This window comes from Medicago truncatula, chromosome 6 (assembly GCF_003473485.1).
Source record: "Medicago truncatula cultivar Jemalong A17 chromosome 6, MtrunA17r5.0-ANR, whole genome shotgun sequence".
Lineage (NCBI taxonomy): Eukaryota > Viridiplantae > Streptophyta > Magnoliopsida > Fabales > Fabaceae > Medicago > Medicago truncatula.
Window position 1 is genome coordinate 25,198,588 of NC_053047.1, and position 72,089 is coordinate 25,270,676.

The 72,089-nt window shown below is 34.4% G+C and overlaps 3 protein-coding genes across 4 annotated transcripts; 1 reads left to right on the forward strand and 2 right to left on the reverse strand.

Annotated features, from left to right (window-relative positions):
• Positions 1–5,691: 5,691 nt before the first annotated feature.
• LOC25479840 (1-aminocyclopropane-1-carboxylate oxidase homolog 6) lies at positions 5,692–13,253 on the reverse strand. Its single transcript, XM_013587719.3, has 3 exons — positions 12,521–13,253; positions 7,411–7,732; positions 5,692–6,295 (listed from the first exon to the last, which is right to left on the reverse strand). The coding sequence occupies exons 1-3, from the start codon at positions 13,063–13,065 to the stop codon at positions 6,035–6,037; spliced, it is 1,128 nt and encodes a 375-aa protein (XP_013443173.1). The 5' UTR covers positions 13,066–13,253; the 3' UTR covers positions 5,692–6,034.
• Positions 13,254–14,444: 1,191 nt separating this feature from the next.
• LOC25479842 (F-box protein At4g00755) lies at positions 14,445–19,038 on the forward strand. The gene is made up of 6 exons (XM_039827024.1): positions 14,445–15,066; positions 15,444–15,613; positions 16,075–16,341; positions 16,697–16,878; positions 17,990–18,102; positions 18,561–19,038. Exons 2-6 carry the CDS (start codon positions 15,457–15,459, stop codon positions 18,781–18,783), a joined length of 942 nt encoding a protein of 313 aa, XP_039682958.1. The 5' UTR covers positions 14,445–15,066; positions 15,444–15,456; the 3' UTR covers positions 18,784–19,038.
• Positions 19,039–19,330: 292 nt separating this feature from the next.
• On the reverse strand, positions 19,331–22,444 carry LOC25479844 (uncharacterized). Of its 2 annotated transcripts, none has more exons than XM_024774717.2 (4): positions 22,274–22,444; positions 21,786–21,908; positions 20,152–20,252; positions 19,331–20,066 (listed from the first exon to the last, which is right to left on the reverse strand). In XM_024774717.2, exons 2-4 carry the CDS (start codon positions 21,881–21,883, stop codon positions 19,618–19,620), a joined length of 648 nt encoding a protein of 215 aa, XP_024630485.1. In that variant the 5' UTR covers positions 21,884–21,908; positions 22,274–22,444; the 3' UTR covers positions 19,331–19,617. The 2 variants fall into 2 exon arrangements, with proteins under 2 accessions (XP_024630485.1, XP_013443177.1); XM_013587723.3 differs by having other exon boundaries at positions 21,786–21,905; positions 22,274–22,443.
• Between the last annotated feature and the right edge of the window lie 49,645 nt (positions 22,445–72,089).

Here is a 72,089-nt window from a genome sequence, read left to right on the forward strand (position 1 = left end):
AGAGAAGAGAACACGAGAGAGAGTTTGAAGATCTTGAATTAGGGATTGAAGTTGGAGCAAAAATCTGCACTCTATTTTGGGTTATCTCTTACTCTAATTTCATGAATCCTATTTCAATTATAATGTTCTTGTTCGTGGATAGCTAAATCATTTTCTAGGGTTTAGGTGGATCTTGCAAGTTTAGAGACATTGTAATGTTCTAGATTTGATTTTCAGTTTTTATTTCAATTAAGTTTGTTCTATTGATTTTATCACATGATTAGGAATGATCAAACCTTTGCATGTTAACAATCAGTTAATTGATCAGCAATTGTACTGCAGTTAATTGGTGGACCTATAGAACAATTGAGACTAGAATTATTGCATGATCAAACCTTAATTTTAGTATTCCAATCATTCAACCTTTTCGCGCTTTATGCTTTTCTTGGTTTCAACTCTTTGAATGACCAAACAAAGTGTTAACTTAGGAGAAAGAATATTAATCATGAATGACCAAACGGATTAATAGTTTTAGTAAAGGGATTGGTGATTGAATAAAAATAGGAATTTGATTAGAACTAGACATAAAAGAATCCAAACTTGCAAGTGAAACCGCGACCCTAGACTTCTCTCTATTGATTTACATCTCTGTGTTTTTTTTATTCTTTGCCATTACTTTCTTTAGTTACCAAAACCACTCATCTACTTGTTCGTCTAAATAATAAATAATCTTAATTAGTTTATGTCGCGTCATTTTTCGGAGATCAAGGCTATTTGATTAGCTTTTGACTCACTAATTATTTCACGACTGAACACTTAATTTTATTATGAAAAGGGGGAAAAAGTTCAAACAACCCCATATTGAAAAGATTTTGGGTTCGGGGGTTAGTTACATAAAGGGAAGGTACTAGCACCCTTTATGTCCGTAGTACTCTACGGGAACCTCTTGGATTTTATTTAATTTTCGTGCTATAACTTGCTTGCTTATTTTGAAAAGAAGAATTAAAGTGAAAAATAAAGACCTAAATATCTACATTTTTTATTGTTTGGAATGACATGGTCCTCTGCCTACGTACCCGTGAAGGATCAAAACCTCGTAGTTAGGGTAGAAAACGACGTTTGATTTGTTGAGTGTTTTTTATTAATTTTGAAAAAGGTTTTAAAATGAAAAGCCAAGTGGCAAATAAGAATTTGTTTGTGTTTTTTATATTAAAGAAAATGACTTAAAGTTGAATTAAAGTTGATTGAAATTTGATTAAAGAAATAAAAATAAAAAGAGACGATCACTTGATTTAGGATCAAGGTTTGTTTATGAAAATATTTTTGTGATTTTTGTTATTTGCATGTTTTTGTTGTTTTTGAATAATTGGACTAAAAAATTAAACTAACGGAGCATAAAAATAAAAAAAAGTAGGTACCTCATGGGGTATTGGACCACCACAAGGACCTTTGACCTAAACTACAAAGCAGATAAGAGGCATACACACGCATGCACCTACGACTATTACATAAAAGCCTATTTACACTCTAAGGTCTGCAGAAAATAAATGACAAGAAAAATAAATAAATTATTTACATCAATGCCTATTGTACATTCTAAATCAATGCAAGTAAATAAAAGATATAAAATAAATATGTGAATGCTGATAAATAATAAAATAAAAGAAAATAAAAATGCTAAAGAAAAAATAAATGCAAGGGAAATTTAAAAACGCATGAAAACGGTAAAAAAAGAAAGATGATGGGGGTGCAGGTAGTAAGCAGGGGGGTGCAGGAAGTAAAAAAAGAATTGGGCTTCATGGAGAGGCTTGGGCGCGCTTAGTGGGCTTAAACCGGTTTGGTTCAAGCCTGAATCGGTTCAGGAGAACCAAACCGGTTCAGGGGGCTATATAAAGGGTGTAACGGTTTTTTCACTCATTTTCTACATCCCTTTCTCTCTCTTCCCTTTTTCTTTCCCTCATATGCTCTCTCCTCTCTCTTACTCCTTCTTTCTTCTCCGACCAGCATGAGTTTTCCGGCGCGGTGGTCGCCGGCCTAGGGTGGTGGCGCCGCCGCGCCGGAGACAAAACATCTCCCTTTTTTTTAAATTTTCGGTTTTCCTACCTATTTTCTCTTCTCTATCCGTTTCTAGCCTTAAAATTTCCCAACACTAAGCCTAGGCTTCTAGATCTAAAAAAAGAGGAAAACTACCTTTGGTTACAGCTTCGGTTCAACTTTGTGTTAATTCGTTTTGATTCCTGGTTCGTGTTTGGCTTGTGCTGCTGCGTGTTTGGGGTTGTGTCGCTTCTGTGTGTGTGTGTTTGTTGGGTTGTGCGCCTCTCTCTGTGTTGTGGTGTTGCTTCCTGTGCGTGTGTGTTTTGTTGTGTTGCTGCGTGTTGATGCTGTGTTGCGATTTCGTTTCCTCTATTGTTCCTGTGTGTTTTTTATTGTGTTTTGCAGGTTGTATTTATAGTGCTGGAAACTTGATTAGGGTTTGTTGAGGCTGAGCCAAAAATCAGTAACTTGAGGAGGAGAAAAGGTGTTTCTGTTTCCTGAATTTGTGATGGATACGCGTGAACTAGATTGGAACCAACTCAGAGGCGTGTGACAGGTTGTGTAGGTTGGATGAGGATGAGAAAGGATGAAAGAAGGCTGCGTGTGATTGATGCGCTCGAGCTTGGACCGTTTTTTGGACTTAATAAAAATATAATAAAAATAAAATAAATAAAAAAGGATAAAGACTAAAAAAGGAATGATTTAATAAAAATAAAAGAATAAGTAAAGACTAATTAAAATGATAAAAAAAAAAGTAAGATTGAAATTAATTTAAAATAAAAGATGGAAATAATTGATTAAAGACTGAGAGAAGAGGGCCCGACTCGGAATTTTATGGGGTATTTCAAAATACCTCTCTGCCGAATTTTTCACTGAAAAATCAGAGATTGATCAGGGTTAAACGACGCGTGTCAGTGGGACCTTAGGTCAAAAATTGGAGTATGACAGTTTAGTACTTGTTAATTAATCCCTGTGGATACGATAATCTTTTATACTACTTCTGCGATAGAGTACACTTGCTCTAAGTGTGTTTTTAGCGCAACAAAATTACCTATTTTGATTCATACACAATATTGTATTATGTTATTCCTGCTTATCTGTATCATTAATTATGTTGATGTAATACTCACCCCCATTGGTTTTAACCGCCTACTTGCCTGTATGGGTGAGTAGACGTTGTGCAAGACTAGTAGCTTGGTGTTTTCTTGAGGTTGGTGGATAGTGGGAGCTTTCTCCACTATCGGGTCTTAGAGTAGGGTGGCTCTGATCTAGGGTTTTGTCGTTAGCTCTAGATCTTGTTGGATTATTTGATACTTTGAGATTTTGTCCATGTGTCGGACTTGGAGACTTTATACTTATGTATTTTGGGGATCACATGACATGTATGTTGATGTATGAGATTTGTATCCGCTGCGACTGATGAGGTTTTATATACATGCATGTTGACCGTTGATTTGTTTTTTATTTTCTTTGATTTGGTGAAAGTAGCGACTATCTCTTGAATATATGAATTATTCGCATGTTTAATTGCTTTAATAGAGTTAGGGCGTTACACTTACTGCTTTTGTTAGAAGATTTCTATGGCCACCTAAATCATATATACCCTAACTAAATGTTTTTTTTTCTTTCTATTTTGCATTTTCGAGACCCGTTTCTTATCAATTGATTAAATTTTTTAAAAAAGGGTTAATTTAAGTTGGATTTGAACAATAGTAGAACTAAACTATAATTTCACTCTTAACAAAATCAGCTTGTGATTATTTGTTAGTCTTCTACGAAATTACTCTAACTAATTGGAATTTCTCTCCCAAAGTTATCATAATCTTTCTTTTCTTTGACAAAATCTTATTATGTTTTCTTTCTATTGACCTAAATTGGGGGAGAGGAAAGAAAGGAACAAAAGAACGTTGAAGAGATCCTTTCTATAGAGAGAAAAATCAAGGAAGAACAATACATAAAAGAGGTAAAAAGAGCAGTCACTTATGGCTTTAGAAAGAGAATAGGATAAGGGAAATGGAGAAAGCCAATTTACTCTCATTTGATATGCCCTATATATATATATATATATATCATCTAGACCTTTTTTGAAGAAAAGATATCTACAATTTTACTTTTAATTAAAATCAAAATTTTATAAAAATAATCATACGCATTATGCAACGTCAAAAAAAATTATAGGCAAAAGCGTAACAAAAAAACCAAACACACATAAAGTATTATTCTAAACACTAATGTGTGTGTATTTGTGAGGTTAAAGAAAGAAAATAAAAAAATTTGGTATCATTAAATGACAGCGTGAATAAAAATATTTGTGAGGTTGTGATAATTAAACGATATTGAAATTAAATATATAAATCATAATAAAAGATAATAAAATTCCTTTGAAAAAAAGGTAATAAAATTAAATGGGACCTCCTTAAAAATAATTAAATGAAACGGTTCAAAAAAAATTAAATGGAAGAAAAAAAATATATTGAAATATAATATTAAAAAATAAAGAAAAGGTTCCCAACGTGAATTGAAGAGAGATACTTGTTAAATAAATTGTCGAGAAGTAGTTTTTGAAGTAGCATTCAACAACTTTTGACCAAAGCTCATTTCATTCAATTTTATGCATTAAAAAAAGTATATTTTTTAGTAAGTACTTAATTGATATTGTATTTAGCCTAACTTCTCCTTAAAAATGTAGAGAAGTTGAAAAAAAAAAACCGGGTCAAACAGTATCTTATTCGCCCACAACGGCAGTATAGAAACAACTGAATTTGAAAGAAAAAATTGAAAAATAGTTAAAAATAAAAAATTGTAAAATAGTTAAAAGTTTTTAAAAATATAAAAATTGAAAAATAGTCAAAAAAAAATTTGTGAGGTAGCACTCAACCAAGCAACACTAAAAAAATTATATGCATTAGTGTAACAAAAAAATAGACAGACGGACATAAAATATTACTCTAAACGTTAATATGTGTGTGTATATTCGCGAGGTTGAAGAAAGGAATTGAAAATGTTTGGAATCATTAAATGACAGCATGAATAAAAATATTTGTGAGGTTGTGATGATTAAACGATATTGAAATTAAATATATAAGTGATAAAAAGATAATAAAATTTCTTTGAAAAAAAGATAAAATTAAATGGAACCTCCTTAAAAATTTAAATGGAACGGTTGAAAAAAATAAAGTTAAATGGAAGAAAAAAACATATTGAAATATATAATACTGAAAAATAAAGAAAAGGTTCCCATCGTGAGTTGAAAATAAGTGTTGTTGAAATAAATTGTCGAGAAGTAGTTTTGTAAAGTAACATTCAACAACTTCTGGTCAAAGCTCATTCCATTCAATTTTATGAGTTCAAACAAAGTTATTTTTTTAGTAAGTACTTAATTAATATTATTGTGTTTGACCTAACTTCTCCTTAAAAATGTAGAGAAGTTTGAAAAAAATTGGGTCAAACGATACCTTAAATTCCCAGAGCGGCAATGTAGAAGCAACTGAATTTGGGAGAAAAAATTGAAAAATAGTTAAAAATATAAAAATTGAAAAATTATTAAAAGTTATTAAAACTATAAAAATTAGAAAAAAAATTGAAAAAATTGATTAGGGGCAAAAATGAAAATTCAAGGCCATTGTTAAAAAAAAAAAACTCAACTAATTAGTAGATTCCCAAATAGAGACAAAATGGTAAATTCAAGGCACATGGATTTTCTTATTAAGTATATAGAGACTTGCAACCCAAGCACCTTCCGAATCCAAGTCCACTCACAAAATGAACAGTATCACAAAACAAAAGCAATCTAACCATTCTACAAAACACGATCAATTATGATATCAATTATCTCAACTTGGATCTATACTGTAGCAAACTAAATCCTTGCCCTCCTTTATGTTTCTAATCTTGATTCTTACTCTACTTCACGATTACAAAGATTAACTACATCTTAAATTTCTAAAACACATTAAAGAAGTTTGATAAATTAAGAACAAGTTTAGCAAGATTTATAATAATCATACTTACATTTCCATAATTAGTGCTTTAACATAAAATGGGGAAGAGCAGAATTCCCATCAAGTCCCTTATTATCATAGTAAGTGGCAAATTCTTTGAGTGTAATTTCCTTATAAATTGCTGGATTATCTTTTGACAATAGTTCCTTAATTGGACCATACATTCTTGTTGTTGGATGGAAATCGAGAGCGAAAAAGCACGCCACTGATATTCTAGGGCATTTATTATGGTTTGCCAGCACACGGTGCTCCACACTTTTAAATATGTTATTGGATATTAACTGCAATATATTCAAAAATAAATTTGAAGTCATGCAAACACAGAAACACATATGGATTCCATTACATTTACATGCATTCGTAGAACTATGCATAATCAAATTTTATTGTTCATATCCATCTATGATATGTCCCTTAGGTTAAACATAATATTCGTTATTATTATTGATAACAAAGTAAATAAAATTAAGATACAAGTTATTTATGATCATAGTTGTGTTAATAAATATAAGTATTAATGCTGACCAAAAAAAAACATAGGAAATACTTTCTTAATTATTATGACATAATTTTTTTTTAGGGGTAGGACATATTTATTTTATGTGTAAAGTTTGTATTCCTTTGATATTCCTTCATTGCCAACAACGTGCAATTGATCTATATGCAAAAAATATTAATCATTGAATTCAACGTTCATAACACCTGACAACAAAATTAAATATTGGCTTAAGTTTTGGTCCTTGTAAAATAAAAATTCAGAAATCAGTCCCCGCAAAAAAAAATCTGTCTTTTAAAAATACCCCTGGACCCATATAAGTCATGACAAGTCACCAAAATGCCTATGTGGCGCACGCTGATTGAACCCATTTTGTAGTTTTTGGTCCCTGCAAAATATTTTGTTTTTTAAAAAGGTCCCTGCAAAATTTGTTGTTTTTAGTCCCTCCAGGGACTATTTTCAAAAACAAAATATTTTGCGGGGACTGATTTCTGAATTTTTATTTTACAAGGACCAAAACATAAACGGACCATATTTGCAGGGACGAGTGCAATATTTAAACCTTAAATATTTTACCTTTTTCTTCTCTAAATTTCCATCGTTATATTAACTTTTTCTAGTCTAAAATGATAAAACTAACATATAGATTTAAAATGATGAAATATTAAAACTCTAAGTAATTTTTTGTCTATGAAAAATACTAAGAAAGAATTCTAGTAAAATACAAATCATATAAGACTTTCATGTAAATGCAATGGAATACATTTTCGATATCACCATTTCTTTAATTCCTTTTGGTTTTCCTTTTAGACTACACAAAATGAATTTGAGAAATATATAAGTGATTCATGTACCAAGCTCTTTAAGTTGTAAAAAGATAAAAATAAATAAAGCACTTACTTGTAGCAAATCCCCTATGTTTACTAACAAAGCTCCATGAACAGGAATAACATCAATCCACCCATTAGGGCTGAGAACTTGGAGCCCACCAATGTGATCTTGAAGCAAAATCGTAAGGAAATCAGGATCAGAGTGTTTGGTAGTTCCCATAGTGAGATTAGGCTCTGGACATGGTGGATAATAGTGACATTTAATTATATGCCCTTTTGTACAATCCATGCCTTCAAGATGGTTAGTCTTGAGTCCAAGTGCTTCAGATAATAGTTCAAACACAAGACTCCCCAATTCTTGAATTTGCTTATAGTATTGCATTGTTACATCCCTACAAATTAAATGTAATAACAAAATCAACACAAAATAAAAAAAAAAAAAATAATATAAATGTCCTATAAAAATAGACACAAAATTTCAAGGAAAAAAAAAAGAGTAAAACGTTTAAACCAAGAGAATCATCAAATTGCACCTCGAAACACAAAAGGACAAACCCCACTACCTCGTAAAAAAGACAACATTCCTTGCAATATAAAAACCAAACCGAATTCCACTTGTGTACCATTACCGGATTCCACTTGTGTACCATTAAGGTACCAATGGTATATATTATTGGCCAATTAGAGTGTGCCACTTACCAATATTACTTTATAAATATTTTATTTGATATATTTTTTAAAGGGTGTGTCACGTGACACATTCTAATTGGATAATGTTATATACCTTATGGTACACAAATGCTATCCATAAAAACCAGACCCAAAATAGTTTGAAAATGTATATGAGGGTCCAAAGACCACTCATAGAATAGGCAAATGAGGAATATTCAATATGTTTATCCCCTAACACTACGATAAGAGCTTTTATATTATCAACTGGCTACTTTGGATAATTGATCCCATTTGCAAAAATAAAATCGTTTCTAGACTTCCAAATAGTAGGAACAAGTTTAGAGGAACCACAATAACTAATATGAGCCACCAGAACACCTCTTTCCACACCTTCTCTAAATAAGAATATGTTGATTTGACTATGAAATTTTATATCTTGTCTAGACCCCTAACTTACTTATCTTCCTCCGTAAATAAGGATAAGCCCTACAAACAACCCAAGGGTTGTTGAAATAATTCTTCCTCCCACGTAAACAACCTCTTCGACTAAGTGAAAATCAACATCCACATTCTAAGACCCTCATATCCCTCAACTCAACCTCGTTTTCATGGCATATCGAGAAAAAGCAATGAATTCGATCCCTAAGGAAGATATTGCCTATCCATATATCCAACCAAAAGGAATTTGAAAGACCAGTTCCCACCCATCTAGAAATGGAATTCGTGAACCAATTTGCATTGACGTTGGATAAAATAACTTTCCACTTTCCACTTCCCTAACCTCCCCCTTGTCATTCCAAAAAAAAAAAAAAAACACTGAATTCATACCAATTTCCTCCTAACTAGCCTCGACATTTTCATAAATAATGGGTAAAAATTTGAAATTTCCTTCAACAAATAGTTAATCAAAATTTTTGTCCCCCAAGAATTGGCATATTACGGGAAAACACACAAGAAGACATCCACTTTATCCATAAGCAACTAAAATTGAACCTATTAAGCATGTACTCGAGACAAAGTTCAACAAGTCATATGTTTTCTCAAAATCATCTCCTAAGATTATGAATTCCCAATATGTTTTCTTAGCCATATCAATCACTTCACTCATCACCATTACACCATCAACCAAATTCCTCCCTTTTATGAAGGTTGGTTGTGTTGTTGTAACCACCTTGGCTAACTTTGTGGCCAACACTTTCGTAAGTAAACTATACAAACACCCAAGAAGATATATAGGCCTAAAGTGCCCCCAAAGATGAAGGCACGATCACTCTGGGAATACGTAAAAGTAAGACACCAGGCTCTTGGGAGTCTTGCAATCCATTGATCAAACATTAGTCAAAAAGCCTTAATAAAATAAAGTTAAAATCATACGGACCCGATATTTTATTTACATCACTCAAAACCACCACCTCTCAGTTTCTTTTGGTGAAAATGAGGCAATCAAAATTCAATCCTCTTCTTCTAATAGTAACGAAAAATCCAATCCATATAATTTAGGATGTTCCGAATGAGTAACCGAGACATGGTTTGTAAAATACGTCTCCACCTCTTCTCTAATATGATTGGCGTATCTTACCTAATGACACACCCCACCTTCAACGCTAAAATCGAATACTCGAAAAAGAGTAATGATATTTGTACTACCATCTTATGATAACTTTTGGCGGAACCTTCTTCTTCTCTCTTCTTATAGGTCAAAAACAATAGAAAGAGAATAAAAATATAATAAAAGTATGAATGAGAGAGTTGTTCAAAAATTGTCACGAAATGGTTGTATAAATATCATTTCTCTATGCAAAAACACTTGGAATTTGCTTTGTATTCACTTAAGAAGGTTCCACAGTTCACCAAACTGCTCCAAATCGTAGTGTGATCCCTTCTAAGACCCAAAGCACATTTAGCGGTTGCTTCTACACATTACTTTTGATTCCAAGTATTTAAGCAAAAATGAAACACAAACGAATCATTATAGAGAAAATAATTCTCATTTGTGTTGACACCTTAGACTACCATTCATATGCCGTGCACAAGAAATGAAAATAGAAGTAAATAAAGTATATTATTGATATTTATGTTCTTAAAAAAATTAGGGTTAAATATGTTTTTGGTCCTTATAAATATACCAACTTTTTGTTTTAGTTCCTCTAAAATTTTCCTTCAACTTTTGGTTCCTTAAAAATTTTCCATCTTCACTTTTGATCCCTCCTTTAAAGTAAACTCATATTTAGAATTCATATTTTTGAATAAAATTTTGCAGAAAAATTCATAATATTGTAAGAATCACTCCCAAAAAAATTAGAATTTTTTAACAAAACATGAATTTAATATAAATTTTTATATTTTTGAAGGTTAAAAATTCATATTTAATTTATGTTATGTTAAAAAATTCTAATTTTTTTTTTTTTGAAAAATATTTTTACAATATTCTACACATATCTCCATAATTTTATTAAAAAATATCAAAATTAACTTTAAAATAGGGACCAAAATAGTGATAGAAAATTTTATAGGGACTAAAAATTGAAGGAAAATTTTAGAGGGACTAAAACGAAAAGATGGTATATTTATAGGGACTAAAAACATATTTAACCCAAAAATTTATTCACATTTAGGAAGTAATCTCAATTATTCACATGCTCATGAAATCAAACATTAGTTCATCGGTGCATACAACAATTTTTTAAAAGGAATTACACCATTCACTTTTTTTTTTCATAGGACAATCGCAGTTTATTTCAACGAACTCGAGTAAGCAACTCTCCTTGCTTATTAGTCATCCAATTGGAAATGATACTTAACAAAATGCACAGCTGTTAGAAGGATATTATTAAGCATTTAAAAATGTTAATCCACCTAAATACCTTATTTTTCTTGTTAGGTGAACACAATGATATCCATAAAATTTTGTTTGTTGTATTTTTATATTAACTGATTTTAAAATAAATTCATATGTTAAACAAATTTCGAGATATGGGTATACAATCATAATCAATATAAGTAAATAATTTAGCTAATTTTTTTTAAATGAATATAAACACCCATCAAGCACGAGTTCATAGATGCATATAACTATATCTTTTTAAGGAAATTATTAAACCATCATTTTATTTTTTAAGAATTATTACATTTTATTTGAAGATACTTACGTCATCAACTCTCGATGCTGATGCTAAGAGCATGATTATCGGTTCAATTTTACCGTGTCTTTACTGAAGCAAAATGCAATGTATCAGAAAGGGACATATATTTGGCATGGTAAGAGAGTAGCAAAACTCATCAAAGTGGCACTGCATTGCTACCGTGGTTTTACTGATTGTTGGATTTATAAACCATTATAAAATTAACTTATGATTTGAAAAGGTGTTATATGTTAATATAAAGGGTTAATTAAGTTTTTAGTCCCTATAAATATTCACAGTTTTGTTTTTAGTTCCTATAAAATAAAATCACACTTTTTAGTCCCTGTGATATTTTCCTTAAGCATTTTAGGGACTAAAAATTCTGATGGAAAAATTTTATAGGGACTAAAAATGCTTATGAAAAATTTTATAAGGACTAAAAATGTTAATGGAAAATTTTATAAGGACTAAAAAGTGTGATTTTATTTTGTGGAGACTAAAAACAAAATTCTGAATATTTATAGGGACTAAAAACTTAATTAACCCTAATATAAAATACAATCGTGAGGTATATTGTGGGACCCACTTTAAAGTTTTAGACGGGTAGTATAAATATTTAAAAAATGTAAGAGAGTGGTTTAAATAATTGGAAAGTGTAAAATAATATATTGTATATTATATGAGATCAATTTTTACCACCCAATTTTTATTAATGTTGATGCTTTAATAAGAACAGAAAATATTTATATTTCGTATAAAATGTGATGAAAAATATCCTTAAATTAAATTTATTATATATAAAAAAAAAAAAAATTCAATTTTGGCCAAATGGATGACGACCGATCCAATATTTAACCACAACACAATATTTAAACATATATGTGGCCGAATGGAAAGCGTCTAGAACATTTCAATAAACAACTCCAACTACTCGACAACAACATGGTAACGTGTTCCTCAAAACAAAAACAAAAAATGATAATGTGTCTTGGACGAAATCAAATGCAGAAAGATACAAATGCAATGTTGTTGCATCCTTTGCAAAACACCTAAACAAGGTTTTAATAGATATGTTGTTAGAGATGAGCATGGTACTTTCGTCTATGCCAAATTTGAGTGGTTTAGTTCCATTTATATGGCGACAAGTAATTGAGATTGCTCGTAAGTTAACTAAGACCGCCTCATTATAGGTTAGTTTCTAATTATTGTTTGAAATATTAGATTGTATTAAACACAATTTGATTAATGAAATGTTATAAATTTGTTTCTCTAAAAAAAATTATTCAATTTAGATCATGATCTTGTAATATATGAGTGATGAATTCCAACATAAACAAAATTTTCAAGAACCAAAATAAAACACACAAATCATAAAAGTCAACATACCTACAAACAGGAGGCAGTTCTTGTGGATCAAGAGGTTCAGGACCCATCACACAAGATAGTGTGTCTCTCCAATTAGCAAACTTTGACTGATATAGATCAAAGTTGGATCTATACACCACTCTCTTCACTTTGTGCCCATCCCTAGTGAAATACTCAGCCTTCATCTCCTGTGGAAGCTCGTGGAACTCACGCACTGCCGCCATCATCTCCTCCAATAGCTTCACCGGTATTCCATGATTCACCACCTGGAAAAACCCAGCTGTTCCAGCTGCCTGTCGGATTACCGCAACAATATCGGAGCGTTTTTCGACGATGTCATTAAGGTCTATCACAGGAATGTTGAACTGTGTCGAGGTCAGTTTGCCGGAAATTGGGGTGGTGTTGGTGTTGGTGTTGCCGATTTCTTCCGGCATCACGAATATTTTTGGTATTTTCGTGATGCCGGAGTCAATAAGACCTTTAACTCCGGCTTTTGTTTCTTCAAAGGCTTTCAGTTCTTTCAAACGATTGTAGGTTTTAGAACTTCCGGTGCTGGAAACTTCCATTACTAAGTACTACAACTACACGTTTAGCTTAGTTTTTTTTTTTTTTTTTATCGAGTTAGACTTAGTTTTCTGATTACAGAACCTCTATCTATGGGGTTATATTTACATTAATCATATGATTTTATTTTTGCAGTACACGTTTTTTTAGACATATTTTTATAGAACACTTGATACTAATCTGGAGTTTAATAACTTATTTTATGTCGGTTTTATTAAAGTAATCAAGTGATCTCGGTTTGCCAGCTACTATCAGATTTAAGATAAGTTTTTAAATAGTTTGTATTCTTGTGATATATCTATTTGTTTATTTATATCCATGTTTATGTATAAATGGTAATGAAATTTTGTGGCTAACTTCATTAACCGCCTCAAAACTTGGGTAACTTAACCGAACAGAATTGTCTTAAATATAGTAGTTGATAGATAGTATGCCACTTGAAATTTCATTAATATGATGATGGTTTTCAATTTTGGCAGTGATGGTTTTAAATTAATCTCTTCCTTGCCTCACTTGGTTGAGGCAAGATATTAAAAGTGAAGAGTTTGAACCATAATAAGGGATAAAATATGATGTTTCATTTCATTTTCTAAAATGATGTGCATGTCCTCAATAAACAATGTTTTTAAACATGATAAAACATCGTTTTAGGTCATAACAAGTGTCTTAGGAATCCTAAAAAAAATAAAAATAATAGTTTGTATCGAAACAATGATTTCGCCACAAAATTTTTATATTTGTTTCCTTGGAAAATGTCATAAGGATTTCCTTTATTTTATTATAGCTTAAATGCACTTTTTTCCTTTAATGTTTTGAAAAATTGTGATTTTGACCTCCTTTAAAAAAAATGGATATTTTAACCTCCAACTTTTGCCCCTTTTACAAGAAGTCAATTTTAACTCGATTAACGCATATGTAGCACCTCACTTGAGTGACTTAGATGCCACGTGTGTAATTTTTAAATTAAAAAAAAGGTTAAATATGTTTTTGGTCCCTATGTAAAATTTTCGTTTTAGTCCCTTTAAAATTTTCCTTCAACTTTTAGTCCCCATAAAATTTTCCATAAACTTTAAGTCCCCTTTTGTAAGGCCTGCCCGGGGCTAAGGTCACTTAAGTGTTGACTCAGGCACAAATCCATTTTCCCTCTGCCTCGGCCCATAAAAACGTTTTTGGGCCCTACAAGCATGGGCCTTAGGGTCACCCTTGGATTTATAACTGATAGACTCGACCTTTAGCAAACGCAAGGTGAGCTACGGCGCCGAACCTCACAATTTTAGGAGCCTCAAACTTTTTTTCCTTCTTTCTAATATAGCATCCAAAAGTGTTAAGTATATATAATAAAATATATAAAAATTAATAAACAACTTGTAATAACAATAATTTGATTGTTTATTCAAAATATCATGATGTTATTTGATATTTAGTTTTGAGGTTCAATCCCGAGCATTTGTAATCTCAATTACATAGACAACTATTAGGCCATTATAATTTTTTCATCAAATTTACAATTTAATTTATAAGATTGACTATTTTTGATGTTATTTAAAACTTAAATAGAAGATTACTATTACTTAAAAAAATCTAGTTTTTTCATTATGGCTCGTTTTTAGTATTTGAACATGACCTCTGATTTTATACGAACGGTCTGCCGAAAGGGTACTTCACAAAAGAAAAACATTGCAATTAGGATTGACCAAAAAGTTAACATAGTTGGCTTTTAGTTAGAGAGTCCAAATTTAACTTAGATTGCTATTTGATCCATATTGCTATTTAAAGCATAGTGTTTAATTAAGTTTTTGTAAAGGGAGTTGCCATTTCTGCATTTCATTGCTATTCATGTATAACACAACAATTTGCAACCTTTGTTTTCAGAATTCATCATTCATGGAAATAATGCTATATCATCAACCCTATAATTATCAGGGGATCACACATCCTTCCTGCACTCTCAGATCTGTCTGGTCTGCTCTCTCACTCTTAGATTGGTATTTGGTGCTTTCACTGTGAGTCAAGTATTTCTTATTCTTCTACTGATATGTGATTTACTAACTTTTTCATGTTCCACTGCTTAGTTTGTAAAAGGGTTTTTGTTAATGTAATTTCCCAACCAATATTTCCATTTTTCTTAGCTGTTCTTTTTATTAGTATGTTTTATTGATTTTTCATGTTATAATTTTTTAATGTTTGATAAATTTTTCCATAATCAAGGTTTTGGGTTGCCAAAGTTTTAAACTTTGTTATATTTCAGTACTTTAGTTGAAAAATGGTTTTTTTATACTTATTTCAAATCATTGATGTCCAATTTTCCTTGCATTCCTAAAGTTTTTGTTATGATAGTGGTATTATTGGTGGGTCACTTTGAAAGTTAACTATTTTGCAGTGATTGAAAAACCATGATGATGTTTTGGAAGATGTGGTTTAATGGGAAACCGAAAATGGATTTCATCCAATGTCTTGGACCTGATCTTTCAATTAAGATTCTCACCTCTTTGGATGACCGATGTGACCTCGTTCGTGTATCTGCTGTTTCTAAATCTTGGTACCGATTTGGTAAGCCATTTGATTTCTATTACATGCTTTTCTAGTAGTTTATAATGTGTAACAGAGATACCAAACTTAGTCCCCCATGAGCTTAGCTCAGTTGGTAGCGGCATTGCAAAATATATGCATGAGTCGGGGTTCTAACCCCGGACATTTCACCTTAGGAGGTGAATTTCTAGCCACTAGGCTACTTGACAAAAAAAAAAAGAGATATCAAACTTACAGTGAGACATGTAATTCTATCAAACTCACTGTCAATCCAAACATGCACTAAATTAGTCAATTGTCATGCCTTGCTTCTAGGGTTGAAACTATGTGATGCTATCTTGTCCTGTAAATTTGGCTTCATCGGGATCTTTCTTGAGCAGCTCAATGCTCTTTGGCTTTAGTTTATTTTTATGGTATTAATCTGCACTCTAAATGTTTTGCAGTTATTGAAAATGGCCTCTGCACGCAACTTTGATTCAAAATGTGTCCTGAAATATCTGATGTTGTTCATAGCATTGAGGTGGACTACATGATTGAACTTGTTAGCAACATGCTTGAAGGTTATAGAGATTTGGAGTGTCTTAAACGAAGTCACAAAGCCTATGCTGTCTTGGCTTTTGATTTATCTCCTTATGTGAAAAACTGCATCTCAGAAGCCGTTGTTGCATCAAGCACTAATATTGATCCAGAAGAAAGTATTCAAAATACATTGGAGCCCGGAGATAGAACGGACGATAGGCCATCATACTGATTAAGCAAAGGGCATACTGCGCAAGAGGTTCCTGAAACTTTAGTTTATAAGCTATTTTCGAAATTCTGTTTTTGTTTGGTTTGAGATATTTGAATTTGAATTTATTTAGTGATACGAACATTTGTAAGACTGTTTGGAAGAGTTTATGGAAATAGCTTATGATATGTCTATAAGCTCAATAGGATAGCTAATGAAACCATTATACATAAGTATTTATATGATATACGCTTAGGATTGAAGGGTTTAATAAATTGTTTATCCAAAAAGAGCCATATGTTGAATTGAAATTTAAGTAATATCGAGGAGTCTTAACTTTTGCTTTAGCTGACAAAGAATCTATATTTAAATATCAGCATATTTTCAAGATGGCTCCCCTATATATTCAGCTGAGGCTATCCGATTCAGAATTGGCTATCCAAGATACAATAGAACATTAGAGAGTGCTATAGCTCATTCTATTGCTTCTAGTAACATGGTGGTTGATGAAACTCAATTTCTATGGATATATATTTCGCCTAACTATCAAATGTTTCAGGTAAGTTGCACTATGAAAATACAGGTTTTGCATATCCTCTTCCATCCTTTCAAATCAACGAACGGAAATAAATCCTGAGATTCATCTATTTTTGTAGTTTCTTTATTCTGGGCATCATTTATTTTTGTAATAATTGGTTTGGGTTGAATTGAATTTACTATCCATTCTAAATGTCATTGTCTAACATAATGCAATTCAACGTGAGAACTGGCATGCTGGTATTTTGTATAATGTTAACTATCTCTTGTAAAGCCAAGAGAGTTTATGTTATAATAGTGAATTTTGGATGGTGTTAAGAGTACAGAATAAGCTTGTTAGTTTCAGAAACATAGTAGCTCAAATGTTAAACGGAAAACACTCATGTAGGATTTGAAAGAATGTAGAGAATTTGGTGTCATTCATCAAATGCTAGAAATGTAGATTAAGAAATTAGGCATTAGCTTTGAGGGGGAACATGACTATGCACGAGATATGTTAATGAGTCGGTGTCCCTAATCTGGAAAAGAAAAGTTGAATTACCTAATTGAAGGCAGCTACTCAACAGATTCTTCTGATTGGGAAAATAAGTCTTTTAAGGTGCTCTAGATCAGGTTGACGGGGAAGGTACTACTTGGGGCACAATCGGATTTTTGATATGAACTTTATAGTAGTTTTTTAAAATAGCTAAGTACTCTGGTTGTTAAAACTGTTACGAGTAGGGTCTTAGCTTAGTTATTAGCAGAAAGGTAGGAAAGGAGGATTAAGATTTGTACATTTTGAAAATAGAGTAGTGACACAGTTGGAATAATAACTTGATTAATTGGCAATATGAGACTGATGAGTACTTGATTGTCACATGAGATTTGTGCTTTCTTTGAGGTGAGATAATCTAAAGGTACCTGCTGAGTATTTTTTTTATAGAGATATAAATATTAGTGATTAATTTGTTAGGGGGCAAACAAATGTTTGTAGTAGGGATCAAACCCTGGGCCTCGTACATAGAACTCCTTCGGTGTTCCAACCAATACCCCTTGTACCTGTTGAAATTTATCCATTTCAAACTGCATGTTTTAACGCACAGAAATCTTTTCATGTGTACGTAACTTGAATGTTCTGGTGACATATTGTACAGGAAAATCGGTTGCAAGTATTCAAGCTACCTAAACCTGTTTTGTGCAATGAACATGTGTTGCTAGTGGAGTTGCATGGGAGAGCTCAAAAACAAGGACTCTTATACTACATAGGGTTTGTTTCTCACAATGACATACTCTCCCACATGCACACACTGAATTAATGTTGTTCGGCATTAGAGTTTAAACGTGTAACCTCGAGGGATGAAATTCAAATCCCCTCAGGAACGGTTATAAAATAGCCATTAGTATTACTTTAATTAATACTCCCTCTATCCCATGATTGATATAAGTGTCACATTTGCAAGAAAAAATTGTCCCAAAATGATTGTCATTTTCAATTATTGATGTAACAAAATTACTTTTATCCAATATTTTTTGTGGGACGGATGAAGTAATAATTTTTGGATGAAGAAACATAGCTTCTTTTTGACACTTCCTGACCAAAACAAAATAAAACTTTTTTGTATGTTCATTTTCTGTTATGTTCTTTTTGACACTTCCTGACCAAAAAAATGTCATTTATTGCTTATATGTTTCCCAACTATGATAAGTTTAATTACCATGATGTAGCATCTCCCATATTCAAGCAGTTGGACTTCTGATTTTAGCAGCGTTTAAAGAAATTCGCCATCGATCAGGAAAATATATCTTGAAGTACTGCCCTAGTATCAGAGTCCTGTATTCATCATCATCATCATCAAGCTGTTGGATGAAGTATGGGATTGTTGTGATGTTCATCTTTATGATGATGTTCTTACCACTGGCACACTTTATGGCTTTAACTGATAAATGAGTATGTGTGGGACTTCTATAATTGATGGTAGCATTGATGCAGACGATTATCATCATTTAATAACACTTTTAAATTAATAATTTTTTTGGCGGAATAAATATTTTAATTTGTATGCAGAGTGTAAAACTATCTTACATCTGTAAAATATTCTGCACATAAAGTGTAAAACTCTTTTGCACATGAACATAAGGTTTATTCTATCGCGAATTAGTGTTATAGATGGTCCACTTTGGATCACATTTGGTTTTCTTTTTAGAGGTTTGGATCACATTTGATATGTGTTAAATTTAGAGAAATCATAATTGTATAACCATATTTTGACAACTTTCTCTCTCACTTTAAAAACCGATTTTATAAGGATGAGTTAGACCCCAAATTTCTAAGAGTTCTTCACATAAAATTCACTTTTTGTTCTTGTAACAAACTTTGAGAAATTTATAGATTTGATAAATCATTCGTAGTTGAGTATTTTATGTCAAGAATCACACTAAATTTATCTAAGAAAATGTCTTACGGTTTGCCCTTTTAAAAGTCATAAATTGCGATTTTTATTTTAAATTATCAAGTAACTCGCTACAAGCCATTGCCAACATTAACATGTGACTGCTAGAATTTCTTTGCAGCAAGCAAATTAAAGCAGCACCATCTTAAGCTTGTCCCAATGGAAAATCATGCATGGTTCCTAAAATCCATCAAATTCCATAATAATTCTGCTATTATGCATATCTGTTCATCACCATGCTTGGTGAAATAAGTCAAATCCATAGTTAAAATGAACTTTTGCAAAGCATGTTATAGATAAGCTGTAAAGACTTAAGGAAAATCTATGTCGAATCATCGTTTAAGGCGTCGCCTTCTTATAATCGCAGGTTTTCCACTTCGATTCCTGACTTTACTTAATTGAATCTTTCTTGAGCTCTTCACTCTCCAAGACTTCCCTTTCATCCTTGAGAGGCGTACAGAGTGACCATTTCTTCTACTTCTTTCTCTCAATCTCAAAGATTTTCTATTTCTTCCAAAACGATGACTTCTGTAATCACGCGAATTATTGCTCTCATGATCAGTTGAGGGTGAGGTGTAGCCAAGCTCAATATCATGTTGAAAACGACGTCTTCTTCCACGGTAAACTCTCTTTGTGTTTGTTAGCTTGTGCCACAAGTTACATGTGATACTTTGTAAAGTATAGCAGCATAGTTCACAAGTGACACAACCCATCTTACAAAGGCTTCTTCCTATGCATTGACATATACCAAGTCTGAACAAGGAGTACATGAACAACAAACCTAAAACCAAATCAGTGACATATGAATATCATATCGTATATTGCTGAGAGTTACTGTTAACAATATCATCAATAGGAAAACTTACATATGTAGCATACAACCAAAATCATCAATAGTTTGACTAGGCTGGAGATACAGAAATGTTCAATGAAACACATGACATCCAATGGTCCTGAACATATTTCCCTGCAGATAGAGTAAATGAAATTGAGACAATATTAATAGGATCAATGATGTATGAAAAAGCTAAGACTTATTCATACAAACAAGTAGAATCAAATCAAATCAAATCATATGAATGTTATTGAACAACTATCGTGAGAAATGTCGTTATCACACTCTTAAACAGATGATAAAGAGAGTATATAAAAGTATTGTATATGTAGGTGGCTAGGCTAGTACAATTACAAGCAAAAGAAACTTGTGTCACGATTATTACGAAATTTAGTCGAGTCCAATTAATTTTCGAGTGGTGATAAATTGACCGCCATAGGTGGCACAAACATTTTCTACCACCACATACAAATGTGTCACGTGGCCCTCACCATCCCATCTAACACTCTCTTTCACATGGGTGAAAATACTAAAATGTCATTTCACATAGGGTAGGGGAAAAAAAGGTGTCAACATAACATTTTAGTAATTTCATTCAAGTGAAAGAGAGTGTTAGATAAGATGGTGAGGGTCACATGACCACTTGTCACATTTGTGTGTGCTGATAGAAGAGTTGTATGCACTTATGTGGTCAATAATTTAATGTATCATCACTCTTAATTTTCTAGTTTTTATGCAAAACATAAGTCAAATTTACTAAATTGTCCATTTTATATTTAGTGGAAAACTCATTCAACAACCGGCATTGTAGGGATGGATTTTAGAGGGCTAAGTTTATATTTTGATACATAATTATTTTAAAACATTGAAAGAGAAATATCATATTATGTACTCCCTCTAGTCTCATATATAAGAAAATATTATTTTTTTAGGTTCATTGAATAATTAATATTTCTGTTTTAAAATGTAGACCAAATACATTAATTATTCAATATCATATTTTATACCACTTTTAACCTATTTAGTGTAAGCGTTTTTTATATATGAGACCGAGAGAGTACCCATTTACCATGTTGGTCTTTCAAATATTTTAAAATATGAAATATATATTAAAATATAGAGTTAACCCTCGAAAATTCAACTCACAAACATAGTAAATGTATTTGAATTAAATGAAAGGTATATTAAAAACGCTTACATTAAATATGTCAAAAGTGGTATTTTATTTTTTTGAGGAAAGGTCAAAAGTGGTTAACTTTTGTATGGATATAATAGGTTTAATTGCAATTTTGGCCTCCCATCTTTTCAAAAGTTGCGAATTTGACCCCTAACTAATTAAAATACAAAACAGTCCCCTATGTATTGGATCTTTGGCGGTTTTGGCCCCCAATACCACTTTTGACTTAGTCTTCGCTGACGTGGTACCCACAATGGTCGACACGTGGCACCTCACTTAAGGGGGCCAAAATCGCAACTTTTGAAAAGATAAGGGGTCAAAAGTGCAAATAAACCTATATAATAACAGTGACAGGATTTAAAACACTTTTCTCTATTTATAACAGTGATACGAGGAAATATGGTCGATTATGAAGTTATTTTAGACGTGAATGAATAAGAATGAGTCAGAAAGAGATAAAATGGAAATGGTAATTATATATGACTTACTCGCATGATCCACCAAATACACTCTTGAATGGAGCAGTAAAAGCACTGCCTACAGAATTTCCAAGGTCATCTACGCCTTTGCTAATTGCAGACCCCATTGATCACCAAAGCTTGTTGTGTCTTCTTCATCAAATATAAAATAGTTAAAGAGACTCAAAATAAAGAAATTAACACTATTATGGCCTATGATCAACAAGTTATTAAGTGGGAACAACAACAAAAACGTATGAAAGTGACACTAACACAAACATGGACACACACGTCAACACCGATAATAACAATATTTTGAGAAAATGAGATATTTGAAAGTAATTGTCGGGGTCGCGTTCATGTTCAACAGACATGCTTTAAATCAGATGTGTCGAGGGTGTGTTACATAGACAACAAGTATGAATGAAATAATTTAAAAATCACCATTTGAAATTAGAATATTTAGAGAGAAATTACTAACTGTAAATTGAAAATGAAAATACAGATGTAATACTCACTCTTCCGAATTCTTCCTCCTTTGTTCCTTCTTCCGCTCCTATTTATTTTATTTTATTTACAGTATGGTTTTTGTTTTTCAAGAACAGAACAAAAGAAACACAATGCAAAACCGCACTTCGTTCCCTCTATGCTCTCTTTTTTTCCGCACTTTCTTTTTCTGTTAGCTATCCAATAACATTGTGTTGTGCCATGTCATATAATCACTTCTTTGCCCACTTTATTACTAACCAGCAAGGTATCCGGTCTTTCACTTTTATCCATGAAAATAACTGAAGTTATAAAAAAAAAAGGTATTTAATAATTTAAAAATGTTAAGTTATTTAAATTGAAAGAAAAATTGTTTCACAAAATTTAGTATTTTTTATTTAAATGAAATAGTTTATGTAAGGATAAATTGAAAATAATTCATTTGAGTTGGTATTGTGGTGTTTCGCTTGAACTTTGAACTGTGTTTCTTTTAATGTCCCATGTTCGATTTCTGCTGATGACAATTTTGATTGGCTAAGTGGATGGTGAGACTGGCATGTTGGATAAATCAGCCTTTGGGTCAGATACCTAATATAAAAGAAAAAAAGGGTAAATTGGAAATGAAAATGTCATCCAAATTTTTTTTATCAATGGAGAATAAATATAGGAAACAACATAAAACTAAACTCATGGGAATTGGATTTTCATATGGTTCGTTAAACAAATATATTTTTCCCCCTAATTATAAGCACTCGTTCAGAGAAAAATTGTATCTAAATATAAGACCGTTATGTAAATAAATACATTTTATTTTAAAATATAACCGTAATTAATACTACTCCTTTATGTACACATTAATTACACTATCAAATTTCTTAATATTTGTATTACACTACCAAATTTCTTAATATATGTAAAAATTGTTAGTGAGTAGAAGGACAGGTTGAAAACACTCTTAGCTCCTAAACAAGCGAGGCTCCCAATTTAGAGAGGGAGGGAGGGAGGGAGGGAGAGAGAGAGAATCGAACTTGAGACCATACGAAGGAGCACACTCCAAGATCCTAAACCAACACCATCAGACCAACCTAAATGGGTTAATTCTAATCATCATTTAACATTTTAAAACTAAAGATTGGGAGAACTGGATTGTACTTCATGGAAATACAAAGGTAGTGGAGGAAGATATTTTAGAGGTGGGAGAAAGTATTGGTGTTCGGTGTAATAACAGTTTTCAGGTACTATCTAGACGGGGTGTCTGTGGAGGGTCGGAAGGTAATGGGGAGGGGAGGGTGAAGGGGGTAAGGAAGGTGAGGGTGGTTTAGGGTGTTAGGGAGTCGTGTGGAGGGGTGTGGGGAGAGGGTGGTTTTTATGAAGATGTTATCTTTTAATAGTAGGGGGCTAGGGGCGCCAGAGAAGAGGAGGGAGATTAATTGGTTGGTTTCTGAGAGGAAGCCGACATTGTTATGTATACAAGAATCGAAGTTGGAGGTGGTTGATGAGTTCTTGTGTCGCTCTCAGTGGGGGTCTGCTCCAATGGGCTTTTATTTTAAATCTTCAGTTGGTGCGTCTGGTGGCATTATTACGGTATGGGATCCTAGTGTGTTGAATGTTTGGATGACTGTAAACATTGCAAATTGCTTGATAATCAAAGGGACGTTCATAAAAAATAATGAAGTGTTTTGTTTGGCAAATATTTATGCTCCTTGTGATAATAGGGGGCGACAGGTTCTGTGGGACGCTGTCTCTAATTTGCTACTATTACACGGTGATGTGGCTTGGTTTGTGCTTGGCGACTTTAATGTCGTTCGTTCTAGTGAAGAAAGAAGAGGCCGTTTTGAAAATACCTTTTATGTTGACTATGCTCCTTTTAATCAGTTCATTGACGGTAATTTTCTCATTGATTCACCTTTATGTGGTCACAATTTTACCTGGTATCGGGGAGATGGTGTATCGATGAGTCATCTAGATCGGTTTTTATTATTAGAATCATGGACAACTCTATTTCCTAATTGTATCCAAGTTGCTCTTCCTAGATCGGTCCCAAAACTTGTTTCACGTAAAACGTTTCTCTAACTCTTTCTTTTCTTAACTCCCCAAAATGTAACTTCCCTATATTTCATTATACTCCCCTTAATTCTAATAAATTCTAATTAACTCCCCAAACTCCAAAATAATAATAATTTCCCACTTATTCTAATTATTATTAAAATAAACTATATAATAAAATATAACACACCACATAAATCATAAATATTATTTAAAATCATTTAAAAGACTCTAAATAACTCCAAAATAAATAAAATAACGACTAGGGCGTTACACCGTTTTCCCAACTTAAAAATTTCAACAATAATCAGAGTAAAACATCACATAAACAGGATATCACACTTCTTAAAAATCTCAAATAGATAAATAACAATTTATCTTTCAAAGTAAACTTCAACGTAAAAGCAGCAGAATTAATTCAAAAATCATAAGTTGTCTTGGCACGCAGGCCTCATCAAAACACATCATAAGTTCAGTTAAGTAACATCAAAACATATCATGTACGTAAAGGAAAGAGAAATAGCCACTAAAGATCCCCTCCCGTTACGTATCAGAGCAACCTAAGACTCAGTGAGGCAAGGCCACTCACGACGGCACAAACAGCAACCTACTCTGGATTACCTGCAAGTTACATATACGAAGAGCAACATTTCCAAGTAGAAGGGGTGAGATTTCACAAAACAATAATATTAAGCATATAATTCAACAATTATATTTAACAACATAAATCATCTTATTAATGAACATTGATAATAATATATCACAATTCACTTCATTCTATAATATTCACAACTTAATCATTTTATCGTCATCGACTCGACAAATGCAACTATGCAACTTAGACCTCTTATATGCATGTGGTACCAATACAGGGCATCAAGCCCCCATCGCTATTTGAGTATTAATATACTTCCAGGGCATCAAGCCCCCATCGCTAATTTTTGAGCAAATGCTCCAACGTGGTGAGTACAAAGCTCCAGGGCATTAAGCCCCCAACTAAGAATGCTCATGCATGGACTCGACCTCTTAAACAACTTAATTCGACAACCTCTTATATTAGTCCAATAATTTGGAACATCATCATATTCAACATCTTAGACCGACTCATGCAGCTTAGTTAAATAACAAACAGCAACATAGGCAGTATACAACATCATGACATAATTATAACAAATTCAATTCATCAACATCTTATGTATACAAATATCCTTCAAGAAATGCATAAACATTATAACACTTCATATTCAACAACAACATATCTTATTCAGCTTCACAGATTATAGTTAACCTCACTCTTAAGTCTTAATCCTACCCAAGGGTCCAATTCTCGACAACTCGTGCAACAAAAGTCGCAAAATCTAACAAGTCACTCTGTTTCTGGGTCACTCGCGAGGCGAGAGCCTCTGCTCGCCGTGGCGAGCTCAGGTTAGAATCCCGTAAGTTTCATTCCAGGTTCAATCTCGTCCTACATTCTTTCCTAATCATTATTAGACTTGTTCAGGCACTCAAAGGCATCAAAGGTTTAACTCAAAAGTAAAAAATACGAAATCTTGCAAGCTCCTGGTCATGCTCGCTATGGCGAGCTCATCTGTTCGCTATGGCGATCTGCGACGTGCAACTCGCTAGGCGAGGGAATTTGGTTCGCGTGGCGAGCGATGAACTTCATCCCTCGCGAGGCGAGGATCATCGTTCGCGAGGGCGAGCGATGAATATAGGCTCGGGCAGAAGTGCAGTTTTCACGAAAATTCATCCTTTCTCATAGTTTTAAGCCTAACATTGATTCCAGAATTCATCCTGCACATTATCTAAGGTCTAGGAACAGTTTCTACATGAATCTAACAACTTTTCACCGTTTAATTTTCAATTCACTTAATTTGACCTAATTTTCGATTCTTCTTAAACTCATCCTAATTCATGCTAAATACAACCATTGATTCATAGACTTAATAAGATTGCAAAGTTAGTCTCACCCTTACCTTGTATGATGAAAATCGCAACCCCTCTAGGTCTTCTCCCTTCTCTTGGCTTTTTCTCCCTTTTTTCAAAACTGATCGTACGTACGTTATGTTTTTCTAAAACTAGGTTTCCCTTTTATACCTCCTCCAATTATCTTATCTTATCTCTCTTTCTCCCCCAAAACTCTCTAAAATATCAAAACAGCCTCTAAACTCAATATTTATTTTATTTTCAAATCTTATTTTATTAAAAAATAAAATAAGTCACAACTCCTCATAAAATCATATAAACCACCTCAATCGCAATAAATCATATAAATCACTCATATATTATATAAATATAATATAAACTCATCTAAATAATTTCTAGACTCAATTAAATAATTAAATAATTAATTAATTCGAAACGGGCGTTACAACAGGTTCTGTGGGACGCTGTCTCTAATTTGCTACTATTACACGGTGATGTGGCTTGGTGTGTGCTTGGTGACTTTAATGTCGTTCGTTCTAGTGAAGAAAGAAGAGGCCGTTTTGAAAATACCTTTTATGTTGACTATGCTCCTTTTAATCAGTTCATCGACGGTAATTTTCTCATTGATTCACCATTATGTGGTCACAATTTTACCTGGTATCGGGGAGATGGTGTATCGATGAGTCGTCTAGATCGGTTTTTATTATCGGAATCATGGACAACTCTATTTCCTAATTGTATCCAAGTTGCTCTTCCTAGAGGCTTGTTGGACCATTGTCCTATTCTGTTAACCATTAATGAGGAAAATTGGGGACCTAAACCTCTTAGAATGCTCAAATGTTGGACGGATATTCCGGGGTATGGTGATTTTGTTAAAGAAAGTTGCCAGTCGTTTCATGTGCAAGGCTGGAGCGGTTTTATTCTGAAAGAAAAACTTAAAAAATTTAAAGAAAGTTTGCGGAGTTACACTTAACATTGATAGCAAAATTCAAGGTGCTAAGGTTAAGATGGATGTTTTGGATGCTCTTGGAGAGAATAACTCCCTGAGTGATGAGAAAGTGACTAAAATTCATAAGCTCTTTGTAACACTCCTATTTCTATTAAAGCCATTAAACATGCGAATAATACATTTATTCAAGAAATAGAGGCTACGCCACATTCAAAATTCAAAACCAATAAACATGTATATAAACCTCAATAGTTGCAGCGGAATATAAACCAGAGTAATCCAAATATGTACATGTCATGAATCAATAAATTACATCACATAGATGCATCTCAAAAATCCCAAACAAACGGGTAATCTCCAACAAAACAAAATCCAAAAATAACCTAATCTAGACCGACACAACAAGCCTAGATCAGAGCCGACTCAACACGGATATCGGAGAAAGCTCCTGATATCACCAAGCACAAACTCACCAACCACTACTCCTGCACAACGTCTACCCATCCATACAGACAGGTAGGCGGTTAAAACCACTGGGGGTAAGTATTACATTATCATAATCCAAATAACAGTTAACATGAATATTTCAATTAACATCATGCATTTGATCAATAAAAACCACATGTCAATACTTACGTCACACTCCAATATCTCACATCAATAATCACCAATCACATGAACAATTATCAATTCACAATTATTAATTCACTATCACCAATCACATTTATCATGAAGAATCACCAATCACATATATCAAATAAGACTCATGTCATGATATGCACTTATTGACACATAAATGCATGTGGTACCAAATCTCCAAAAGGTCGTCACTTTCGATGATAAAACACATCGTATGTAAGGGTTCACACCCAGCTTACATAATCTCTGAAGTAAAAGAGCTCAACCTTTTTACAACTATACGACTATGATGCATGGACATGTAGTAAGACTCGATAATGCGACAACAATCACAATTTTCTCCACAATATATAGGACAACACCCAATTATATTGTTCATCTCCACATCATTTGCATTATCAAGAAAACATGCACATTCATAATTAAATCATAGTATTCATCATTACACATTAACATGATTATCAACAATGTTATTCAACATCAACTATCACATATAGTTTCACCAATTCAACATTCCTTACATTCTAGTAAGATAGCATACACATCTCCTGAGAAACATCATATCCAAAATACAATCATTCATTCATACAACTTCACTTAGTCATACAAGAATGGTCACAACAATTCATAAGACAATACGACACAAAGATTCACTAGACCCCTTTTTCACAAGGTTAATTCTTTCATAAAAACACCCATAGATGATTAGGATAAAGTCCCTACACTTAGGAAGAAGTTTGGAACCAATTGCAACGAAGAAAATTGCATTTTTGGGGTTTCTAGGCTGCCAAAATCGCTTCATGACTCGTAAGATCGCTTCATGATTTTGACAGCATCAGGCTATGCAGAAAATTTGATGTTGCTGTCAAAATCGCCTCATGATTTGCGAAATCGCTTCATGATTCGACAGCATCAGGGTATGCAGAAAATTTGTTGTTTCTGTCAAAATTGCCTCACGATTTGTAAGATCGCTTCATGATTTTGACAGTAGCAGACTATGCAAAATTCATCTTTCACGTTTTCGCGCATAAAAATCAAACCGTTAATCTGTTTCCGATGCCGTTTTCACCTACGTTTTCATGACACTTGGCCCTATCTCAGTGTAAAGAAAAATTCAAGTTTCAACATTCCCAAATTCATTTTCCCAAGCCTTACACAAGACTCATTTTCCAAAACGGTTAACAAATGAATTTTCACCCGAAACTCCCGATTTCTCCCACACGACTCGACTATCACAGCTACAACATGAAAACATAAATTCTATCAAGTTTAACTCATCCAACCATATAGACAACTCAGTCAAGAACTTTGTATATCAAATTTCACTTTGGGTTCTTCACATGAACATCTAGCACAACTTCACGAATACAAACAACTTACTTTATAAAATGGAATACCCATGATATCATTCAACAACAACAACATATCTACTTCAACAACACTTCACTTAGACATGAATTGAACCATAATTCAACAACACAATATCCCAATCCAACAATTGAGCAAAACACATAAGTATCCATTTTCACCAAACCAACAACAACAACTTATTTAACAACAACAAAATTATGAATCATGCATACCCAAGCCATGAATTAGCATCCATAACATCACTTAACAACAACAACATCTATTGATCATGAAAATGATCACAATTCATCAACAACCATGCATAATTCACAAATTGAGCATAATTAATTTACAAACTACCCATTTTCCTACATCATGAACTTGCAATTTCATCATCAACAATTCATTTAACATCAAATTAACATATTCAAACATATATCTACAACATAAGCACGAATTTCAAAGATTGGGTTCATGATAATCACTTATTCTCATAATCAATTATGCATAGAACAAGAGAAAAAGAATTAACTAAATGATTATGATAAAGACTAACCCCCTTACCTTAGATAAAGATTAATCCCAATTTAGGCTTCAATTTAGCTCCTAAGCTCTCTCCAATTCTTGATTCTTCAAGTTTTCCTTCTCAACCCTTTTTCTTCTCTTCACCACTTTCTCTCTCTACCTCTCTCTAGAAAATATCTTATGAAATGAATGAAGTGATATTTTCCTAAGAAAACTCCTTAGGTATAACCCTTAATGGGCCTAACCTAGTTTCTAGTGGGCTTAACCCATTTCTATTCAAACCAAAAATATTTCTACACTCTAACCGATATTTAACTAATAATGGTAAAATGTCACTAACGGTCACTAATGGTAAAATCTCAATTTACTCTAGTAACTTAATGAAATAACTATTCTCACTAATCACTAAAAGTAATTCCCACCAAAAATTATAATTTTACCCATTCTCACAAAATGACCAAAATATCCCTAAGTCCAAAATGACTAAAATACCTTTATAACACGGAAACCCATAAAAATGCACCCAATGATGAATAGTCACACACAAACACATATAAACACATAATAAAGTAATTAAAATAAAATAAGTCTAGAAGTCCTAGCTCAACTGGCAAATGCCGAAATTGCAAGGTCGGACGTTGTGACCCGGGTTCGAACCCGGGACCTCACAGTTGTGTGTGAGTTTATTTTCAGTGGATTACCACTTCATCTAAGACCAAAAAAAAAAAAAGTAATTAAAATAAATCTAGCTAAAAAATCGGGTTGTTACAACATCCATGGTATCATATCTTCCAGAAGGAGGACGAATTCTATTATTTCTTTGGTGACCGATGGTGGTAATATTGAAGGCGTGGTACCTGTGCGTCATTCAATATTTCAACATTTTCAAAACCATTTCAAGAGGAGCCTTCAGCCGCGGCCATATATTGGGGGATTGGTCTTCAAATCTTTGTCAGTAACGGATGGGGCTGATCTCATCAAACCCTTTTTGTTGGAAGAAATTAAAGCAGCGGTGTGGCATATTTTGGATGGGATTCTGATAACAAATGAATTAGTAGATAATGCGAAGTGTAATAATAAAGAGTTACTTATGTTTAAGGTTGATTTTGAAAAAGCGTATGATTCCGTGGATTGGAGATACCTAGATGAGGTAATGGCTAAAATGAATTTTCTGCGTCTGTGGTGCACTTCGATTATGGAGTGTGTTACAATGGCTACGACATCAGTGTTAGTAAATGGTTGCCCGACTGATGAGTTTCATTTTGAGAGAGGCCTCCGTCAAGGGGACCCTCTTTCTCCGTTTTTGTTTTTGTTAGCTGTTGAAGGTCTTAATGTGATGATGTTAGCGGTTGTTACAAATGGTTTGTTTACGTCATATAGTGTTTTGGCACAAGAGCTAGTGTCAGTGTCCCATCTTCAGTTTGCTGACGACACCTTACTGATTGGTGTTAAGTTTAGGGCTAATGTTCGGGAAATGAAGGTTGTCCTCTTGTTATTTGAAGTTGTATCAGGGTTGAAAGTTAATTTCCACAAAAATATGTTGTTCGGAGTGAATATTAATGAGTCTTGGCTTCATGAGGCAGCAGTGGTAATGCATTGTAAGCACGGCCGGTTACCTTTCCTTTACTTAGGTTTACCTATTGGTGGGGATCCTCGAAAACTTCAATTTTGGTATCCGTTGGTTGAGAGAATTCATCGGCGGTTATCCGGGTGGAAGTGTAAAAATTTATCTTTGGGTGGTCGGTTGGTTTTGCTAATGTCCATTCCGTCGTCCATTCCGGTTTATTTCCTTTCTTTATTCAAAGCTCCCTCAGGTATCATTTTTACCCTTGACTCTATTTTTATTAATTTTTTTTGGGGTGGTGGTGAGGACTTTAGGAAACTTTCTTGGATTAAATGAGACAATATTTGTTTGAAAAAGGAGAATGGAGGTTTGGGGCTGAAAAGGTTGCGGGAGTTCAATATTTCTTTATTAGGGAAATGGGTGTGGAGGGTGTTGGAGGATAGGGAGAGTTTGTGGAATGTAGTGCTGCGCGCGAAGTACGGAGAGGTTGGAGGGAGGGTGCGGTTTTGTGAGGGAGTTGGGTCGATTTGGTGGCGTCATTTAAACCAAATTAGATCTGGTGTGGGTTTGGCGGAGTCTACGTGGTTGGTTGATAACATAGTTAGGAAGGTATGAGATGGGCGCACCACCATGTTTTGGGAGGATCCTTGGCTAGATGTTTCGTTAGCTGTGTCTTTTTTGACTTTTTGAGTTGTCGGAAAATAAATAGGTCACAGTGAGTGAGATGTTTTTGTTAGGGTGGGGGCTTGATGGGGGAGCGTCGAGGTGGAGGCGGAGATTATTTGGTTGGGAGGAAGAGTTGGTGGGGGAGTGTGTGAAGAGATTGACTAACTTTGTTTTGTAGGTAGACATGTCTGATAGGTGGGTTTTGAGACTCCACTCGTCACAAATCTATACGGTGCATTCAACTTATTCTTATTTAACAGCGGTGGACATCAACATCACTGCAGAGTTTAATCAATTTTTATGGCTTAAAGCGGTTCCCTTAAAGGTTAACATTTTTGTTTGGCGTCTCTTTCTGAATAGACTTGCTACAAAGGACAACCTTCGCAAGAGGAATGTCCTTGAGGCTACCAATATTTCTTGTGCGGCCTTGTGTGGTAAGGAGGAGGAAAGGGACCGTTTGTTTTTTCAATGTGACAATTATGGTCGGTTATGGCTCTTGATATCAAATTGGCTTGGTTTTGTTACGGTGTTTCACGACAATTTAAATACACATGCTAATCAGTTTTGTGCTCTTGGAGGTTTCTCAAAGAACGCTATGATAGCTTTTACTATTATTTGGATTTCGGTCTTATTTGTTATATGGAAAGATCGCAACAGGAGGATTTTCCAAAACCATATGGATCATCTTGAAGCTCTTCTTGAAAGGGTTAAACTTCAAACATATTGGTGGTTGAAAGCAAACTTCATCACTTTCGCTTTTGACTATCCCTTTTGGAGACAAAATCCCTTATGTTGTTTACAGACTGTCTTGTAATGTCTGTTTTTGTTTTTGATTTATGGTTGTTTTAGCCTTACTGTATTGTAATTAACTCTTTTCAGCTCCCTTCGGCACACCTTGTGCTTGAGGGACTGATTGTTTCTTTAAGAACGAAATCCATAGCTCACGGCAAAGCGCAGGTTGTTTCAAGGGTCTCTGCAGACATGGTGGACGCTTCTACTCATCGTGGAAATGTTCATTCTTCTACTGGTCAGAAGGTTTCTTTTTATTTCACCAATTTTCCTGAATGTTTGCCCATTTATATGTTGCGACAACAGTTTGAGGTATGTGGAGTTCTGACTGATGTTTTTGTAACGCGACAACGGAATTCTCGAGGACAAGTTTATGGATTTGTGCGGTTTTCGAATGTTAATAATTCAAAGAAACTTTCGAATGCTTTAAACAATGTTTGGTTTGGTCATCTTAGGGTTTGGGCGCGGGAAGCGCGTTTTGACAGGTTCGCAGAGAATGACAAGAAAGCACTTGTTGTTTCTAAGACGGTTAAACGACGTGTAGAAGGTCGGTTAGAGGAGAAGGAGGTGTCTTGGGTTAACGGTGAGGGAGAAAAAAGAGTGAGGAAGGGTGAGGGAGTAAAGGCGGTGGTAGGACGGGGAAGAAGCGGGGAGGGAGAAAAAAGTGTGAGGGTTGGGCAAATGGTGGTGAGTGTAAAGGGAGTAGGAGGAAATTTGAAAGAGCATCGAAAGGAGAAGGAGAAGGAGGTGGTTAGTTCACCGGTCTTAACGAAGGTGAAGGATTGGAGGCCGATGGAAGGTAAGAAGAAGGAGGACGTGATTTACTTAGATGTTGATGAGGAGGGGAGGACAACTAGAGTGACTAAGGAAGAGATGGATCAGCCAGTGAATACAAATCCGATCCAGCTGATAGGGATTGGGCATGCTCCGGCATAGTGGCAACGGTGACAATAGGGGAAACAATTTTAGCAATACAAAATCGTGTGGAAGGCGCAAGTTTTGATGACATGGAGGTAATTCCGATTAGTGGTGTCAAAGTTTTCCTCCGTTGTCATAGTAACGATGATATTTTGAAGGTATTTAACTATGCTTCTGATTTTTTTAGCATGTTTCTGTCTAATGTGCATAAATGGTCGTCTGAGGATTTACGGTATGAACACAGTGCATGGTTAAGAATCTATGGTACGCCAACTCATGCTTGGAATACAAATTTCTTTAAACTTTGTGTTTCAAATTATGGTACGTTTGTAAAGGCCGACGATTGCACTTTAGATAGAGGGAGAATAGATTATGCTCGTATTTTAATTTCTACCGCTTCTTTGGAGGTACTGAATACAACAACAACAGTTTTGGTTGATGGGTGCAAATTTTTTATAAAAATAGTTGAGGAATGGGGGTGTAATTTAGGAGAGGATGCTTTCTTAACGGAGGAGTTATCGATTATTCGTGTAATGACGCAGACTTACAACAACATGACGGTCACGGTTTAGATAATACAGGAGGGGAGGTCGAAGCTTTATTTGCTGATTTGCATAAGGATTGGACAGACAATGGAGTCCCTGTGGGTGAAAATGAGAAGCATGACTTTTTGAAGGATTCTTTGAATGAAGTTCCTGTTTGTGAAAACAAGAAGCATGATACTATGATTTTGCATGACGTCCTTGTTCATGAAAATAAGAAGCATGATAATTTAAAGGCTTCTTTGAATGACGTGACCAAGGATAACAAGAAGCATGATACTTTGAAGGCTACTTTGAATGACGTGACCAAGGTTGTGGCTCGGCTGGAGGGTCCTGATTGTATTTCACCATCATCAAATATGCCTTTCGATATGGTACCACTTAAACAGCCTCTTGGCCCATCTCCGCAGGCAAGTAATATTCCTATTAATTCATCTATTGCTGCTAATAACAAAAGAAATGTCGGAGGTTTTAAACATTCTTCCCGTAATTTGAAACGAGTTGCACGGATGCCCGCCAAAGATAGATTGGAAATCTTGAAAATTTTGAAAAAACAAGCAAGGGACCAACGAGCTAGATTCTTGTCTCACTCTTCGAAGGCAAAGAGAGCAGCAAAGTCACAAGGGTCTAAAACAAACTCCGATTCTTCTATTTCTTCAGTTAATAAGGAATGGGAGCATTGGGTGTCTTTACAGGGTGGCCACAAGGCTACGGCGGAGGATGTCTGTGGTATTGGAGGTTTAATTGGTGTGAAATATAAAGGTGATATGATGAACAGATTTAATGTTTGGTCGAAGGAGGGTAGGAGGGACCTTAGAGCGGAGGTGGGGAGGATTTTGAAGAAAGGGGAAGCAGGTGGGAGTGGTGTCGGTTGTTAGCGTTTGGTGTGTGGAGAGGGTGTGTTGTGTAACGCCCTATTTTATTATTTATTTATTTTAATTGAGTTTAGAAGTCTTTTTATAATTTAGTCGATTTATTTTGATGAGTGATATTTTGTTATGTTATATATTGGTATATATTAGTATAATATATATGTTATTTGGTGTTGAAATATTATGTTATTTGGTGTGGAAATATTATGTTATTTAGTGTGGAAATATATATGTTATGTGGTGTAAAAATATATTTGTTATTTGGTGTAGAAATATATATGTTATCTGGTGTAGAAATATATTTATTATTTGGTGAAGAAATATATACGTTATAGAAATATATTTGTTATTTGTTATTGAAGTATTATATATATATATATATATATATATATATATAGAATATTGAGACTTGAAGGAAAGATTTGGAAATAAGAGAAAATAAGTAGGTTAAGGATTTATATAAAAGAGAAGAGTTAGAATTAGAAAATAAGTATTACGTTAAACTGCTTTTGAGAGAAAAGGAAGAAAGTGAGAAGTCAAGACAAGATAAGAGTCAGAGAAAAGAAAGCGGTAGAATCTTGTAGAATCCGATCATCTAATCTAAGGTAAGGGTGAGACTAACTTTCTCTAATTCTAAGTTGTATAATTCTGAAAAGGATTTAACCTTGTAGTTGTTGTTAGTTTTGATGTTATATATAGAAATTAGGGTTAGATTTCATTCATAATCTTTTGTTTAATCTCTTTTTCTACTTCTACCTATAAGTGCTTATTTGTATAAAGTGATTATTGTGGATTTAATTGGGGAAATTTGTGCTTATGTTTTGATGCAATGTTTGGGTGTGTGAATTTGATGTTAATTAAGTTGTTGATGATGAATTTATATGCTCAAGTTATGTATATATGTATACTTGTGTTTTTGCTCAAAATTGGTGAAGTATGATGTTGTTTTTTGATGATTTTCTAGAATAATGTTTTGGGTCAAGTTTTATATGGTTTTGAGTCTCTTTTGATGTATATAAATGTTTAGACAAACTTTGGGATCAAATTTGGGCATAGGGAAACTAAAATTGAGATTTTGGGATGAAAAGTGGGTTTTTCCCGAGTTGCTCTCTGACAGCATGTCCTGTTTCATGTTCTTGCGTCTTTTTTACACGTTTTTGTTTTGACTTGAAAATGATTTTTGGTTTTTGAGTTATGATGAAAATACTCCAAGGAGGTCTTAGTGAAATTTTATGAAAATTCCGCATAACTATTTCTAAGTCAAACCAAAACTTGTGGATTGTCTCCAAACTTCTAAGCCTGTGTACTATGAGTTCAATTAAGGTGTTTAGGGAGTATTTAACCTATGTTGTGATGGATCTAACTTGGTTTGACGTGAATATCTTTGTTGGATGATTTAATATCTATATGAATGCATATGTTGAAGAATATGATGTTATATGATGTTGAATTATTATATGAATATTAATGTTGATGAATATGATGATTTACGATGTTGTTCTTGATTGACGAATTATTATATGAATGTATATGTTGATGAATATGATGTCTTATGATGTTGTTCACGATTGATGAAGTATTATATGAAGGTATATGTTGATAAATATGATGTTACATGATGTTGTTTATAATTGATGAATTATGATATTATGATGCAAAGTCGTTGTTGTTGTCGTCAATGTCGTTAAAGTTGTAAGTTGTTGTTCTAAGTTGTTGAAGTCGTATAAGTTGTTGAAGTTGTCAAAGTTGTCTAAGTTATATGTTGTTGTTCCAAAGTATTGGAGTCGTAGATGTTGTTGACGTTGTCTAAGTTGTAAGTTGTTGAGTCCATGCATACTCATTTAAGTTGAGGGCTTGATGCCTTGGAGCCTTTGCTCAACACGTTGAGAGCTTGATGTCATGTGAGCTTTTGCTCTTTAAGTTGAGGGCTTGATTTCCTGGGAGCGTATTTATGCTTAATATGTTGAGGGCTTGATGCCCTGGAGCCTTTGCTCAACACGTTGAGGGCTTGATGCCCTGTGACCTTTTGCTCTTTAAGTTGAGGGCTTGATGCCCTGGGAGTGTATTTATGCTCAATATGTTGAGGGCTTGATGCCCTGGATTGGTACGACATGTATGATTAAGAAGTCGAAGTTGCATTGTCGAGTCAAATTCGTTGTTGATGAATTGTCATCCATGAGTTGTTAAGTTCTTGATGAATTGTCAACCATGAGTTGTTAAGTTGTTGTTGAGTTGTCTTCTATCCATGTGTTGTTAATGAGGTGCTTATGAAGAATTATGATTATGATGTTGTTATGTTGTTTATGATACCGATTTATGATGTTGTTATGTTGTTTATGATGTTGATTATGATGTTATCTGATGTTGATTATGATGTTGTTTATGATGTTGATTATGATGTTATTATGATGTTACATGACGTTGATTATGACTGTTGTTATGATGATTACATGATGTTGTTTAGGAGTTGTTAAAGAAGTATTATATGAAGAATTATTATTACTAATTGATGAAGTTTAGGTTGTTAAATGCATTTGATGAATTATATGCTTATTATTATTGGATGTGAAATCTCACCCCTTCTGCTTGGAAATGTTGCCTCTACCGTGGGTAACTTGCAGATGACCAAGGATAGTTGCTATCGTGAGTGGTTTCTCTCTCACGTGTGTCTTAGGTGCTCTGATACGTATCGGGATGGTGTAACACCCCGTTTTCCCAATATACAAATTTCATAAACAATTATCAGAGTAAAAACCATAAACGGGATATCACATAGAAACGTAATCCATAAACAGTTAAATAATAATTTAACCTTCACAATATCTTTAACATAGCAGCGGAATATTTAATTCAAAAATCATAAATCAGTTTGGCACGTAGGCCCCATCAAAAATAGTTCATAATCCATAACATAATAGAAATAACATATTATCCACGTAAGAGAATGAAGCATGTTATAGCATATAACCCCATCCCGTTACGTATCAGAGCGACCTAGACGACACAGTGAAGGCAAGGCCACTCACGACGGCAACTGCACACTAAGCACGATCACCTGCAAGTTACCCATACGAAGGGCAACATTTTCAAGCAGAAGGGGTGAGATTTCATAATACAATAACATTAATCAATGTAATTGAGAATCATAAATTAACAACATAATCATTCCATTATTAACTTTGCATAATTGCTAAACAGTTATCACGTAATCGTTTGTTCAATAATTAGGAATATCATAACATATCAAATAACACTTATCACGTAATCACATATTCAATCATTATCAACAAGGCATCTTAATCATGACAATGTGACAATGCTCTTAGACTCCTTATATGCATGTGGTACCAATCGTCATCATAAGTATTAATATACTTTAATCGTGCGGAGGACAAAGCTCCTATAAAACGTGCGGAGGACAAAGCTCCTAATATTCGTGGTGAGGACTAAGCTCAATGATATGCTATGCATGGACACTTATGAACAGAACACGTAATCATCGTAATCAACATGCATCCAATAATTTGGAGCTAAACATTATCATATACATATGCACTTAGTTAAATAACAGAAGCAGCATAAACAAGTCACACAGCAAGACGATATCATTATATCAATAGCACATAAATTGCATTATTATCAAACCTTCATATCTTGCATGAATATACAATACATTAGTTCATACTCAATTAATATCAATATAGTCTTAAACAACTCTACAGGCTGCAGTAAACATCATCACTAGGTCTCAATGCCAATTAGGGGTTCACTCTTGATCAACACATGCGACACAGATCGCACGAACACTCAAGCAACTACCTTCTGGTTGTACTCGCGAGGCGAGAGTACTTACTCGCCATGGCGAGTAACACTAATCTCCCAAACTGATGTTGTTCTGGGTTCAAACCTGTCCTAAAATCATCCCTAATCAATACTAGGTATGTTCAGGTACTCAAAGGCACTCAAGGTCCAACTAAAAAGGTCGAAACACGAAATATGACATGCACTCTGCCTAAGCTCGCGAGGCGAGGAAAGGTTGCTCGCCATGGCGAGTTGCACCAGACAACTCGCGAGGCGAAGGGGAAAGGCTCGCGTGGCGAGCGATGAATCTTCATCACTCGCGAGGCGAGGATCATAGCTCGCCGTGGCGAGCGATGAATGTCGCTACGGCCAGGTTTCCTAAAGTCACAAAAATCCGACGTTTCACATGGTTCTAAGCTTGGTTTTGATTCCAGAATTCATCCTAAACATACTCTAAGGTTACAGGACAATTCTTACATCAATCTAAACAAGTTTTACCGTTTATTCTCAATTTTTAGGGTTTTGACCTAATTCCAAAACTTCTCTAAATCAATCCTAACTTTGTCAACTAATCATCAGAATTACAGAGGTTAATGCTACTGAGTTATTAGTCCCACCCTTACCTGGTTATGAAGAAAATCGCAGCCCTCTTGGTCTCTTGCTCCTCTCTAAGCTTTTTCTCCCTTTTCCAAAAGTTTTCACGTACAATCAGTTTTTCTAACAATTAGGTCTTCTCTATTTATATCTCTTCCTAATTACTTATCTTATCTCAATTTCTCCCCCAAAACTATCTAAAATATCAAAACAACCCTCAACTAAATATTTTATATTATTTTCAAATCTTTATTCTATTTATCAATAAAATAAATCTCATATCATAAACAAATCCTCCAAAACTCATAACCTATCACGTCATCAATCATATCATCAAAACATATCAAAATCATGCATATATTATATAATTATAATATAATTGCCTAAACTCGATTAAATAACTATTAAACGAAAGTGGGCGTTACAGATGGGATTTTATTGTTGCTTTCTGTTCCTTACGTATTGCTTGATGAATTTTCATGAACATGTTGTTGGATGAATTTTATGAGATTTTATGTGGAGGCCCTTGTACCAAAGATTGTTTAAATGTTGAATAAATTCCGCTGCGATGTAATAAATGATATGTTGTTTGTAACACCCCGTTATCCCATCTTGAAAATTTCTCATAAAAATTAGAGTAAAACACCTTAAACGGAATGCTGCACTTCTTTCTTAAAATCATAAATGGAATAATTAACTAATTTTCCTTCAAAAGTCTAGAACATAATAATTAATACTTCGCAGCGGAATTTATTTCAGCATCTAAAATAGTCTTTGGCACGAAGGCCTCATCATAAACATCTCATAAAGTTAAATCAACAACTTATTCATGAATATCCTTAAAGTAATACGTAAGGAATAGAAAAGCATGCAACAAAGTTCCCATCTCGTTACGTATCAGAGCACCTAAAGACACAGTGAGCGATAGCCACTCACGACAGCAATCAATAGCTACTTATTCTCGATCACCTGCAAGTTACTCATACGAAGAGCAACATTTTCAAGCAGAACGGGTGAGATTTCACATTCAATAATAATAAGCATATAATTCATCAAAATCATAAACAAGAACATAATCATCATCTTATAATAACATAAGCAACAACATATTCATCATCTTATAATAATATAAACACAACATAATCATCAATATTTCATGGTTTGTCATCAACATCAACTTCAACGATTCAACGATGACAACGTCAACCTGACAATACAGCTACGTGAGAGTACACCACCTCTTATAATACGACAACGTAAGAGTACACCACCTCTTATAGAGCAACAACGTAAGAGTACACCACCTCTTATAGAACAACAACATAAGAGTACACCACCTCTTATAAACAACAACGTAAGAGTACACCACCTCTCACAAAACACCTGAACATAAACAGTCACCAACAACAGCTTCAACTACGACTTCAACAACTTAGACAACATTAACAACTTAAGACTCCAATACTTTGGAAAGACAACTTACAACTTTATAACTTAGACCAACACCTGCAACTGGATCAATATGCAACAACAACAGAAACAGTACAAGCAATTCACAACATAACAATATTAATGAAGAGCATCAACAACTTAAACATCATACATTTTCCACATTAGGCATATAAATATTTCACATAACCAACAACAGCAACATAAGCAGCACGTAAACACCCAAGATATAACAACATCAAATGATAATCAACATCAACTTAAACATCTTATACAATTCACATAATGCATATAAAAATATATTACATTACTATCAACATTAAATCATATTATAACAACTTCACAGATCATAAGTAATATTATATTCAACATCCATTCCTACCCCAATGATCAACTCTTAACATAGGTTAAATATTCTTAAACACCTTAATTGAAATCCTAGTACTTCTAGTTTTCAGATTTGGAATTATTCTCTAAGTTTTGGATTAACTTAGAAACGGTTATGCTGAATTTTCATAAAATTTCACTAAGACCTCCTTGGAGTATTTTCATCATATCTCAAAAACCAAAAATCATTTTAAAGTCAAACCAAAGCCATAGGAAAGCTAACAAAATTATCTACAACTTTCATGAAGACTCCCAAATCTAATTCAGAACAGAAAATTTCATAAAAGTGGATTTTCCTATGCTCGGGAAAAGAGGGCGACTGTGCTGATCCCTGCTGACCCCTGTGTAGTAATTTGATTATATCTTGAGTTCTATGTGCTTAAATCGAGTGCCTCCAAAGCCGAGTGACAGATATCATCCATATATACAACTTTCGTGAAGGCACCTAAATCCAGTTCGAAACTTAAACTTGTCAAACTGAGACAATAAAAACACGTTTTGCACACTGACAGCAAAATCGCAGTTCAGCTGCGATTTCGCCTTTGGGGAAATCTTTTCGACTCCGTTTCGATCCAATACTCTCCAAACATGACCCTAATTATTACCCTATGATCACCCTATCATTATAACACTAATTATTCATCAACCTACTGTATTATCCACTCTTTTTAAGACTAGAAACTCAATTCGAAACCTAAACTAATTTTCCTTAATTCTCAACTTTCAATTTCATCTTTTAATTCTAATCTCTCAAATTCTAAAACCTCAACCTACAGCCATGTTAAATTCATCTTCAGAATCACATACTCAGAATTATTGAAGGTTAGTCCCACCCTTACCTTAAGATAATCGATCGACAGCCCTTCCTCTTTGGTTCTTCTCCTCTCTTGTTTTCTCCCTACACCTTTATTGTCGGCGGCTACAATTCTGGATAGTCTAACCACGAGCGTCTATGTCTCTCCGACCTTCCTTGCTTGCAATTTGAAGTGGGACGTGACGTCACACCAAAGACCTTCCTCTATTAATCTACCCGAGGCTCACCCTTAAAAACCAAATTCATATCACCAAGCGGAACACCTTTAGCATCCAAAGAAGTATGATGACGTGTAGCACCCTTAGAAGGCTAATTAACATCACAATGTGGAACACCTCTAAAATCCAAAGAATCATGATGACGTGAAGCACCTTCATAATCCAAAGTATTATCACAAGGTGAAGCACCTACATAATCCCTAGAAACATGTTGATGTGGAATAGCTTTTGAAGCACTAGAAACATGTCTACGTGAAGAACCCTTATAATTCCTGGAACTATCACGATGAAAAGAATAAAAACCATGCTATTCTTTAAACTTACGGTAGCCGTAATATCATCGTCCTTGTTGTGACTATCAATCCTCTCATTGACACATTGCCTCGTGAACCCTAGTTTTCTTCTTATATCTCTCCTCAATCCACTTTATCGTATTTCCTCCATTTCCACTAAACTCTTCTAAAATCCAAAACAGTCTCACATCTCAATATTTATTTTATTTTCAAATCTTATTCTAGTAAATAATAAAATAAGTCTTTCAATAAAATATCAACACATAACATAATCATATAAAATCACATAAATCATCAAAGTGGACTCTAAACTCTAAAAAATAATTAAATAATTAAAGAGGGCGTTACATTGTTGAACTTGAAGGATCAATAGTAATTTTAATCCGTTTATGATTTTATGAAAAGAAGTGTGACATTCCGTTTATGTTGAAATACTCTGATTTATATGTGAAATTTTTAAGTTGGGAAAATCGGGTGTTACAATTGGTATCAGAGCAGTTCGGTCCGTCCGGCCAAGTAGTTGAGTCGTTTGTGTCGTGTGACAGTTGAATACTGTCGTTGTGTTTTTCTAATTAATGGTTATGTTTTATCATGTGATCATTTTTGACTGACTAACTTTAATGTGATTTTTGTGTATTGTTGAAGTTTCCATTTTGTTATATAGTTTAAGATATTTAAGCGATAACTGAATTCATTTTCTTTGGTGCTCTGAATTTCGAGGACGAAATTCTTTTAAGGGGGGTAGAGTTGTAACGCCCTATTTTATTATTTATTTATTTTAATTGAGTTTAGATGTCTTTTTATAATTTAGTCGATTTATTTTGATGAGTGATATTTTGTTATGTTATATGTTGGTATATATTAGTATAATATATATGTTATTTGGTGTTGTAACGCCCTATTTTATTATTTATTTATTTTCATTGAGTTTAGATGTCTTTTTATAATTTAGTCGATTTATTTTGATGAGTGATATTTTGTTATGTTATATGTTGGTATATATTAGTATAATATATATGTTATTTGGTGTGGAAATATTATGTTATTTGGTGTAGAAATATTATGTTATTTGGTGTGGAAATATATATGTTATGTGGTGTAAAAATATATTTGTTATTTGGTGTAGAAATATATTTATTATTTGTTGAAGAAATATATACGTTATAGAAATATATTTGTTATTGAAATATTATATATATATATATATATATATATATATATATATATATATATATATAGGGATTTGCTAGAACACACCCGCTAGTTTTTATGGGGGAGTGTTTTAACAAGTTATAACTAAAAAGTTAATAAATACACATTAAGGTGTATGTTGCTATCACACACCTTTTAACAAAAACAAGTGGGTTTGTTCTAGCAAATCTTATAGGCATTTGCTAGGATACACCCACTTAGTTTTTAGAAGGAGTATTTTAGCAAGTGAATAACTAAAAAGTGGTTAAATACACCTTAAGGTGTAGCTTTGCTAAAACACTCCCACATAAAAACTAGTGGGTGCGTTCTAGTAAACCCCATATATATATATATTAGAATAGAATATTGAGACTTGGAGGAAAGATTTGGAAATAAGAGAAAATAAGTAGGGTAAGGATTTACATAAAAGGGAAGAGTTAGAATTAGAAAATAAGAATTACGTGAAACTGCTTTTGAGAGAAAAGGGAGAAAGTGAGAAGTCAATGTAACGCCCTAGTCATTAATTTATTTATTTTAGTTATTTAGAGTCATTTATATGATTTAAAATGGTATTTGTTGAATTATGTGGTGTGCATTATTTTATTATATAGTTTATTTTAATATAATTTGAATAATGTGTGAATTAATATTATTTTGGAGTTGGGGGGTTATGTTATAATTAATAGAATTAAGGGGGAGTTAAGTGAAATTAAGGGGAGTTAAGAATAGGAGTTAGAAAATAGAAAGAGAAGTCAGAGAAACAGTTTTCACGTACAATCAAGTTTTGGGAGAAAAACCAGAGAAAGCCAAAGGGAGAACCAAGAAGAGAGATTTTGATCTTGAGAGCTTTTCTTTCTGCAAAACTAAGGTAAGGGTGAGGTTTACTTTCAATAGTATGGATTTTAATTCTTATTTTGGTTTAAGCTAGTTCTGGTAGAAATTGGGAATTTGGGTCTAGGTTTTTATTCTTCAAATTCTGGACGGAATGAGTGTAGGAATCATTGTTTTAGTGTTAGAAATATGTTCCGGGCGATTTTAGGAATGCATAACATTACTGTAAACCGTTTTGGGGTTGAAAATTGGGAAAAATGGGGTCTTTTGGTGAAGGGACTGAAATTCACGATTCTGAAACTATTATGATCCGCCTGGCTGATGAGATAAAACCGCAAGTGCACGGTGTTACCGAAGTAGTATGAAAAGAGTATCGTTCCGACATGGAGTAGTTTAATTCAATTAACCTTTTGGTAATGATTAGAGGAGAAAAGGATTGTAAGTTGGGGTTTTCAAGCGTTTGAAAGATAATAATAAAAGGAGCCTTGAGATCGTTGGTTTCATCTAAATAACAAGTCCTTCACAAACCAAACTAAAAGCTTATAATGTTATGTTAGACCTAATTTCTCAAGACAGTTTCTCTTATGTTCTTCTAGCAACCAAGCCTATTTCGCTGACTTGATTACTATTAGATTTTGGTTCCTCTAACAACCAAGCCTATTTCGCTGACTTGATTATTATTAGTTCCCTTGAAGATCGAAACTATATGTCTCAAAGATTGCAAAGACTATTTCGCCGCCTTTGCAACCCTTGTCTAAATTCACTTGTTCGAATATCAAAGCTCCACTTTCGTTTTATGAATTGATATTTGGAATAATGGATAAACAATTATCAAACCCTACACTTTCGTTTCCACAGTTTGATAATGGTTGATCCATGTTAAAGCGGTGAATTTAGATAAGAAATTAGGGTTACATAAGATTAAGGCTTAGAGCTTGGCTTCATTAGGATTATGTCATTTAGACTTATCCAACAATCCCAAGACAAGGAGAAGTCTACTCAGTCATACTCATCGTAGACATGGGGGAGAAGAGAGAAAGCATAAAGGTAAATGACAAGAAAATAAAGGAAAAGAAAAGAACTTTAATTAGAAAAGCAATTGTCACTTATTAAATTCCAAGTAAAGATGAATATTTGTGATGGATGGCTACTCTATTTATAGCATACATTCGACTTAAAATCTAAGCAATTACATTTGGGCTAAAAATAGAGTAGCTTAAAATCTAAGCAAAAGCAGCAAAAGTAACTCTGGAGGGTGGCACGGCCGTGCCAATGCTAGCACGGGCCGTGCCAAGCTTCTGACTTTGGGGAGACATATTTTTGTCTCTCAATTTAATTAAAACTAAACTAAAAAGCATATAAAAATAAGCAATAAATGACTCATCACTGGCGGAATGGTATTTTCGCCTGGCGAAATGTCGCCTTTCGCTCACCATTGGTTCGCCCTGGCGAAGCTGCCTAGTAGGAATTCCAGAGAACACTGACTTAGTTCGCCTTTTGTTCGCCCTGGCGAAAGTCCCCAGTAGCCATTCACCTTTTGCTCGCCATGGCGAGAAGCCAATTTTTGATGATTTCGCCTGGCGAGTTTAGTAGTTCGCCTGGCGAAAGTGCCCAGGATTGAATCATATTTGGAGTTTTGTATACCCAGTTGTACGTTTTGTTTGGTTGATTCTTTCGGCTGTACAATTGTTTATATATGATTATATTATTTACCAGGAGTATGATTAATTGTTGATTGTTGATAAATGTATAATTACACTTGAATAAATTATACAAATTGTTGGATTAATTATAATGATTTGTTGTTGATTGGGATGTATGCTTCTATTTAATTAGTCATACATGATGTTGCATTATGGAGTGGTGAGTCATATAAATACATATGCATTTGTTGGAGTTGTATGTAGATATACACAAGTGGAGTCAATTGCATAAGCACTAAAGCGGGAGGGCTCTGGCCTTGGAACGTGATGAGTTTCACGAAGCCGTCGGAAGCAAATTATGAATATTGTTGGTGAAAATGGTGAAAAGACTAAAAATGAAGAAATGGAATGGATAGATAGGGACGCCACACTTTCTAATCCAAGAAAGTGATAAGTCTATGGATGCGAGGATCGCCACAAGAAATATGATTTCTTGATAAGATCAAGGATGGTTCCATCCAGAACCACAAGAGACAAAGCTCTCAATACACATATGTGTAAAATTCTATAATATTCAACCTTTTCATTACATAGAGAAACTTACAATTTATAGAGCACTTGTTGCAAGTATCTCAATGGACCCTAATAAATTAAAATAGTAACTAGTTTTATTTTTGGGTTTGAAATAATAAAATATTAAATCAAACCTGAAAATAAAATCCTAATTAAACCAGCCATTTCCTAGTTTCATATAAGACAATCAGCCTTACAATTATTAATTAAAATAAAGCAATAAAATTGTTCATTTCCAATTGATAAAAGCTGGCCCAAACAACTTCTGTAACTGCTGCAAGCTGCCTCCTTTAAATGTAATTACTATCAAGCTGCCTCCTTTCAATTCTAAAACCGTTACTTTCCCATTGGATACATCTGACCGTTGGCCTTTGAGTGCTAAGAGTCTGAATCAGCAACTATGCAAATTTATCTCGATTTGATGAGCTAATGAATCTTCAGCCCACTCCAAAACTATCAAGGAACGTAAGTTGCATGGACCTATTATTAAAATATCAACCTTATTCCAAACAAAGATGAAATATTGAACATAATTAAATATATCCAATCTGAAGCAAGATGACACGTCTTTTTCATGCATAAAGAGTATGCATGGAGTGTGCAAACACATAATGCTATATATTTTTTTATAGAATTCCTTCCACATGCTTAATGAGCTTATGATCTCATCATTCCCCCCTCTTCAAGAGAATTTGTCCTCAAATCCAAATCTGCATATAATGGAAGTGAGTTATGTAGAAATTTTTCTTCTTGTGATTCTTGTACAAACTCATATTTCCATTGCTCATAATTTTTTTTAACTTGATGAGGAACTTCTTCATTCACATGGTTCCCTTCATGACTCAAAGAAGAAAGGTTAGGAGATTTAAAAATATCAGAAGAATTCCAACAATTAACTACACATACCAACTTTGATGAAGGTACTAGTGTAATAGTAGGCCATAACTTCACAACATTTTTCTCTTCATTTACCTTCTCACTCACCTTTTTCTCTTCTTTTTCCTTCTTGAAGTCTTTCTCATGACTTTCTTTTACAATGAAATCCTCTATTTTTTCAACATCCCTTTCACGCTTTTTATAATCATTTTGAATTTGAAGGAGCTCTTCCTCAAATGTTTTAAAAATAGCAGCAATCCCTCTTTCAATCCTTAGAGCACTTTCTTCTCTTCTCACTCTTCTTTTCAAAATTTGATCATGACCGACCTTATCATGTGCAATAATGATTTGACAATTTTTAAATGAAAATGTGTATGTGTTGGTGTGCTCGTCATGCTTTGCTCGACGTTGTTGCTGCCATGGAAGCCCAAGTAAAAAATCTCTTGTTTTGGAAGGCACCACATCACATAATACCTCATCTTCATATTCTCCAATTTTGAATGACACTCTCACTTGTTTGGTCACCAAAACATCAGCCATGTCTTTAAATTCTGGATCCTCAAGACTATAAAGAATATATGGATCTGGATGCTCAAGAACCGGAAGTCTCCATTTCTCCACCATTGATGTGCTTGCCATGTTGATCCAATATTTTCTATCAATGAACAACTCACAAACTTTATCATTCACGAGACATCTTGAAAAGAAAAGATTCATTTGTTTGACTTCCATGAAGGACCACTAAGAAAACAAAATGTTGAAACTTTTGATTTTTTTTTTTTCACGTTCTTTTGTGTTGAAATGCTATCTCTCGTTTTTTTTCAATTTTTTTTTTTCAAATAGAATATAAAATAAATATAAAAAGATAGGTAACACCTGATTTGAACCAAAGCTCTGATACCAAATGATGAGTGCCAGGGAGCCGTCGGAAGCAAATTATGAATATTGTTGGTGAAAATGGTGAAAAGACTAAAAATGAAGAAATGGAATGGATAGATAGGGACGCCACACTTTCTAATCCAAGAAAGTGATAAGTCTATGGATGCGAGGATCGCCACAAGAAATATGATTTCTTGATAAGATCAAGGATGGTTCCATCCAGAACCACAAGAGACAAAGCTCTCAATACACATATGTGTAAAATTCTATAATATTCAACCTTTTCATTACATAGAGAAACTTACAATTTATAGAGCACTTGTTGCAAGTATCTCAATGGACCCTAATAAATTAAAATAGTAACTAGTTTTATTTTTGGGTTTGAAATAATAAAATATTAAATCAAACCTGAAAATAAAATCCTAATTAAACCAGCCATTTCCTAGTTTCATATAAGACAATCAGCCTTACAATTATTAATTAAAATAAAGCAATAAAATTGTTCATTTCCAATTGATAAAAGCTGGCCCAAACAACTTCTGTAACTGCTGCAAGCTGCCTCCTTTAAATGTAATTACTATCAAGCTGCCTCCTTTCAATTCTAAAACCGTTACTTTCCCATTGGATACATCTGACCGTTGGCCTTTGAGTGCTAAGAGTCTGAATCAGCAACTATGCAAATTTATCTCGATTTGATGAGCTAATGAATCTTCAGCCCACTCCAAAACTATCAAGGAACGTAAGTTGCATGGACCTATTATTAAAATATCAACCTTATTCCAAACAAAGATGAAATATTGAACATAATTAAATATATCCAATCTGAAGCAAGATGACACGTCTTTTTCATGCATAAAGAGTATGCATGGAGTGTGCAAACACATAATGCTATATATTTTTTTATAGAATTCCTTCCACATGCTTAATGAGCTTATGATCTCATCATTCCCCCCCTCTTCAAGAGAATTTGTCCTCAAATCCAAATCTGCATATAATGGAAGTGAGTTATGTAGAAATTTTTCTTCTTGTGATTCTTGTACAAACTCATATTTCCATTGCTCATAATTTTTTTTAACTTGATGAGGAACTTCTTCATTCACATGGTTCCCTTCATGACTCAAAGAAGAAAGGTTAGGAGATTTAAAAATATCAGAAGAATTCCAACAATTAACTACACATACCAACTTTGATGAAGGTACTAGTGTAATAGTAGGCCATAACTTCACAACATTTTTCTCTTCATTTACCTTCTCACTCACCTTTTTCTCTTCTTTTTCCTTCTTGAAGTCTTTCTCATGACTTTCTTTTACAATGAAATCCTCTATTTTTTCAACATCCCTTTCACGCTTTTTATAATCATTTTGAATTTGAAGGAGCTCTTCCTCAAATGTTTTAAAAATAGCAGCAATCCCTCTTTCAATCCTTAGAGCACTTTCTTCTCTTCTCACTCTTCTTTTCAAAATTTGATCATGACCGACCTTATCATGTGCAATAATGATTTGACAATTTTTAAATGAAAATGTGTATGTGTTGGTGTGCTCGTCATGCTTTGCTCGACGTTGTTGCTGCCATGGAAGCCCAAGTAAAAAATCTCTTGTTTTGGAAGGCACCACATCACATAATACCTCATCTTCATATTCTCCAATTTTGAATGACACTCTCACTTGTTTGGTCACCAAAACATCAGCCATGTCTTTAAATTCTGGATCCTCAAGACTATAAAGAATATATGGATCTGGATGCTCAAGAACCGGAAGTCTCCATTTCTCCACCATTGATGTGCTTGCCATGTTGATCCAATATTTTCTATCAATGAACAACTCACAAACTTTATCATTCACGAGACATCTTGAAAAGAAAAGATTCATTTGTTTGACTTCCATGAAGGACCACTAAGAAAACAAAATGTTGAAACTTTTGATTTTTTTTTTTTCACGTTCTTTTGTGTTGAAATGCTATCTCTCGTTTTTTTTCAATTTTTTTTTTTCAAATAGAATATAAAATAAATATAAAAAGATAGGTAACACCTGATTTGAACCAAAGCTCTGATACCAAATGATGAGTGCCAGGGAGCCGTCGGAAGCAAATTATGAATATTGTTGGTGAAAATGGTGAAAAGACTAAAAATGAAGAAATGGAATGGATAGATAGGGACGCCACACTTTCTAATCCAAGAAAGTGATAAGTCTATGGATGCGAGGATCGCCACAAGAAATATGATTTCTTGATAAGATCAAGGATGGTTCCATCCAGAACCACAAGAGACAAAGCTCTCAATACACATATGTGTAAAATTCTATAATATTCAACCTTTTCATTACATAGAGAAACTTACAATTTATAGAGCACTTGTTGCAAGTATCTCAATGGACCCTAATAAATTAAAATAGTAACTAGTTTTATTTTTGGGTTTGAAATAATAAAATATTAAATCAAACCTGAAAATAAAATCCTAATTAAACCAGCCATTTCCTAGTTTCATATAAGACAATCAGCCTTACAATTATTAATTAAAATAAAGCAATAAAATTGTTCATTTCCAATTGATAAAAGCTGGCCCAAACAACTTCTGTAACTGCTGCAAGCTGCCTCCTTTAAATGTAATTACTATCAAGCTGCCTCCTTTCAATTCTAAAACCGTTACTTTCCCATTGGATACATCTGACCGTTGGCCTTTGAGTGCTAAGAGTCTGAATCAGCAACTATGCAAATTTATCTCGATTTGATGAGCTAATGAATCTTCAGCCCACTCCAAAACTATCAAGGAACGTAAGTTGCATGGACCTATTATTAAAATATCAACCTTATTCCAAACAAAGATGAAATATTGAACATAATTAAATATATCCAATCTGAAGCAAGATGACACGTCTTTTTCATGCATAAAGAGTATGCATGGAGTGTGCAAACACATAATGCTATATATTTTTTTATAGAATTCCTTCCACATGCTTAATGAGCTTATGATCTCATCAGAACGCCTTGTCGTTCAAAGCGGTGGAACACTTGTTGTTCAAAGCGGTGATTAGCGGTGAGGACTTATGTCCTGAAAATGAATGCTTTAACTATTCAATTAGCGGTGAGGGCTCCGGCCCTGATTATGGTACCACATGCATTTGTAGAGGAGTCTTAGTGGAGGTGTCGAGCGTTGCATGAGTTGAAGTTGTTGGTTTTAATTACCGTTTGTTGTTGATGTTGAAAATGATGATATTTATATATATATTGATGAATTATTATTATTATGATAGGGTGTTAGATTCAAATTGATGAACTATTTATCTATATTTATTGTTGTGAATCTCACCCCTTCTGCTTGAAAATGTTGCCCTTCCTATGGGTAACTTGCAGGTGATCCTGAGTAGTAGGTGGTGGCTCAAAGTGTCTAGGGATTTGATACGTGGGATGAGATTTTAATGCTTACCTTCCTTCCTATGTATCAATTTTTGGATATTGCTGATGTAGCCCTATTGTTGTTGAATTTATGTTGATAAGGCTTTTATGCCAAGAATTAATTATGGAGATTTAAACAATTGTTGTTGTTGTTTTGATGCAAATATTCCGCTGCAAAATTAATGATGATTTTGAAGGATGTTTATTAAATAGAGTTTTTATTTTATTTAAGAAATTTTGAAAATTATGTGTGACATGCCCGTTTGGGTTATTACTCTGATGCATGTTTATTTATTAATTAATTGCTTTTGGGTAACGGGGTGTTACAATTGGTATAAGAGCAGGTTGGTCCGTCCGGCCAAGTAGTAGAGTCGTGTTGAGCCACCTAGGATAGAGTGTCAACTCTAATGTTGTTTTGTTGCTGTTCTGAATTGTTGTTTCTTATGTAGAATCTTAAGATGGCTGGTCGTAACGATGCTGCTATTGCTGCTGCACTTGAGGCTGTTGCTCAAGCTGTAGGACAGCAACCGAACGCTGCTGCTGGTAACGGAGAAGTGAGGATGCTGGAGACATTATTGAGGAATCATCCACCAGCATTCAAAGGAAGGTATGATCCTGACGGTGCCCAGAAGTGGCTTAAGGAGGTGGAACGAATTTTCAGGGTTCGGAACGCACATGCTAGCTGAGGAGGAAGATGACTTGTGGGTAAGTTTGTTACCTGTGTTGGAACAGGATGGAGCTGCAGTGACCTGGGCTGTGTTCAGGAGAAAATTCCTGAATAGGTACTTCCCGGAAGATGTCCGAGGAAAGAAAGAGATTAAATTTTTGGATCTGAAGCAGGGTGACATGTCTGTCACAGAGTATGCTGCAAAGTTTGTGGAACTTGCTAAGTTCTACCCTCATTATACTGCGGAGACAGTTGAATTCTTCAAATGTATAAAGTTTGAGAATGGCTTGAGAGCTGACATCAAGAGAGCCATTGGGTATCAGAAGATCAGGAACTTCTCTGAATTGGTAAGTAGCTGCAGAATCTATGAGGAGGACACGAAAGCTCATTACAAGGTGATGAGTGATCGAAGGAGCAAAGGACAGCAGAGTCGTCCGAAGCCGTATAGTGCTCCTGCTGACAAGGGGAAGCAGAGGTTGAATGATGAGAGGAGGCCCAAGAGGAGAGATGTAACACCCCGTTTTCCCAATATGAAAATTTCTAAACAATTATCAGAGTAAACATCATAAACGGGATATCACATTCAAACATAATCCAAAATTAGTTAAATAACAATTTAACTTTCAACAATATATCATAACATTGCAGCGGAAAATTAATTCGAAAACCATAAATCATTTTGGCACGTAGGCCCCATCAAAATATCTTAAACAGTTGATCAATATCATAAAATAACATAATTGTTCACGTAAGAGAATGAAGCATGCATAACATGAAACCCCATCCCGTTACGTATCAGAGCGACCTAGACGACACAGTGAGGCAAGGCCACTCACGACAGCAATCTGCACACTAAGCTCGATCACCTGCAAGTTACTCATACGAAGAGCAACATTTCCAAGCAGAAGGGGTGAGATTTCATAACACAATAATATTAATCAATATAATTCAAAATCATAATTAACAACATAAACAATCTTAAGCATCATTGCATCTTTGATAAACAATTATCAAGTAATCACATCATTTCAATCATCATCAATAACAAAACATCTTTTGACTAGACAAATGCAACAATGCAAATCTAAACCTCTTATATGCATGTGGTACCAATCAGGGCATGAGCCCCCAACAGTTTAGTATTAATATACTTTCAGGGCATAAGCCCCCAACATTTATTTGAGCAAATGCTCCATCGTGGTGAGGACTAAGCTCCAGGGCATGAGCCCACAACATATGAATGCTAATGCATGGACTCAATCAATCTAAAACAATCTTAATCAACATATCAATATGCATCCAATAATTTGGAGCTCAACAACATCTTATAATAACTCATGCAACTTAGTTAAATAACTGCAGCAGCATAATCAGATCACAACAGCATTATAATTTCATAACAACAATTCATTTTCAACAACATCAAGGTTATTCAAGAATAAATCAAGTAATGCATTTAATCATTAAATCACATTACAAGCAGCTTAATAATTCATAACAGCTTCACAGGTCTCAGTTAACATCTCAAATAGGGGTTTCATTACTACCTAATGTCCATTCTTAATCAATTCTTTCAACTCAGGTCACGACATTATCAAAAGCACTCAGTTCTGAAAGTGCTCGCGAGGTGAGAGCATCTGCTCACCATGGCGAGTACAAGCCAGATTTCCAACTAAGGTTGTTCCAGGTTCAATCTTGTTCTAAATCATCCACTAATTACAAATTACAAAAGCATCTAAGGTTCAACTCAAAATTCCAAAATTACAAATTCGACAAGCTCTCAGGTCATGCTCGCTATGGCGAGTAGGTTTGCTCGCTGTGGCGAGCTACGACATGTAACTCGCGATGCGAGGATCATCGTTCGCCAGGGCGAGCGATGAATACAGGCTCGGGAAAACTGCAGTTTTAATTAAAATCCATCAAATCTCTTGGTTTAAAGCCTAATTTTGATTTCTGAATTCATTCTAATCATAATCTAAGGTCAAGGGACGTTTTCTACAACAATCTAACAGTTAAACATCATCAGATCATCAAATTCCTCTATTAACCCTAATTTCAAAACTTTTCTAATTCAATCCTAACTTTGTTAATTGATCATCAGAATTATAAGGATTAATACTACTGAATCATTAGTCTAACCTTTACCTTGAATGAAAATCGCAATACTCTCTTGGTGATTCTCCCTTCTCTTGGCTTTTTCTCCCTTTTCTCCAAAAACAGTCGTACGTACTAATTTTTCTAAGACTAGGTTTTCTCTTTTTATATCTCCGCCTAATATCTTATCTTATCTCACTTTCTCCCCCAAAACTCTCTAAAATCTCAAAATAACCCTCAACTAAATATTTTATTTTATTTTCAAATCTTATTTTATTTAACAATAAAATAAGTCTCATAATCTCATCAAATCATCAAAACACATCAAAATCATCCAAATCATCTAAACCGTCATAAATCAACAAAATTCACACATATTATATAAATAGAATATAATCGTCTAAACTCGATTAAATAATTAATTAAACGAAAGTGGGCGTTACAAGAGATGCTCCTGCTGAGATTGTTTGTTACAAGTGTGGCAAGAAAGGCCATAAGAGTAATGTTTGTACTAAAGATGAGAAGAAGTGCTTCAGGTGTGGTCAGAAAGGACACACTCTAGCTGATTGCAAGCGTGGTGATATTGTTTGTTATAACTGCAATGAAGAGGGTCATATCAGTTCACAGTGTACGCAACCGAGGAAGGTTAGAACCGGTGGTAAAGTGTTTGCTTTGACTGGTATGCAAACCACTAGTGAGGATCGAATTATCAGAGGTACTTGTTTCTTTAATAGTACTCCTTTAATTGCTATTATTGACACTGGTGCTACTCATTGTTTCATTGCTATTGAATGTGCTTATAAGTTGGGTCTGGTTGTATTTGATATGAAAGGAGAAATGGTTGTTGAAACTCCAGCTAAGGGTTCAGTAACTACTTCTCTTGTGTGTCTAAGGTGTCCGTTGTCTATGTTTGGTAGAGACTTTGAAGTCGACTTAGTGTGTTTACCGTTGACGAGAATGGATGTTATTTTTGGGATGAACTGGTTAGAGTATAACCGAGTTCATATCAATTGTTTTAGCAAGATGGTGCATTTTTATTCTGCGGAAGAAGAGAGTGGAGCGTGATGGAATTCTTATGTTTTCTTTGATGGCATCTTTGTCGTTAGAAAACCAAGCTGTGATTGACAGGTTACCAGTGGTGAATGAATTTCCTGAAGTTTTTCCGGATGAGATTCCAGATGTACCACCAGAGAGGGAGGTTGAGTTTTCAATTGACCTCATTCCGGGAATGAAGCCGGTGTCGATGGCACCTTATCGTATGTCAGCTTCCGAGTTAGCTGAATTGAAGAAACAGTTGGAAGACTTGCTTGATAAGAAGTTTGTAAGACCAAGTGTCTCACCTTGGGGAGCGTCGGTATTGTTGGTAAAGAAGAACGACGGTAGCATAAGGTTATGCATTGACTATCGTCAGTTGAATAAAGTTACAATAAAGAACAGGTATCCACTTCCGAGGATTGACGACTTGATGAATCAGTTAGTGAGTGCCAAGGTTTTTAGTAAGATTGACTTGAGGTCAGGTTACCATCAGATCAAGGTGAAGGATGAGGATATGCAGAAGACGGCCTTTAGGACACAATATGGTCATTACGAATACAAGGTGATGCCTTTCGGTGTTACTAATGCGCCTGGTGTGTTCATGGAGTATACGAACCGAATTTTCCATGCTTACTTGGAAAAATTTGTGGTTGTATTTATTGATAATATTCTGATCTATTCAAAGACTGAAGAAGAGCATGCAGAACATCTGAAGATTGTGTTGCAATTATTGAAAGAGAAAAAGTTGTATGCTAAGTTGTCAAAGTGTAAGTTCTGGTAAAGTGAAGTGAGTTTTCTGGGCCACATCATTTTTGGTACTGGTATTGTAGTTGACCCGTCAAAATTTAATGCAGTATCACAATGGGAGACTCTGAAGTCAGTGGCTGAAATCAAAAGTTTCTTGGGTTTGGCTGGTTATTACCGTAGGTTTATTGAAGGATTTTCGAAGTTAGCACTTCTGTTGACTCAGTTAACCTGTAAGGGTAAGTCGTTTGTGTGGGATGCTCAGTGTGAGAGTAGTTTCAACGAGTTGAAGCGAAGATTGACAACTGCTCCTATTTTGATTCTATCGAAGCCGGAAGAACCGTTTGTTGTGTATTGTGATGCGTCTAAGTTGGGCTTGGGTGGTGTTTTGATGCAAGATGGCAAGATGGTAGCTTATGCTTCTAGGCAGTTGAGAGTTCATGAAAAGAATTATCCTACGCATGATTTGGAGTTGGCTTCGGTGGTTTTTGTTTTGAAGATTTGGAGGCATTATTTGTATGGTTCCAGATTTGAAGTATTCAGTGATCACAAGAGTCTAAAATATTTATTTGATCAGAAGGAGTTGAACATGAGGCAGAGGAGATGGTTAGAGCTGTTGAAGGACTACGATTTTGGTTTGAATTACCATCCTGATAAAGCCAATGTGGTTGCAGATGCCTTGAGTAGGAAAACGCTGCATATGTTTGCTTTAATGGTGAAAGAATTCGATTTGCTAGAACAATTTAGAGACTTGAGCCTTGTCTGTGAATTGACACCTTAGAGTGTTCAGTTGGGGATGCTGAAGATTAACAGTGATTTCTTGAATAGTATCCGAGAAGCACAACAAGTGGATGTGAAGTTTGTTGATTTAATGGTTGCTAGTAATGGCACTGAGGATAGTGACTTCAAGGTTGATGAATAGGGTGTGTTGAGATTCAGAGGAAGAATTTGCATTCTTGATGATGATGATTTGAAAAAGTTAATTCTAGAGGAAAGTCACAAGAGTAGCTTAAGTATTCATCTAGGAGCTACAAAAATGTATCATGATTTGAAGAAGCTGTTTTGGTGGTCCGGTTTGAAGCGTGACGTCGCTCATTTTGTGTATGCATGTTTGACTTGCCAGAAGTCTAAGGTTGAACATCAGAAGCCTGCAAGGTTGTTGACACCGTTGGATGTACCAGAGTGGAAGTGGGATAGCATTTCTATGGATTTTGTGACGAGTTTACCAAACACTCCGAGAGGGCATGATGCTATATGGGTTGTGGTCGACAGGTTGACGAAGTCGGCGCACTTTATTCCGATTAACATCAGTTATCCGGTAGCTCAGTTGGCGGAGATTTATATTCATAACATTGTGAAGCTACATGGTGTACCGTCGAGTATTATGTCGGATAGAGATACGAAGTTAAGGCTGAGTTCAGCTTATCATCCGTAGACAGATGGTCAGTCGAAGAGAACGATCCAATCTTTGGAGGATTTACTGAGAATGTGTGTGCTTGAGCAAGGTGGAGCTTGGGATAGTCACCTACCGTTGATAGAGTTCACATACAACAACAGTTACCATTCGAGTATTGGTATGGCACCGTTCGAAGCTTTGTATGGTCGGAGGTGCAGGACTCCTTTATCCTGGTTTGAGTCAGGAGAGAGTGTTGTGTTGGGACCGGATTTGGTTTATCAGACTATAGAGATAGTCAAGATGATCAAAGAAAAGATGAAAGCGTCGCAGAGTCGACAGAAGAGTTATCATGATAAGCGTAGGAAGGCCCTTGAGTTTTAGGAGGGTGATCATGTATTTCTGAGGGTTACTCCTATGACGGGTGTAGGACGTGCATTGAAGTCGAGGAAGTTGACTCCAAAGTTCATTGGTCCGTATCAGATTTCAGAGAGGGTTGGAACAGTGGCATATAAAGTTGGTTTGCCACCACATCTTTCGAACTTGCATGATGTGTTTCAGGTGTCGCAACTTCGGAAGTATGTACCGGATCCTTCGCATGTTATTTCGAGAGATGATGTGCAGGTTAGAGACAACCTTACAGTCGAGACCTTACCGTTGAGGATTGAAGACCGTGAGGTGAAGAAGTTGAGAGGCAAGGATATACCTCTAGTGAAGGTTGTTTGGGGTGGAGTAACCGGTGAGAGTTTGACTTGGGAGCTGGAGAGTAAGATGCGGGAGTCGTATCCAGAGTTGTTCAATTGAGGTAAGATTTCAAGGACGAAATTCTCTAAGTTGGGGAGAGTTGTAACGCCCTAGTCGTTAATTTCTTTATTTTAATTATTTAGGGTCATTTATATGATTTAAAATGGTATTTGTTGAATTATGTGGTGTGCATTATTTTATTATATAGTTTATTTTAGGCTAAAACGCACTTTTTGCCCCCTAAGTTTGCAAAAGTTGCAATTTTGGCCCCCTATTAAAAAAAATGGCAAAAGTGAACCCTCATGTTTAGCCCCTTCTGCAAAACCTCAATTTTGACCTAGTCAATCCTGCATGGCACGCCACATAACTTAAAGAACTGACAGCTGTTTATTTTCTGAATAAAAAAATAAAGAAAATTCCACATGTATATATTATGAATTAAAAAAATTTAAAAAATAGAAAAGAATAGGAAGGGGCACGTGAGAAGCTCCCACCATTCTTTCTCTCTCATCTTTATTCATCAATCTCCTCATTCATCATCTTCTTTACCCAGCAATCCATCAAACCCAACAACTACTTATTCTCTTTTCATAAATTAATTAAAACAAATAAAAAAATAAAATTAAAAACATTATGAATCAAATCAGAACTGACCCATCCTCCTTCAAAATTAAAATCAAAATCAAAATCAACACACATCCTTATCCTTCATCACCAACATTCATCCTCTCTCCAGATTCATCATCATCATTCATCCCATCATCATCCTTCATTTTTGGAATATTAACCCACAAAATCTTTTTCATTCTCTTTCTAATCTGACCCACAAAATCTGAATCAAATAAAAATTGACTCATCCTCCTTCAAAACTCACAGATTTGGAATATTGAAAATTGAAGGTGGTGATCGAGGGTTGCGTGAAAGAAGAAGATTGATTGTTTTCATTTTAGATGAAGGACCAGTAATGTGACTTTGAAAATTAAATGAAAAAGATGAAGGAGTGGAGCAAAAGTGAGAGAACAAAAGTGATAGCAAAATAGACTCAGCCACCCCCACGTGAAGGTGGAATAATGAAGTGAAGAAGAAGGAGAAGAATAATAAAACTTAAAGAAGAAGGATGAAGATTAGTGAGAATGAAGAACGAGAGAGATGAAGCTGGAGGGAGAGGTGGTGGTGTGAGAACTCACGTGCACTCTCCTTCTTTCTTTTCCTTTTTTAACTTTTTTAATTCAATTGATAAATATGTGGCTTTTTATTTATTTTTTAATTTGAAAATTACACACGTGGCATCCAACTCACTCAAGTGAGGTGCCACATATGCGTTGACCGAGTCAAAATTGAGGTTTTGCAAAAGGGGATAAACATAAGGTGTCACTTTTGCCATTTTTTTTAATTGGGGGCCAAAATTGCAACCTTTGTAAACTTAAGGGGTAAAAAGTGCGTTTAAGCCTTTATTTTAATATAATTAGAATAATGTGTGAATTAATATTATTTTGGAGTTGGGGGGTTATGTTATAATTAATAGAATTAAGGGGGAGTTAAGTGAAATTAAGGGGAGTTAAGAATAGGAGTTAGAAAATAGAAAGAGAAGTCAGAGAAACAGTTTTCACGTACAATCAAGTTTTGGGAGAAAAACCAGAGAAAGCCAAGGGGAGAACCAAGAAGAGAGATTTTGATCTTGAGAGCTTTTCTTTCTGCAAAACTAAGGTAAGGGTGAGGTTTACTTTCAATAGTATGGATTTTAATTCTTATTTTGGTTTAAGCTAGTTCTGGTAGAAATTGGGAATTTGGGTCTAGGTTTTTATTCTTCGAATTCTGGACGGAATGAGTGTAGGAATCATTGTTTTAGTGTTAGAAATATGTTCCGGGCGATTTTAGGAATGCATAACATTACTGTAAACCGTTTTGGGGTTGAAAATTGGGAAAAATGGGGTCTTTTGGCGAAGGGACTGAAATTCACGATTCTGAAACTGTTATGATCCGCCTAGCGGAATGGTATTTTCGCCTGGCGAAATGTCGCCTTTAGCTCGCCATTAGTTCACCTTGGCGAAGCTGCCCAGTAGGAATTCCAGAGAACACTGACTTAGTTCGCCATTCCTTCGCCTTTTGTTCGCCCAGGCGAAAGTGCCCAGTAGCCATTCGCCTTTTGCTTGCCATGGCTAGAAGCCAATTTTTGTTGATTTCGCGTGGCGAGTTTAGCAGTTCGCCTGGCAAAAGTGCCCAGGATTGAATCATATTTGGAGTTTTGTATACCCAGTTGTACGTTTTGTTTGTATACCCAGTATGCTTCTATTTAATTAGTCATACATGATGTTGCATTATGGAGTGGTGAGTCATATAAATACATATGCATTTGTTGGAGTTGTATGTAGATATACACAAGTGGAGTCAATTGCATAGGCACAAAATCGGGAGGGCTCTGGCCCTGGAACGCCTTGTCGTTCAAAGTGGTGGAACACTTGTTGTTCAAAGCGGTGAGGACTTATCTCTTGAAAATGAATGCTTTAATCATTCAATTAGCGGTGAGGGCTCCGGCCCTGATTATGGTACAACATGCATTTGTAGAGGAGTCTTAGTGGAGGTGTCGAGCGTTGCATGAGTTGAAGTTGTTGGTTTTAATTACCGTTTGTTGTTGATGTTGAAAATGATGATATTTATATATATTGATGAATTATTATTATTATGATAGGGTGTTAGATTCAAATTGTTGAATTATTTATCTATATTTATTGTTGTGAATCTCACCCCTTCTGCTTGAAAATGTTGCCCTTCATATGGGTAACTTGCAGGTGATCCTGAGTAGTAGGTGGTGGCTCAAAGTGTCTAGGGCTCTGATACGTGGGATGGGATTTTAATGCTTACCTTCATTCCTATGTATCAATATTTGGATATTGCTGATGTAGCCCTATTGTTGTTGAATTTATGTTGATAAGACTTTTATGCCAAGAATTAATTATGGAGATTTAAACAATTGTTGTTGTTGTTTTGATGCAAATATTCCGCTGCAAAATTAATGATGATTTTGAAGGATGTTTATTAATAGAGTTTATATTCTATTTAAGAAATTTTGAAAATTAAGTGTGACATGCCCGTTTGGGTTATTACTCTGATGCATGATTATTTATTAATTAATTGCTTTTGGGTAATGGGGTATTACAGTCAAGGGAAGAGAAGAGTCAGAGAAGAGAAAACGGTAGAATCTTGTAGAATCCGATCATCTAATCTAAGGTAAGGGTGGGACTAACTTTCTCTAATTCTAAGTTGTATAATTCTGAAAAAGGATTTAACCTTGTAGTTGTTGTTAGTTTTGATGTTATAGAAATTAGGGTTAGATTTCATTCATAATATTTTGTTTAATCTCTTTTTTTACTTCTACCCATAAGTGCTTATTTGTATAAAGTGATTATTGTGAATTTAATTGGGGAAATTTGTGCTTATGTTTTGATGCAATGTTTGGGTATGTGAATTTGATGTTAATTAAGTTGTTGATGATGAATTTATATGCTCAAGTTATGTATATATATGTATACTTGTGTTTTTGCTCAAAATTGGTGAAGTATGATGTTGTTTTTTGATGATTTTCTAGAATAATTTTTTGGGTCAAGTTTTATATGGTTTTGAGTCTCTTTTGATGTATATAAATGTTTAGACAAACTTTGGGATCAAATTTGGGCATAGGGACGTTAAAATTGGGATTTTGGGGTGAAAAGTAGGTTTTTCCCGAGTTGCTCTCTAACAGCATGTCCTGTTTCATGTTCTTGCGTCTTTTTCACACGTTTCTGTTTTGAATTAGCCTTTGGTGTAAACAATAAAGTCGTAGACAATTGTGTTAGCTTTACAGTGGCGTCGGTTTGACTCGAATATAATTTTTGGTTTTTGATTTATGATGAAAATACTTCAAGGAGGTCTTAGTGAAATTTTATGAAAATTCGGCATAACTATTTCTAAGTCAAACCAAAACTTATGGATTGTCTCCAAACTTCAAAGTCTGTGTACTATGAGTTCAATTAAGGTGTTTAAAGAGTATTTAACCTATGTTGTGATGGATCTAACTTGGTTTAACGTAAATATCTTTGTTGGATGATTTAATATCTATATGAATGTATATGTTGAAGAATATTATGTTATATGATTTTGAATTATTATATGAATATGAATATGATTTACGATGTTGTTCTTGATTGACGAATTATTATATGAATGTATATGTTGATGAATATGATGTCTTATGATGTTGTTCACGATTAATGAAGTATTATATGAAGGTATATGTTGATAAATATGATGTTGCATGATGTTGTTTATAATTGATGAATTATGATATTATGATGCAAAGTCGTTGTTGTTCTCGTTGCCAATGTTGTCGTCAATGTCGTTAAAGTTGTAAGTTGTTGAGTCCATGCATACTCATTTAAGTTGAGGGCTTGATGCCCTGTGAGCTTTTGCTCTTTAAGTTGAGGGCTTGATGCCCTAGGATTGTATTTATGCTCAATATGTTGAGGGCTTGATGCCCTGGATTGGTACCACATGCATGATTAAGAAGTCGAAGTTGCATTGTCGAGTCAAAATCGTTGTTGATGAATTGTCATCCATGAGTTGTTAAGTTGTTGATGAGTTGTCATCCATGAGTTGTTAAGTTGTTGTTAAGTTGTCTTTTATCCATGTGTTGTTAATGAGGTGCTTATGAAGAATTATGATTATGATGTTGTTATGTTGTTTATGATACCGATTTATGATGTTATGTTGTTTATGATGTTGATTATGATGTTGATTATGATGTTGTTTATGATACCGAATTATTACTAATTGATGAAGTTTAGGTTGGTAAATGCATTTGATGAATTATATGCTTATTATTATTGGATGTGAAATCTCACCCATTCTTCTTGGAAATGTTGCCTCTACCGCGGGTAACTTGCAGGTGACCAAGGATAGTTGCTGTCGTGAGTGGTTTCTCTCTCACGTGTGTCTTAGGTGCTCTGATACGTAACGGGATGGGATTTTGTTGTTGCTTTCTGTTCCTTACGTATTACTTGATGAATTTTCATGAACATGTTGTTGGATGAATTTTATGAGATTTTATGTGGAGACCCTTGTGCCAAAGATTGTTTAAATGTTGAATAAATTCCGCTGCAATGTAATAAATGATATGTTGTTGAACTTGAAGGATAAATAGTAATTTTAATCCTTTATGATTTTATGAAAAGAAGTGTGACATTCCGTTTATGTTGAAATACTCTGATTTAGATGTGAAATTTTTAAGTTGGGAAAACGAGGTGTTACATGTTGGGGTGTTGGACGTTTCAAATGAAGATAATTTCTTATAATGTGAGGGGTTTAGGAGGGTTTGAAAAGAGAAGCAAAGTTCGAAAGCTAGTAACTGAAAAGAAGCCTTTTGTTTTATGTTTACAAGAATCTAAGCTATCCACGGTAGATGATTTGATGTTGAAGTCTTTTTGGGGGAGTTCTCTGATAGGTTATTCTTTCCAACCTTCGGTAGGAGCTTCTGGTGGTTTGATAACGTCTTGGGATCGTAATTTGGTAGATGTGTAGTCCACTTCTCGTTTGGCTCATGTTTCAGTGATTCGTGGTCGGGTTAATTATACAGACTGGTCAGGAATTTATTATTGTGAATGCCTATGCACCTTGCGATACGGCAAGGAAACAATTGTTGTTGGATCGACTGCTTCTCTTTGTTCAGAACAACACTACAACCAATATTTGTATTTGCGGTGACTTTAACTCGGTCAGGTCGCTGGAGGAGAGAAGGGGTCGAGGCTCTAGCTCGCTTCATTATGATTCTACCATTTTTACTAAATTTATAGAGGATGGTTTGTTGGTGATTTACCAATATGTGGAAGATTATTCACTTGGTACCGCGGTGATGGGTACACGATGAGTCGATTGGATAGATATCTGTTGTCGGTAAACTAGTGTTCTACTTGGTCGAACTGCATTCAGGTCGCAAATCAAAGGGGTCTTTCTGATCGCGTCCCCTTGGTGTTGACTGTGGATGATGCCAATTGGGGACCTCAACCTCTTCATATGTTAAAGTGTTGGGCGGACTTTCCTAGATATGCTCAATTTGTTTGGGATACTTGGGGCTCCATCGACATCAATGGGTGGGGCGGTTTTGTTTTGAAAGAGAGGCTGAAGCTCATTAAAGGCACTTTAAAAGAATGGCATCAGTGACATTCGCAGAATTTGGAAGGAAAGTGCAAACAGGTAAAGGAGCGGATGTTTCTCCTAGACACTAAAGGGGAGACATCCGTTCTTTTGGAAGAGGAAGTCTATGAGCTCTGTGAATTATCTATGACACTTCATTCAATGATGCGCATTCAGACTAGTGTGTGTTGGCAACAGGTGAGACTTAAATTGTTACAAGAAGGTGACGCAAACACCAATTTTTTTAATGGCGTTATGTCTGCAAGGAGAAGACACAATTATATTCAGGTGCTTCAGGTTAACGGCGTCTGTGTTAAGGGGGTTCAAAATGTCCGTGAAGCAGTTTTTAATCATTTTTCTTCAAATTACAAAGCATCAAATTTTGAGCGGCCAGGGGTGGAGAGTTTACAGTTCCGTAGGTTGTCAGTGGTAGAGTCGGATAGTCTTATTCAACCTTTTACGGTGGAAGAGGTGAAGCAAGCGATATGGGATTGCGATAGTTTCAAAAGTCCAGGTCCAAATGGTGTTAGTTTTGGTTTCATTAAGCAATTTTGGTCGGAATTGAAGGAAGATTTCATGCGGTTTGTGATAGAATTTCATCGTAATGGAAGGTTGACAGAGGGAGTGAATGCAACATTTATCGCTCTCATTCCAAAGGTCGAAAGCCCGCAAAGTTTGAATGACTTCCGACCGATATCTTTGGTGGGGTGTATGTATAAGGTACTTGCCAAGATTCTTGCTAACAGACTACGTGCGGTTATAGGAAGTGTGGTCTCAGATGCTCAATCCGCTTTTGTTAAGGGTAAACAAATTTTGGACGGAATTATGGTGGCAAACGAAGCGGTGGATGAAGTGCGTCGCCTTCATAAAGAAATGTTGCTTTTTAAGGTTGACTTTGAAAGATCGTACGATTCTGTGGACATAAGTATTTGGACACGGTCATGCTTGAAATGAATTTTCCTACTGTGTGGCGGAAGTGGATATCTGAATGTGTTGGAACGGCCACAACTTCAGTTTTGGTAAATGGGTGTCCTACAGATGAATTTCCTGTGGAGAGAGGTCTTCGTCAAGGGGATCCTTTGTCTCTGTTTCTATTTCTACTTGCTGCCGAAGGCTTTAATATTCTCATGCAATCGTTATTAGAGGCTGGGTTATTCCGTGGTTATATGGTGGGGCATGATCTGACTTTGTGTCTTTCGCACCTTCAATTTGCAGACGACACGTTGATCATTGGTGAAAAATGTTGGTCCAACGTGCGGTCTATTCGGGTTGTGCTCTTAATATTCGAACATGTGTCAGGATTAAAGGTGAATTTCAGTAAAAGTCTTCTCACAGGTGTAAATGTCTCAGATTTTTGGTTACATGAGGCTGCTTTCGTGTTGAACTGTCGGGTGGTAGCTTTTCCCTTTGCGTATTTGGGCTTGCCTATTAGAGGGGATCCTCGGAGGTTGGACTTTTGGACCTGAACACATTCCTGAACCTGAGATCACAATGGTAACTGAATATGAAATTCCAACCCATACTGGAGATAATCTTAATCCAACCTTACCATTTGTCTTAGAACATCTGAATTATCCACCCTTTATTCCCAACACTATTCATGCTACCGAGCTAGTTACATCAACTTCAATAACAACTGAAACCACAGACATACCTTCATCTTCCAACCAAACTCTTCAACCTTATGATCCTATCAATCTCACATCCCCACCTACCTGTTACTAGACTCTATTATACTAACAGATGTGTGTGAGAGTATTTTTAAGGAACTGAAAATCTGGTAAAATCCAGGAACAATATAGTTCATGAAGAGAACTATGTTAAGGCATGGAAAAGATTGAGAGAAAGAGTAGACTTTGTCATGACTGAATTTCAGAAGTCATCTCTTGAAGCTCACAGCAATACTAAGCACTCTTTCAATCACTGGTTCAAGGAAGATGTTGTCAAGAGCATGGAGCAAGTGGAAATTAAGAGATCTCAGGAGAGAAGCAAGTTGTATATCTCAGATACTCCCGTGTTCTTAGATGCATCAGGGATCATTTCTTCCAGTGTTCATTCAGAGAATCTGAATATTAACTGGTTGACTAAGCTAAAAGTCCAAACAGATTCTCCAATTCTTGAGAAACTAAAGAATGATTCTGTATTAGAACAAGAGAACAAGAAACTGAAGAAAGATCTCTTGGAGCAGAAGTTGCTACTAGATGAATACAAGTGGCAAACTGAAGCCAAACGTGAAGAAGCAAGAATTAGAGAAGAGAATCTGATCAGAAGCAATGATGCTTTCAAAGAGGAAATGAAGCAGGAAGCAGAGACTACAAACAAGATGCTCAAAGAGATGTTCCAAAAACAAGCCAAGCCTTAGCTGCACACCTTTAGCTTGTTTATTTTCTTTTATTGTACTTCTGCATGTTTTTGCTGTTGAACTAATTTGTGTGCTTCTGAACTCACTATGTTTAATAGAATTTCTCACTATATTTTTCTCATCTCTTTCTTTTTGTCTTTATTTTTTTTACTTTTTGTTGATGACAAAAGGGGGAGTAGATGTATAGTATTTATAGGCTCTGAGCCCCATTAATTTAATTCTAATCAGTTAAATTAATAGGACCTTCTTCTCATCTCTTAGTCTATCTAATGTGAGGTTATTCTGAGTGTTATTACGAATTATGAATTCGGTGGATCAATGTTCAGACTGAGAATCCGATGGATTTCACTTCTCTAGCATATCATGGATGCAACATCAGGAGATACTATGAAGCTCAAGGTCTCATGGATTACTTCAACATGTTGAATGGTCCAACCTACAAGTGTATGATCGCAAAGCTGCTCAGTTGGAGATGGATGAGAAGGTGTTGATTGACCCTACTCTAAAGGGTAAATCATATCAATATCATGATACAAAGCCAAACCCAATCAATATAGATTGGCTATTAGGGCTTATTCCCACAATCTCCCACTAGCACTAAAAGCCAATCAAATATTAACTAAATATCTATTGGTCAAGTGTTAGCATCAAGCACACTCTTGACAAGATACTATACTAGCAGATAAGGAACTCTTTTCTATGTTGGTAGGTTATACTTGATTCAATTTCCACTTTCGATCTTCTATCGAAAAGACATTGAAGTGTCAAAGTATACATTTGGATCATTGGTGAGATCAAGTTTTCATTGCTCACAAGATTTAAACCAATTTTTACCTCATACGAGATCAATGGAATCCGCAACGCAAGAAACACATGTTTTTACTGAGTTATGAGCTAAACAATCCAAATCATATATATTTGACATCTGTAATAGAAACAACAACTATTTGAAGCTTGTACTTTTACAAATTTCATAGTTAATATCCTAGCATAATCATATATTCCAAATTACGATCTGGATATACTGTACACTGATATGAAAGTCAACATCATTGTAACTCATTTACAATGTTTCTTTCATCTGTGTTCAAGAAACAATTTATAGTCCTTTAAGACATCCAAGGATATTCTTGAACGTATTATAGTGTCGAACACAATAATCAATTTTGGTACATATTGAAAATAATTTTCTAACCATGTCTTACATGTGTAGATAAATTATTTTGGTGACTAGTATGTCATCCACATACTCCACCAAACTAATTTCAATGCTCCCACTAATCTCCTTATGTGCACAAGATTTCTTTATTAATCAAAGTTTTCATAAAACTTCGTTAATAAAATAAACAATTTAACTTCGAGAAGATTTCTCTAATAAATAAATTTTGTAATACATTTACCTTTCTAGTATCCTTTGGATTAACGGAACCCTACATATATGTCAAATACATATATAAGGTCATTCTAATTAAAGAATGCAACATCGTTATCCATCTCCTAGAATTCGTATTATACAACAAAGACAATTGGGATCTTTAGATTTAAGCATTACGATGATGTAATAGTTTCGTCATGATTTGCATCATGAGTTGCATGAAACTTTCTACAATCAATCACATCTTAAAGGTATTCTTAATACCATCCATGTCAGTTTCCTACAAGAAAACTCACATTCATCTTATGAGTCATACTCATTTGGATGATATAACCAATATCCATATATGGTTTGTGTACATGGATTCTTTATAAGATCTCATGGCATCTAGCCACTTCTCAAAATCAGGCCATTTGCGACCTTCTAGTAAGTCATGTGCTCATCTTCCATGAGCATCATATCACCTTGTTGAGTCATGACAAAATCATGTTTCTCATCCTAGTGTTATGACATATCAGACTCATCTAGATCATGTGCTACTCGAACTAGCGAATTACCAACAACCCTTTGTTGAATCAATTCATGTTCCAGTCTTAGAGAAACATGTATTTTGTGGTACTTGACTTAATTCAAGTTCTACATCACTCCCACTAGCTCTTGCAAAGCTATACTCCTTGAAAAGGAATACTCTAGTTCTAGCGACAAACAACTTTTGTCAAGGAAGAAGATGTAGAAATAGTATCCTCTAGTTTCCTAAGGGAACCTCCACAAGTATACATTCATTTAATTTGAAGTTTAGTTTATCTAGTAAACCATATAACCTCAAATTATCATAAAGTCAAAAATAGGTACTCTTACCTCCATATCTAATATGGTGCATTTATGCTTACTCAATTAGAACTTGTTGTGGGTGAAGAATAACTGTAATTTAATTAATTTCAAGAGTCTTTGAGTTATAATCAAACTATTTTAGATCGAGTCATGTCAAAAATGAAACGATATAAATAATCATTATACTCATTAATCAAGCATTTACCATCACGACTTACTCGTATAGTCTTTATACTTTTCAAACTTATTCCTTTTACTTCATTGTTGAAATCTTTGAACAATTTCAAAGTTTTCATGAATCGTGTCAAATACACTTTTCTTATCTACTAAATGATTTAGTAATGTTAGATGAAGTAATAGAAACAATATTTAGCAAATATGTTTAGTTCTCCATATACATCTCATATGTATATAAACTCAAATAAATTATGTGACCTTTCACCTTTGTTGGTGACCGGTATACTAATCTATTTTGAAAGGTGGGACTCACATCCTTCAAATGATATAAAATCAAATGAGTCTAATAGTCCATATCTATGGATTTTGGAAATGTGATTCACACTTGTTTGTACTAAACAGGGATGCCAATGATATACAAAAGGTTCTAATCTCATTTGATCCTTTTTCTCATAAGTTATAGACCAGCTTATCAAGATCATGGAACTCAATTCCATTACTTGATTAGCATACTTATATAGAAAACATAATTTGCATAATAGGACAACATTTGTCTTTTTATTCAACTACACAATCATTCTCTTGTCAATACAAGATTTATGATTTAATGCTTCTATTTTATATGGAATTTAATAACAATTATTTTGTTCCATATTAAGTTAAATTTAAGTCCAAGCATTATCTCCTATGTCAATGAACAATTTGTCTCGTTCTAGACGTAAGTGGACTTCGCTTATAGCTAATATCCCGCTTCTTTAAAACTCTCTATATTTCAACAAATATGAGATTAACCATCAAGTATCATATACTTATGATGCAGAAGTAGAAATTTAACTTTCTATAACTATATGGGCAAATAAGAAGTCTTACTTCTATCTTGACTCTTTCATAACATTAACAGTTTTTCTCATTCTTAAGAACAATTCTTAATACCAATTCAGAAACTCTTTCTTGAAGATTTTGTTCTTCATAAGAACATTTAACAGTATAATAAAATGCATATGCTAAAGAAATTCTAAATACAGAAAATAAATAAAATAAATGTACCATAATTTAAGAACATAATTAATTAGGTCTTTAATTAATTATGCTCCCACTATTTTACTCAAATCAAATGACCTTCAACATTTGAATTGGAAAATCTTATTGGAAGATTTTCTAGTGGGTTGAAATCCATATTTTACCTTGTTTTAAGTCAACGGGGGCTGTACTCAAAACTCAGTTATTTAGGTAGGAACTCCCTCCAATTGTATCTCATACAACTTTCAAATCATTTGAGTGAATAACTCCTTACTCTAACCTATCATATAGGTGTTCCCAAACATTGCTTCTAAATTTATTTTAATCATATTAAAATAATTTAGTTAAGTTGGACCCAAAGAATAACAGTCGGGTAAATGGAATTACCGCACCGCAACTTACTAGTATAGAAAGTGCACCTCGCGGAGGCGAAACCTACACATTTCGATATTATTCTTCAAGGGTGTCATCCTTTGGAAAGCAATTAACTTAATATTCTTTTGAAGTAAATATATATATTTTAAACTTATTAAAATAATATAGTTAACTTAGATCCAAAATAACAGTCGGTAAATAGAATTACCGCACCACAACTTACTAGTATAGAAAGTGCACCTCGCGGAGGCGAAACCTACACATTTCGATATTAGTCTTGAAGTGTGTTATACTTTGGAAAATAATTTACTTCATATTCTATTTGAAGGATTTTTAATTAAGTTGATCTCACTGACATGTGTATCTTATACACACATCTAATATTATACATAACATTCATTTTCATAGATAGCAAGTATATATAAAATATTTAAAATATACATGCACTAATCTAAACACACATTTCATGCATCACATACATAAAATAATAAACTAGGTAGTATGATTATGACCTCCTAACGCCTAAGAAATAAATAAACTACTTTATTACAATTCTTTGACCCACGAGCAAGCTTTAAAAGTTTCTCCATCGAAATCATCTTTTGGCGTTGTCTTCTCTTGAACTTGAGTATTTAAATTATTTAACACTTAAATAAAATAAATAAAAGCAAATCACGACACACAGGTCGTATTTAAATAAATCACGACACGCAGGCCGTATTTAAATAAAATAAACCATGACACGCATGTCATATTTAAATAAATAAACATACGCCAAAAGCTAAGGTCATAACCATATACCATAAACAATTGATTCATATATATGTATATATATATTCCTTTTGAAACTATTTTCAAAATCAATCAGGTCATAAATAAAATTAAAATATGCAAATTTTAGGACCAAATCTAAAAGATCATATCTGATATTGAAACTCTTTCGAATCCTTTTAAATTAGAAAAAAATTATGAAAATCTTTTAAATAAATTCAAAAGATCATATCTGATATTGAAACTATTTCAAACCATGATCTTCTAAATTCACTATCACATTGGGATCGTTTATTACCTTTTCAACCAACTTTTGAAAAACAATCCAAAAGGTAGAATTTTTATTTACTTAATTATAGTAACATTGACA

Bases quoted from the DNA above. Each gene is read 5' to 3' on its own strand.
- LOC25479840 (XM_013587719.3), bottom strand. From the start codon at position 13,065: ATGGAAGTTTCCAGCACCGGAAGTTCTAAAACCTACAATCGTTTGAAA. The intron at 7,733-12,520 runs GTATGTTGACTT...TTTAATTTGTAG, and splicing joins GAACTGCCTCCTGTTTGTAG to GGATGTAACAATGCAATACT. The intron at 6,296-7,410 runs GTAAGTGCTTTA...AATATATTGCAG, and splicing joins ACATAGGGGATTTGCTACAA to TTAATATCCAATAACATATT.
- LOC25479842 (XM_039827024.1), top strand. From the start codon at position 15,457: ATGATGATGTTTTGGAAGATGTGGTTTAATGGGAAACCGAAAATGGAT. The intron at 15,614-16,074 runs GTAAGCCATTTG...TTTGATTCAAAA, and splicing joins TAAATCTTGGTACCGATTTG to TGTGTCCTGAAATATCTGAT. The intron at 16,342-16,696 runs GATTAAGCAAAG...TTTAAATATCAG, and splicing joins GGACGATAGGCCATCATACT to CATATTTTCAAGATGGCTCC.
- LOC25479844 (XM_024774717.2), bottom strand. From the start codon at position 21,883: ATGGGGTCTGCAATTAGCAAAGGCGTAGATGACCTTGGAAATTCTGTA. The intron at 20,253-21,785 runs GTAAGTCATATA...CTCTATCTGCAG, and splicing joins GTATTTGGTGGATCATGCGA to GGAAATATGTTCAGGACCAT. The intron at 20,067-20,151 runs GTAAGTTTTCCT...ATTTGGTTTTAG, and splicing joins TTTGGTTGTATGCTACATAT to GTTTGTTGTTCATGTACTCC.